The 72,089-nt window shown below is 35.5% G+C and overlaps 1 pseudogene; it reads left to right on the top strand.

Moving 5' to 3' along the window:
* The first annotated feature begins 27,473 nt into the window (after positions 1–27,473).
* LOC149211792 (putative protein phosphatase 2C 53 pseudogene) lies at positions 27,474–28,993 on the top strand (annotated as a pseudogene).
* Positions 28,994–72,089: the final 43,096 nt, after the last annotated feature.

The raw sequence follows: 72,089 nt of genomic DNA, 5'->3' as shown, positions 1-72,089 counted from the left end.
ACTTTACAATCTTTGACTTGCATGAAACATTTATACCTTCCAAATGTCCATGACTTTACAATCTTTGACTTGAAACGTAATTTTATGATGTTGTACATTTATATTGGGTTATTTTAATCATTTTTACCTGCAAATAGCTTGAACAAATTGGAAAAAAAAAATTGAACGCTTTATAGGTCAGCTGTTATAAAGTAAACATTGCAATTTTTTGAATTTGGATAATGAATAAAGATCACAATTATAATAAAAAGCACTGAAACCACTGAAAATTTTAACTTCTGAATTTAATATTCACAGGTCCAAGAGGAAGATAGAAAAAGAGGCGGTTAAATTTACAGTTTTTTCAATGGAATCACTCCATTGTGGAAGAAAATGCAAGGTTGAGGAAACAGGCTTTACTACAAACCGAGGAGAATGAACTTCACTTCTACAGCAAAAGCTGCAAGAGTAACTTAGGTGTCCAGAGTAACTTAGGTGTCCAGACAAAGTCTTGGGAACTTAATCAATTGTTTTTTTCCTGAATTGTGTCTTAACTTATAAAATCAGATATATTCTCAAGTTTCTGTTTTTCTTGTGATTGCATGGTGCATTTACTGGGTTCTATTTAGCCTATATCATTTGTTGGTTTTGTTGGTTTTTCTTTGTATGTGTATTAAAGTAATAATAAAATAAGTATATTTTTCTTTTGTATTTGTATTTGTTGAATACAATGTATTTTTATTTGAAAGAGCAAATTATTTTTAATATAAACGTATTTTTATTTAAAAGAACAAAGTAATAATAAAATACATATATTTTTCTTTTGTATTTGTGGAATACAATGTATTTTTATTTCAAAGAGCAAATTATTTTTAATACAAATGTATTTTTATTTAAAAGAGCAAAGTATCTTTAATATAATAAGTTTTTAGTTCTTCAAATGTATTTTTATTTAAAACAGCAAAGTATCTTTAATATAATAAGTTTTTAGTTCTTCAGTTTTTATCATTTAGAACTTAATTTTAACATATTTTCTATAATTATTTATAGATTAAATTAATTCCCATGTTCTTTTTATGGATGACTAAATATGTTTTAGAATTTTGTGACTAACTAAATTTAACCTAAATTTAATACACTAAAAAAACTTAAATTGTGTATTAAAAACTTAAATTTAATATATTGATTAAAAAAAAAACAACCATACTTACAATTTAACAATCCTAACAGCTCTTTCTTTACACACCTTATAGGCTCTCTTTACACATGACTTTTAACAGCTCTTTCTTTACACACCTTATAGGCTCTCTTTACACATGACTTTTAACAGCTCTTTCTTTACACACCTTATAGGCTCTCTTTACACATGACTTTTAAGATTACTTACTCACAACATGTATGTAGTTTATAAAGTTTACATTTAATTTAATTATGTACAATAGGCTCTCTTTACACATGACTTTTAAGATTACTTACTCACAACATGTATGTAGTTTATAAATTTTACATTTAATTTAATTATGTACAATGGCAGTGGTTTATCAATGTTGGAAAAGAGTTACAATTGTGGAAGCATATGTTTGTATAAAAGTTAACCAATACCCCAATTGACAATACGATTGAGATTTTAAATATGTGGTTTCCAATATTCATTATTTTCTATTTTTAATTTTTTTTAGAAAAATACTTGTATTTTTTAATCTTTTATAGAAATTCAACAATTCCAACTTCATAAGTCTATCGGCCTTTCTTTGTACCTTTTGGGACAATTACTAGTTTTATTCACTGTCGACCATTAACATGATTTTTTTATTAACTGTCGTCGTTAAATATGATCAAATAACTTAATTAAATCCTCGCCCCATTAATACATGCAATATTAAAAAAATCTCGTCAAAATTTATCTTACCGATAAATGTTAAGAATGTCGTAAAAGTCTATCTTACCAATCAAATGTTAAGAAGCCTCAAGAAAGCGTAAACTTTCGGGTGATTATTAATTAAACTCTCGGGTGATCATGATGTTAATAAACACTTGTCAATTATGATATAGTATTTAATATTTTGCAGGTTAAGTTTTATAAATATTTTAATATTAGAAAAAGCTATTAAAATGTAAATATTAAGCTTTCATTCTCTTTGAAAAGTCACGAATTAACGCAGTCATATAAATTAAATTAAATAATAAAATGAAATATTAAAAATAGTTTAAATTATAATTTTATTTTAAAGTATTATTATTAGAAATAATTAGTATATTAGTTAAATATATATCTATATATATATATGTATTTTTTTAAAGTTGGATTCTATTATTTTATATTAATCAAAATATCATTTTATAGTTTACTTGATATGTATCATTATAGTAGATGTTTTTAATTCTTTTGTTGAGAAATTTGTCCAGTGAGAAACTAGGTATTTTTAATTGTATGTCAATAGAGTAGCAAGTTTAAAATTGAAGAGACTGTAATTCCAACAACATTATTGAAGAGTTTATGAACCTATCATATCAAAAGGAGTTATCGGAAATCATCTAACCACATTCGATCGGAAGAGCTGACTAGTTCAAGTTCTTGAGCATTAGAGCCTAGAGGGGTGGAAGACGATGTGATACACAGAATGTGATGCTCGATTTGAGCCAGATGGGTGTCCATCCTCTCCATGTGGAATGGCATATCGTGTTTCTCACATTTCACATCATCCAAATGTGCAAGTATGTTATATTGATATGCATGCCATTCCATCATAATTTTTCCCATCAAGGTTTTTATTTTCTAGTCCAGGAATAGGGCTTGAAGGTACTAATTTTGGCGACCCTTGTAATGCTCTAGAATTGTGATTAAGTGCCAAAAATTCCTCTAGAAGTTCAGATCCAAATAATGCATGTTGATCTCTAGCTGCATCGTGTTTCTAATGTCTTTAGGGATGGACAAGTCAAAATAGTTTGTTGCCTCTTGGATGTGCTAGTGATCTCGGTTCTACCCCTAAGGGCCTCAACTACCCATTCCCCACCCTCCTCCACTATGACTCCTCATATGCTACCTCTACATGATGAATGACTAGAAAGGGTGTGTTAGAATGAAAGAAAAAACATTGTTGTTGATTGAAATTGGCTAGTAAAACCCTACAAAGCTCTCAACTCAGGTACTTAGTTATGAACTTTATAATTAAAGCCACAATGATACACAAACCATTCTAGATTACCCTTGTAACATGAACAAAATGCTAGAATAAAAGAACACTTGAGCTTTTATTTCATAGTGCACTTGAGGCCACGAGACTAAGTTCTTTGCTCAGAGCCTGTCAGAGAAATCTCCTAAGAAAAAACATAGAGATACCAGTATACCACTGGAAGATTCTAGGACGACACCCACAATTCAACTAATTCAGAGGGAGGTCCTCTCCTAGGTTCACAAGATAATGCACTAGCCCCATAGTTATCTCGAGTACAACCGAAGGCCTAGGTTGTTAACCATCCTAAACTTTAACCCCTAGAAATCACAGACTGTCATGTCCCCAATTAATAATTTTGCTAAAGAAATTCTCAATTTTGAAATTTTGGTGATTAATATAATATTTGATACATAAAAATTAGGAGAAATAATTTGTGGAGGCTCAAATTTAATTTTGATAAGAAATAAACGTTGCACTTAGGAGGAAATGGAAAAATTAAAGTGAAGTTAAGTTGTGGGGGTCACTTAAGAAGGAAATCGAACTCCCTAGGAGAAATCAAACCACAGGAAAGAGGGGTCAAGCAAGGGGGTTGAATTGTGCAACCCACAAGGATGGTTGAGCAACAATTATAAAAGGAAGGGAAGAGCCTAATTCTTGAAATCATCTTGGCATTTCATTTCCAGAATTGGAGAGTTTTCTTGACTTACTCAACCAAGTCAACCAATGTTGTATAGCACAAGAGATTTCCAGATGGAAATTACAACTATTCTTTAGGGGACTTTGAGTACCACTCAAGGAGAGAGATTGTGGGGAGATTTTAGTATCTTGTGTGGGGATTTTGTAGTGTTTTATTTAGCCTGTCCAAGTTTCTAAAGGATGCAGTCGAGGATTTTGCTGGGGTTTGAGGAGCTGTAGTATACCTAGGGAGGATAATATGGGGTACAAAGGGAGGTACCCAATGGAATAATGTAATAATGGATGGGCAATAGTAATAAATACAGTGGTTAACCTTATCATGTAAGGGACCACAAATAGTTAGCAATAATGTAATAAGCCCATGGTATTATATAGATGGTATTGAGAGAACCATGGTAATGACCCATAGTATTGTATGTATGAGGCCTATATAGAGGCTAGAGACTCCCCATTGAGAGATGTCAAGGATTATTGTATGAACAACCATATGCCTGCTCATACAATAATCCTTGACATCTGTCAATGGGGAGTCTCTAGCCTCTATATAGGCCTCATATATACAATACCATGGGTCATTACCATGGTTCCCTCAATACTATCTATCTAACACCGGGCTTATTACATTATTGCTAACTATTTGTGGTCCCTCCCCATTGAGAGGTGTCAAGGATTATTGTATGAATAGGCATATGGCTTGTGGAGTGCTCTCCTTCCTTAAGGAGTGAATGTATGGTGTTGCCCTACCTTAAGGGATTGATCAATAAAGTGAAGCATTTATCTATATTTAGATCTTGTTATTCTTGGGTTCATTTATATTATCTTATATTTTTGGATCATATCTATAATGTAATAAGCCCATGGTATTAGATAGATGGTATTGAGGGAACCATGGTAATGACCCATGGTATTGTATGTATGAGGCCTATATAGAGGCTACAGACTCCCCATTGGGAGATGTCAAGGATTATTGTATGAACAAGCATATGGCTTGTGGAGTGCTCTCCTTCCTTAAGGATTGAATGTATGGTGTTGCCCTGCCTTAAGGGTTTGATCAATAAAGAAACATTTCTATTTATTCAAATCTTGTTATTTCTTGGGTTTATTTATATTATCTTATATTTTTGGATCAGATCTATAACACTCAGGGATTTTTTCTTGGGCTTGATGCACAAATAAATGTGTTCCCCAACTTGAAAAATCCTTAAACATCCTATTCTAATATGCATATTTTTTTTTTTCATGTGATGCCTTCATATTCTTCTTGATAACCTACATTTCATGTTCCATCTCTTCCAACATGTATGTTCCTATTAATACCCTGTTCACTGGATCACTCCAACTAATGGGAGTATTACAACTCCGCCCATATAATTCCTCAAACAGACTCATACTTAGTAACTACTGATACCCATTGTTGTAGCCAAACTCAACCCATGGAAGGTACTCCTCCCATCTCCTCTGCGATGCACCGAAATTTTCTCGAATATCTTGTTCACCCTCTTTGTCTATACATTTGTCTACAAACAATAATTTGTGTTGAATTCCAACTTTGTCTCCAAAACTGCAAACAACTCCTTCCAAAACTTGGACTGAACTTAGCATCCCTATTTGACATAGTATTCCTGAGGAGACCATGCAGCCTCACTACGCCTTTGATGAAGACCTGTGCAAGTAGACTTCACTGGAATAAAGTGTGCTACTTTTGTCAACCTATCCACCACAACCATGAAGGAATCATATTTTCTATATTTCCTTAGAAAACTTGTGATGAAGTACATGGAAATGACCTCCCACTTCCACTCTGGAATAAGAATCAACTCTAGTAGTCCACTTGGATGCTCACATTTTTCTTTCACCTACTGAGAGTCCAAAAATATAGCCACAAACTCTGCCATGTCCTCCTTCAGATTCAACCAGTGATAAAAATTCTTCACCGTTGTCAATGTCTGCTGGTATCCTAGGTGATCTGAATACGGTTTTGCATGAAACTCTCACAATATAGTCTTATTGAGCTCACTTTCATTCGAAACATATATCCTATCCATAAATCTGACTAAACCATTTGTTGTAAGATGATAATCCACATCCACCTGTACCCTGTTGTAACTTGTGCATAAGCTCTTTATACCTGTCATCTTGTTGTCCTACCTACAAGATCTGATCATATAAGTCTATCCCATAAGAACTCATAGTTTCTATGTGATTTGCTTGTACTCTCCTTCTAAGCGCATCTGCAACCTTATTCTCCTTACCCTTGATGTAAATGATCTCAAAATCAAACTCAGTAATCATGGCCAACCCTCTAGCTTGTCTGGCAGCCAGATTCAGTTGGTCAAACAAGTATCTCAATCGACTGTGATCTCTCATCAATACAAACCTCCTTTCAAGAAGATAGTGCCTCCACATATTCAATGCATGGATGATCACTGTCAACTCAAGATGATGTGTGAGATAGTTATTCTCATGTTCATTCAGTTATTCACCTATCCCTACAAGCCAGTCCTCCCCAATCCAAATATCTAGGCAAGGGGAAAGCCCTTACAGGATGAAACCAGCTCACAAAAAGATAGAAAAGATAGATCAACGACTTAGAAATCAGCCTCTTCAAGGGGGAAACCTCCTTTACATTACACAAATGAACAATTCTTGGATGGTAGAAATGAAAAAAACCTCCTTTCTATATATAGGAGCCCAAGGGTTCACAATATAACCAAAGCCGACCTAACAATAATAATATAAGGGCACACATTTAACAATAGTGGGCTTCTATGGGGCACAATAATAACAATATGGGGACAATAGGGGCACAACAATAACAATAAGGGATACAATGACAATATTAATGGGGGAATCACTAGTATTATAGGGACGTAACATGCCCCTCTCTTTCACAAAAGTGTTTTCCTCAATGCTTGAGTAGTTTTGGATGCTTTTGTATAAATTCTCATCCTCCCATGTGGAATCTTCAGCGGGTAAGTTCTTCCACTTGATGAGATACTCTAAAATTGATTGATTTCGTAGTTGTCGAGTTCTTGTTTCTTTGATTCTTGAGGTTCCAATACTATTTTTCCTTCCTCATCAAGTTCTAGCAATATTGTTTGAACTGGGAGCTTGTCACCTATAACCTTCTTTAAGCATGAAACATGAAAAACTGGGTGTAATTGGGAAGCTGCAGGAAGCTCCAATTTGTATACCATAGTACCTATCTTTTGCAACACCTTATACAGACAATAATATTTTGGTGATAATTTATTATCCTTTTGAGGTTATCCTTTAAGAGTTGTAGAACTTGTTGTTGATGCTTGATGTGATCTTCCACTACTTCAAACTTATAATTTTTTCTTAAATATGATGTGATGGATGGTGGATGATATCCATAAAGTTCAATAAATGGGGTCATTTTTGTTGCAGTATGGAAGCAAGTGTTATACCACCATTTAGCCAGAGGCAACCATTTGACCCATTGTGTCTGTTTATTAGATACAAGGCAATGAAGATATCCTTCTGTTGTGCTATGCAACAACCCCCCCATATTTATTATATATAATACAAATAGGGACCCTTTTAAAAATTGAATTTTTCCCCTTTTTTTGAATAAAATTCCAACTCTCAGGAACTTGTTGCTTTTTTCAAAGATCCCTTCTTTAATCTGACTTAAAACATATTAAAGTCCTCATTGTAAATTGCAAAATCGCATAATTCCTTAGTAGCAAAGTTAAGCACATTAAAAAAATACTGATATGTGACTTGCGATTGAACTTTGTATGTGACATCTCGATCGCATATCGCACATCGAAGGATATTATGGCAAGAGCTTAATTGTTTCCTATTAAAACTATGATATTGCGATATCCCGATCTTGCGATCTTGCGATTTTGCAATATCGAATATCGCATACTACAAGATCCATCAAACAAAGTTTCATTCGCGCTATAGCTTAAATATCCGATATGACAGATTCGACAGATGTTTAATAGTGTTTTTAAGTTGGACATGAGTTAGGTCAGAATGATTTAATACGGTTATCATCCCTATGCATGAAATCATGGTGTTTGTTATAGTTGATTAATGTTGAACTCATCCTGAATCTTTTCTTACGAAGCTCGGTCATTTCATCAAATCTTTTATTTATGCAACAGTTAATTGTTGTTAGTTTTAATAGGAAATTCGCTCCAGCGATGTCCATTCAAAAGGTGATGAAGAAACATACCAAGAAATCTATCGCAAAAATTGAAAGCATAGATATGTCATCCATTTTTACAGATACAGTATGCACTGCAGATGGAGGTGCCACTACATGGAAGACTATCTATACTATGCTGGAGAATGATTTAACCTTGAAGTAGTAGACATTCAACCAACCACTGACAACATAGAACCATCAAGAGTGCAGTTCAAAGACACTGCGTGCTCTTTCCTTCACCTAATAGCAACAAGGGTTAGGCTCTTTCCATACACAAATATGATAATATGTGTAGTAGAGAACACAAAAGCGGAAGACAGACTTATCAAGACAACGAAAAACACAGTCTTGGGTTCTTTCAGAGCCAAAGATTTACAACAAATGTACAAGCTACTTGATGCCTAGGAAATTTATGACAAACATTTTGTTGGAAAGTTTGTAAAGGAAAATGAAGACCTATTTCAAATGATACATGAATGGAGGAGAAGAGCCAATAAATTCAAACAAGATAAAGTGGGTATGTTCCCTATTGCTTCCTTAGCCAACCCTTATAATTTCGCAGACTGTATGTTATGTAGGTTATATGGTATCCTTGATAATTCTAAGTTCTTGATCTATTTCGTTCCTTTAAGTGATTCTTGTGTTAATTCTCACATTATGAATTGGGAAACCATTCTATCTGAGAATTTGGCCAAAGAAATTGCTGAATATCGCCAAAACCAAGGCTACCTCCTCTAGAGTAGTTCTCCAATTCTTCATGTCTACATATGTCTTCGATGTTATTTGTTTTTGCAATCATTTTCCAACCATGGGTTGGAAATGGACTACCAATGATCCTACTCCTATCTTCCTAAGTTATAAGCAAATGTGGGAACAAGATTTTATTCCACATTTTCACTAATTATTCCATGGATTTGTTCTCCCCTTACATCAGTTAGTTTTCAACAAAAGATGTACGAGATTCACAAAAGAAGCTATCACGGGCCTCTAAGTAATTGGAAGGTATTTTCTTGAAGAGTCCTTCTCTTATATCAGGATATTTGGTAGCCAAGCTTTCCCACATATCCTCCCCATGTATGTATCGGATAAATTATTGGCAAGAGAAGTATCATACCAAACAGTAGGCAATGGCCTCACAAAAACATCGAAGGAAATGAAGAAATCCCTATGGCCAAATTTTCCCCTTTAGTGTGGGTCATTTACCCTTCTTAATTATGGTCATGCATATAAAGAGTATCAAAATATGCAGTTATTAAAGCTCCCCATTCTACCATCAAGGTCTTTTGATCCACAACAAGTAGCAAACAAATTCACCCTTTCAGTTAAGATCAGACCTGTAACTCATACAGTAGATGATTTTGAAGATTTACTAGAATCAGCCGAGAACTTTGAGCAGATTTTGAATGCGGCCAAGACAAAGTTGAATCCAGATAAATTAAGAAGATTCTAGGAGTTTAGAAGATAGAGGTTATAATACCTTCCACAAGAATTTTGGATTACTGATCATAGAATTGAAACCAAGTCTTAGGAGCAGACTAAGGCAGGCATGTCACAAGATCAGGAAGAAGAAACATATGAATTAGAAAAGTTGTGGGATGCATTTAATGAAAAACTACAGGATACCCCTAAGGATTGATCAACACAAGAACCCACAGGATTTCAGACCCCACAATGGGAAAATCGCAGCAGTGACCAATGAAGGTCCAAAAACAAGTTTCCAAGATACATAGGTAATTCCCGCAGATCCAACTACTGAAACTGTCTTGAATGTAACAAATATCGCTCCTCTAGACATCTTTTACAACCCTCTTCATAAAGCTATTGTAAAAATATAGAGGAAGAGGAGGAAAACCAAAACTCCTTCAGAACATGAATTTATGGATGTCTTATGGAAGGACACAAATAAATTGGACCAAACATTAGACTCAGCTATCTCAATTTCTAGAGCAAATGCTACAACAACAATAAAAAAAGCAACCAAAGTCTCGGTTTTGATTAAAGAAAAGGACGATAATATCACACTATTACAACGACAGTTAGATGAAGAAAGAGGCAGCATGAACCATCAAGTAGAGGAGCAGTCGAATATGCTACAACAGGATATGGAAGTACTGAGAATAAGTCGTGAAAATGACTTATCTGCTAAAACCAAACAAATCCAGGAGCTAAAGAGTCACCTAGAAAAGTATAAGGATATTCCTATTGCAGAGGAATTCATTAATGAGGCTTTAACACTAAATACTTTATTGTTAAAGCAAAAGTAGCTCTTCCTCCAACATATATCAAATATCATTCCACATCTGAATACTAGTGAACGATTAACAAGCATCATTATTAATCAAAGAATTGAGTTCAATGAACTCAATTATAATATCTTTGATTATATTGAGTGGCAGGATTTAGATGAAGGGAAAACGTCAAGTCTCCCAAAGATCAATGAAAGACATAAGGATATTCTATTCAATGATTGGGACTCACAAGTGAAACAAGCCGAACTAGCAATAGTCAGAGAATCGGTTATTTCAAAAAGCATTATCAAAACAATAAATCACATGTTGCACACATCCAACCTCATAAAGGAGAGTGATCCAAAAACACTTCCTGATCTTAAAGCGTTAGACGATAATTGGAAGAATAAGAGTCAACTACCTAAAGAAACAATTGAGGGGCTATCAAAAACCAACTGGGAAGTAGTATGGCAAGTTTTGGTCAAACCACACAGTGAGATCATGAACTTGAATTGCTCCTTGGATTTAGTACAAAGAATGCTGCCACCTTTACATGATGCTATATTTGCAGGGCAGTTGAGAACATAGTTTGGGATGCCACCACAAGCCAGGCCAATGTCCGACATTTGTGAGATGAGAGGCAAAGATGGCAGTGGTGATTAATCAATGAAGACCTGAGTCATTTTTGAGCAATTTTATTTTTGGAAAGTTGGATATTAGGAATGAGGAAGGTTGTTTGAAACCTCCTCATAGATATTTTGTATAGGTTATTTTTAGTTAATTAAGAGTAGAATTTAAACCCTTCTCATGCATTTAGAGAAGGGTCCAGAATTTTATAAACAAAAATTACAAAGAATGCACTATTGTAAGTTTGTAGATGCCTTGATGGAATCATGGAACATGGTCTTTTCAATCAAATATCTTTTTGTTAATCACTGTTGATGCCCTATTGTATTCTTTGAGATACTCATTGGTAGAATATTGATTGTGGCCTATTGTCACTGGTCAAATGAGCAGAACGATACACATCTGGTACTATTATCATGTTTGCTAAATCTTTGTTCTAGTATTAGTGATAAGTTTATATTTCATGAATTATGTATGAAATCTATCATCTCTGTTTGAAGTATCAGTTGCACTATTGTACGATATCAGAATGGAGAATGGTTTGTTTTATATGCAATCACTAGAATATGTTGTATGTTTTTCACAATTCTTTTGATTAAATATTTTTTTCAAAGGAATTATCTTACAATATATGAACTCCATATAGTCTATGATTGACCTATATTATCATAGATTACATAGACATCTTTTTATATCGCATAAAACCAACAATACCCTGGGTTAGATTAAAATAGATTTAATTCAATGTTTTGCATCTTAGAATAAAGTTGTGTTAATTTCCAATTATTCTTTTGCGAATCATCAGAAAAAATCCCACAAATCATATAAACCTGAAACACTGGGAAACTGGTCCCACCATACCCAGTTGGAGCCACTATCCCAAATGGAAAAGGAGTTGTTTCAAGGTCTGGACCGGGTTGTTATCCCCCTTGTTGTTGCCATAAATTTCTAAGGCCTCAACACCTTCCAAACATTTGTTTACTATCTTAGTTTTCCCATCAAATTGAGGATGATAAGATGAGCTATGAGTTAACTGAGTACCAAGACAAGAAAATAATTATGTCCAAAAATTTCCAATGAAAATGGGATCTCTGTCACTTACAATCATCTTTAGGTTTCCATGTAGCTTTTGAATTGTTTCCATAAATGCAGTATAAATTGTACTCACTTTAAATGGATGTGATAAAGCATAAAGGTGTGCATACTTGGTAAGTTTGTCAACTACCACCATGGTAACACTCTTTCCTTCGGACTTGGGTAAACATATGATAAAATCCATTGAAACCTCCTCCCAATATTGGCTTGGAATGGGTAAAGGTTGTAATAGACCTAGGGTCTTAATTGTTTCAAGTTTATTTTGTTGGAAAACCAAACATTCCGCCACAAACATTTGAATATTCGATTTAAGGCCATCCCAAAAAAATTCCTTCTTAACCCTATGGTAAGTTTTTAGAAATCCTGAGTGCCCTCCTAAGGGAGAAGTGTGCAATTCCCTAAGAATATTTTGTTTGATTTGGGAATTGTTATGTAGGTATAACCGATCTTTGTACCATAACAAATCATTTTTCCAGCTAAATGTATTAGATGTACTGGGATCTTGTTGTAACTTTTGAATGAGTGCCCACACTTCTTCGTCATTCTTCCATTCATCCCTTTCTTCGTTTATCCAATCTGGTTGGATAATAGAAATGGTGCAAAGAAATTCTTTCACATCCTCATCCTTTCTTGAGAGTGCATCTGCCACAACATTTTTCTTCCCTGTTTTGTAGATGATTTCAAAGTCATAACCCAACATCTTTGTGGCCCATTTTTGTTGCTCTTCTCAAGATAATCTTTGTTCTAAAATGTATTTAAGAATATCATGTTTTGTTTTTAGCTTGAAGTGTCTTTCCATTAGGTACGGTCGCCATTTATTAAGTGCATGTAGTATTGCAAACATTTCCTTCTCATAAATAGCTTTGTGTAAATACTTTCCTTTGATTGGATGACTTTCGAAAGCAATGGATCTTTCTTCTTTCATTAAAACAACACCAATTCCATTTCTTGAGGCATCACATTCCACAATAAAGGTTTTTGTGAAGTTCGGTGTAGCTAAGACCGGTGCTTGGCACATTGCCTATTTACGATGTTTAAAGGCCTTTGTTGCTTCTAACCAGGGTTTTGCATGCATTTCTTTGTTTAAACCACACTTATCCACTGAGTCAAGACTAACATAGATCTAGGTTCAATCAAATTAGAAACAACTTGATCACAGTGCTTACCATCCATATTGATAATAGATTCCTGCTGATCTACGTCTCTGTTATCGAGCACTGCTTAGATCCCTAGAATGATTTACCCAACATCCCCAATTGTCCATGCTTCCTGTGCACTAAAAATATGAGGCCTGCCACCTTGATTCTATGGAAACTCCCTCTTAAGATGATCCTTACCACGTGTCGAACAAAGCAACCATCTCATACCATCACCCTTATTTTTTTTTCCATCTTGTCTATCACACATGTCCCTATCTAACTACGTTGAACTTATTGTAAGGTGTAACAATCTCTTTCTCACCTGCATCTTGAGGCCTTGTTCTTTTTAGATGCCATTTACCTTTAGCCTTGTCTTTCCCTTTCCAACCTTGCTGAGATTTCATCTTGCGCTTTGATTGCTCATAACAATGCTTAAATTTCCCAATGACTTCTTCAAGTGACCAAGGTTCATCATAGTCAATACGCTAGTGGAAATCCACTGACAAATCTTTGAACTTTATCCTTCTCATACTTAAGATGCGGTACATACCTCAATAACTCCAGGAATGTCCTATCCCTTGGTTGTACATGCAATTTTTTTTTTACATGTATATATAATTGTCTCTAATCACCCTTCACTATTATTCATTATTGTTCTTAATTCCCTTAGGGTAATAATAAGAAAAGGTTTATTTCTTGTTAACCCAACCCTACTCTCCCTAAGAATTTTGAACTATATACTAGCCTTACACCTCTATTTTTTCCTTTAAGCACTATATCTAAATTGCGCACTATACTTTTATTTTATGGTATTGTTACATTACCTACCAAGTGAATCATTTCTATCTCTATGTCACAATTATTAAACATTAAAAATTATGTTCGAATTCTAAACCCCGCATTCACATGCTTGCCTAACCTTAAATATGTGATAGTCATATGTAAATGTGATAACGCCTTATCACTTAGACATTTCAAAGGTTTTCTAAGGACTTATTGCACCCATAGTGCATTCCAACTATCCATCGCACATGCTGCAAGTGGCAGAAGAGTGGTATGCGTGAACCTCTTATATTTCGACACGTCATCCCTGTCCCGCTCGACTCACATGGGAAAGGTGTGAATCACAATTTTTGGTTTCTGTGAATGGTGTAGATCACCGAAGGTGATCTAATGGTTTTTAATATTTCTTACAAACCCTAAACCTTAACTCAACCTCCTTTTTCATTTGTGTGTCTTCTAGTTCTATTACTCAGTCCACTGCTCATGGAATAGATTCGCCCAGTGTTCCTTTGTGAAAGAGACGTGTCAACTAGATTATACCATGACACTACGTCTAGCATACTATCGAGTGTTGATTATGTTTGCAATCGGTTAAAGAGACAGGGAGTGGAAGAAATAAATATTGGTGCCATTTTCCTCTGCGTGTTTGTTGGCCCCTTTTCAACACGAATTGTTCTTAACGAGCTACTCTTCACCTAATTATAGGTAAAATTTCCATATCAGAGATTTAGGTAGCTTTCCCCTGCGCTTTGGCTTTCTAATATGTCGTTTCAATTATTCATTTCTGCGCTTTTACAATTTATGTAGACATGACATTAAGCCTCACTTGTTACCTCGAATGACTAGGTTCTCTCATTGGCTCATCAACAGAGAGAAAAACTCTTTGTTGCATGTGTTTTTCTGCAAGGTAAAAGCATAAACGAACCTTATGATTTTCCTTTTACATTTTTTTTTTTGTTCTAGTCTCGAGTTTGATTTAAGCATGAAGTGTTTTCATTTCCATTTTTGCTAGGAGCTATAGGCTCAATTTGATACTTATCCAACATTCGAGCTTCCCTCGCTTTTATGAATTTTTGGCTACAGTTTGTTCATGCTCATGGTAATTCCATATTCACCATGCTGTTGTTTGTATCTCCTAAGGTTCTTGGTTGTAATCTATTCTCATTCCTAATACTTTGGTATAGAGAATAAAAATTCTTCTGCAATACTATTACAACTTCGAGCTGAGCTTTAGCAACATCAGGCCCATGCTAGAAGTGCATTGAGTCTCCTCTCCTCCAGGTATACTTCTATGCTAACTTAGAAGCCTTCTTCCTTATGTCGCCTTGTTAATCTTTCCAAATATTACAATAACATACCTTTTAGTTCTTTTGTATGACTTAGGTGCTCCCACTTCAGTCAGAGGGTAGCTGCTAACTCAATATGTGCTAGAGGTAACTATTTCTCTCTCACTGTGTAATTCCTATAGTTTGGATTTCACAATTTAGTTTTCCTTGCTTACAGTAAGGTTTGGTTTTGTTAGTGATGCAAACAAGTACATGTATGAGACCAATACTTATCTCCTGGCTTGTTTTCTCAGCATTAACCACCAAAATCTCTTACTAACGTCCTTGCGTGTATTCCAGATCGAATTTATACAAGGTTCCAAGTTGTTTCCTTCCTCTCATTTTGTGAAGGAAGTTCATTACGTCTCTTTGATGGAGAAATATACCCGTTAATGTTGTAATAATTTATTTTCTTTCTGTTGTGTATAAATTTTTCATACAATGAGCTTATAGTTGGCTTTCTATCCTGTAAAAGGGTGCACCACCCATGGAAAGTTTTTAAATACATTTATCTACTTTATTGTTGAAACTCTATGAGTCCTCTATTTTTTATTCAGAATTTCGTGTTCTAAAGATGTCATATATATATATATATATCTATATATATATATATATATATATATATATATATATGTGTGTGTGTGCGCATCTTACTTCCAAAATTTGTTGAAATATTGTGGATACACTTAATATATTCATTATAGTTGTTATAAATATAACTCTGGTTCTATCATTCACTATCTTCTTTTGTTAAGTATTATTTTTTAATTGTAATCTACCAAAGTCACCTTAGTGTGTGATTCTTATACACTATGTGTATAAGTGATATATTGAACGTAATGTTCCATCTTGTCCTTTGTACTGTAATAATCCATGCGATTATAGTTATATTTTCCCTCTGGTTAAAGTTTGTTTATATTTAGCCATAGTTACTAGTCTGCTACGACTTCTCTAGTTATCAATTCTTCTAGATAATAATCCATGCGATTATAGTTATATTCTCCCTCTGGTTAAAGTTTTTTTATATTTAGCCATAGTTACTAGTCTGCTACGACTTCTCTAGTTATCAATTCTTCTAAATACCACTATTTTATAAAATCTACTTATGTATGTTTGAGAGAAGAATTATTTCAAAGGTGTTCCTCATTGTATTAACATATATGGTTGCATTGTATTCCCTGTTCTCATTAATTGGCCTCTCCATTGAATTAAATTACTAGAAGATCATCTTCTTTCAACACAGTAACTATATTGTGTTTTGCCTCTATCGAAGCATGGATTTTGGGTTGTAAACTGTATCTACTAGAATGCCTAGAAACATTGAGGACATGCAAATGCTTCTTGTCTAACAATTCAAATTTGGAGTTTTATTTGTGACTTAATTATAAGTGCAGAAATCCTCACAGTTCTTCTTATTTAATCCTTAGTTAGTGGAGATTCAAACACCCACCTAAATCTATATAGTTATGTATTCCTTCTTACAGATTTCGACTCGCCTTTTAATTAAAATACCTCAAACTTCTAATTGTAGATTATATTTTGTTATATCCACAAAATTTGCCACAATATTTTCCTAGGTTTCCCATATCTGTATACAATAGATTCTAGCCTCCATACCAAGTGATGGTATGGTGCTATAGAAAAAAAATAATCAATTTTAAATTTATCTTCCTTCCTTTACACAGGGTTACATAAAACAATCATTCTAGTCTAGATCAACCTAATTACTTTTGTGTCGTGATTATTTAACCGCTTCATCACATGTACAATATAATAACAGGTTCTTGTGTAGTGTGACAGTATGCAATCGAGAAATCCTTTTATAAATGATTGAACAAAAATGCGACAATATACATTCAGAAATTCTTTTATAAATAACTAAAAAAATTAAAAATTTGTAAGTATTAAATAATTCGTCAATATTACTTTGTAAATGTTGTCAAAATTCATATACCCTTTTAATCAATCCATCCAACATATCATTTCTACCTATATCCACTATTCATATTTAATACAAGAGTAACATTCACTATTCATTACAATACTCCGAGAATCCTACATAATATAACTAGGATGTCAGACAATATGCATAATTGTAAAATAACTTCAAAATTAACAAATGACATACAAACTTCTCCAAACCACGAGAATTCATAACTCTAACCATAATACCAACTGGAATGCCTTGGGATGACAATTTTTCCACCCAACCGCGAACCTCTATCACAGGTTCTCCCACGAGCTGAGATCTCTTTCCCCTGGAATCAACAACCTTGTTATTCTAGTCAAGAAATTTTTTATGCCTTACTTCCCTAGAAGACTTTCTTTAGCAACGCCCCTCTTTCTAGTGTCTAACAACCGCATTGCCTAGGATTTTCCTATTTTAAAAAAAAAAAAACATATATTTTTTCATTAAAGCCTGCGTTTTTCCCCGCGGTGCTTTATTCAACCTTTTCTCAGCGTTGTTTCCCCACACTAAGTGATTTACTAGATTTTTCTCTCCCAATCTAATAAAATCACATTAATCCACTCGTAGGGATTTTTAGGAGTAAATAAGGGAAGTTTATATTTTCCTGATTTTTGCGTAAGCATCTCATTAACTCACATTCATTCCCAAGCAATCATTCAATTTATTTTTATTATTGAATTCAATTTAATACATGACCATGCATTGTTTAAAATTTAAGTTTTTTATGGCTTCCTAGCCATCATACTACAAATAGTTCATTCCAAATAAAGAATATTTACATAACCATAGAGGGGTATTACATCTTCCCCTCTAAAACGTTTACACTATCCTCGGTGTTATTATTTTGTTTCCCCATTGTTTAATAATGTTGGGTAGGCTTGTTTCATAACATCCTTGCGCTCCCAAGTAGCCCCCTCAGGTGTAAAGTTTCTCCATTGTATTTTAACCTGAGTGACGATTCGATTCCGTAGCACCGTCTCTTTCGGATCAAAACTACGGAGAAACTCTGGCATAAAGTCTCCTTCGGGTTCCAACTGTATCAAATTCCAGTCAATTACATGAGATGCATCATGGATATATATTTTTTAACAATGATACATGAAATACACTATGAACTTTAATATGACTAGGCAGAGCCAGCGAATATGCTACTGGACCAACTCGATCCAGAATTTCAAAAGGACCGCAAAATCGTGGTGTTAGCTTGGCACAACTACCAGTTTTAAGAGTATTTTTCCTAGGTTTTACCCAGAAATATACATGCTCTCCAACATTAAATTCTTTATGAGACATTTTCCTATCTGCATAAAGTTTTTTCCTGTCTTGAGATGTTTTGATATTTTGTCTAAATTTTCGCACTATTTGTTCCATTTCTTGCAACACTTCAGGTCCCAATATCAATTTATCCTCTCGTTGACTCAATTGAATGGCATATGACACTTTATGCCATATAAAGCTTCAAAATGACGCATTTTGATGGAAACTCCAAACTAGCACAAACTCGATCAAGCATAAGCAAAACCCAGAGAGTGGTGCTACAAAAATCTCAAACAAGTAGAGTAACTAGAGAGATTTTTCCCACCGTTGTTGTTGCATGAAGCAAACGCACAAAGAACTAGGGAGAGAAATAGACTAGTATGCTAGAGTGGAAGTAATAATGCACAAAGAGGCCATGAACTTTTCTATATGGAAAGGCAGTTGAACCACGCTCTAAGCAAGAGCAGATATGACAAACGAGTTACAATGGGAGAGATATCTAAATATGGCTAATGAATAAATTCTAAATTCAATTGCTATTGTATAAGAAGAATAAATTTATATAATTTAGAAGGGTGATCCTGTTTTTCATTTTAAAAAATCGATTCATTATAACTGATCATATTTTCTTTTGTTTACGTATTTACAAATTATTCACCCACTGACTAATTAATTACGTAACTCCTTTCATCTACATTAATTTTTAATTCTTTCTTCTACCTTTTCCACGAGAGTTCCTCTTTTCCTATTTTGGTAACTTCACATACTATTCGCATGCTCTTCACTTTTAATTCTTTATTCTTCCTTTCAACGAGAGTTCCTCTTTTCTTATCTTCGTAATTTCACATACTCTTCGCACGCTCTTCACCATTCTTACGCCTTTTCCGGAATCCGTTCTCTCGACCCTTTTTTCTCCTGTTCTATTCTCTGGAAGAGTCCCAATAATCCCATACCTATGCGTGTAAAAAGAGGTAAAAATAACTTCTTAAGAGAAGGTTTATTTGCTAAGAAAGTGCCGGGTGGTGTTTCTTACTCACGATTCTAATGAATCAAAGAAGTTAATCAAATCACGTCACTAGAATCAAAGAAGTTACTCAAAGCCCAGCTGCAATTCATCCATGAACTTAATTAAGCCCCTACTCTAAGTCCAAAATATGTTGTAAGATACCATGTGCAGATCGAAACCCTGTCAAAAATGATAGTTCCAGTCCAGATTAAACTGGTCAAGTATGCCGATCACGGTTGCCAATATCGACTAAGTCCGGGGTTAGATCGCTGATATCAGATCATCTATGTTGGTCAATGAACACGAGTACTGCTCCAACATTTTGGTGTGATCCACCTGGAATTTTCTTAAATGAGACATATCACATACCTTAAGCAATTATTCTAAAATTTTGAGTTTTTTTATCAAAAACACAATGCAAATTTATATAATGGTTAAGTATAGATATTTCTTCATGTGTTATGAGTTGAGAGAGATTAAATTTGTTCACGTGTTAATTTATTCAGAGTACAAAATATAACACTAAATTTTCATTGTTTAAATTGTATTTTTGAATGCTATATAAAGAATATATAAGACCAAATAAACATTTTAACCATAAAAATGTACACTTAAAATTTTCTTTTATTTCTAATTACTTTACAACATATTCATTTTTTTTAAACTATAGTGTTAGAAAACTAATAAACTTAAACAGTGATTCTGCATGCGGAAGAAACTGAAAAGAATCACTGAAACTTAATGCCCAGGGATACGAGTTACCTCCAGCCATTGGTGATATTTTGATGAAGGCCACAATCCACTTGCCTGCTACTTCTTCAGCACTCCAGCTTCAATCCCAGCAAAAGAAAAGAACACAAGAATTCTGAAGGCACTTCCGAGCTCTGCTATCTCAGCTAGATGGTGTAGAACTGAAGGGGGTTGAGATATGAGCTTGGGGACCAACAGATGAACATATAGCTAAGCTTCCATCAAGCTTCTAAAAGCTATGTGTTAGAAAAACCACAAATCAAGGTAGAGATCAGATCAAAGTGATGGACCACTTTAGTAGCTCCTAATTATAAATTTAGTAATTGCAGTTGATTTTCTTAACTTAAGGAAACTACTGCAGTTGGTTTCCATAAGTTAAGAAAAGCTGCAATTCCATAAATCAAGGTAGCTTTTGTGTAAAATCAATGGAGCTTAACATTCTCCCACTTGGTCCATACTTCCAAACTTAATGTCTCAAAAACCATTGACAATCTTTATTAAGTAATAGATACATGAATCATGGCGATAAGTCCTCTTATGACGAGTATTATCTTCCATGTATTACTATGCATTTATTCTTATTATAATTTATGTGGCAACAATATCTTAATGAATAAACCCTATGTTTATTCTTGGTCCTTCTTAAATGAATTTTCTCAAATCAACTTAAGGTGCACATAAATATGAGAAAAAACATCACAATAATTAAGAATTTCATTAACATTGTCCATACAATGAAAAACTGCATAATGGAACCAAGTCCCATATTCAATACATGATCCTTGAATTTAAACAGTGGCATGCCCTTAGTCAAAGGATCAACGATCATTAACTCAGTGCTGACGTGCTCAATGACCACTTTATTTTCTTTAACACGTTCCCTTATAGCTAAATACTTAATGTCGATGTGTTTATTTCGACTCCCACTTTTTTAGCCATAAAACCAGCAGCTGAATTATCACAATATATTCTCAATGGCTTAGATATAGAATCCATAATTCTAAGCCCAGAAATGAAATTCTTAAGCCATACACCATGTAAAGTAGCCTCAAACAGGATATACATAAGCATGTAGTCTTTGGTCCCTTGAAGGTACCTCATTACTTTCTTTGCAACTCTCCAGTGGTCTAAACCTGGATCACTCTGATATTGTCCCAACATTCCCACAACAAATGCAATGTCAGGTCTTGTAGATACACAACATAATTATTAGGAATTGCTGATCTCTTAGGTCTAGTAGATCTTCTTAATGTTGTACCATCATCTTCCTGAGAAGTATGTGGTTCAACTTGTTGTTCAAAAGTTCTTGGCAACTCTTGAACTCCTTGATCTACTGGAATATCGTCAGCAGCTTGTGGAACTTCAACAATTGGTTATTCAACACCAGTTTGTACTTGAGGGGTGCTATGAACAATAACCAATCTTTCACTTGAAGTGGAAGGTTGAGATTTTGAATGATCTTTCTCAGAAACTATGTTTCTGGTTTGATCGCTCCCACTGATCAAGTCATTTTCAAGAAACTTTGCATTTCTTGATTCCACAATCCTAGTGTTGTGAGATGGACAATAAAATCTGTAAGTATGTATGATTTCTAATATGTCTGAACTCCTATTGGCACCTTTCTTTGACTTGTTGGTCTGTTTTCCCTTTATGCAGTCCACACAAGTCTCAAGATCAGTAAAATCTAGAGTATTAAGTATTCCTTCATTTACCAATCTTTTAATTCTATCTATGGAGATATGAGCTGGTCTCCGGTGCCATAATTTAGAGGAATCTTCATTAATAACACATCTTTTAGTGCCAGTGTGAACATGCATTGAATCATATGTGACATTGTTTTGTAAATTAATGCAGTAAAGACCATTAGACAAAATACCATTCCCAACATAATCAGAGAAAGATTTTTCTGAAAAGTTTAAGGAATATCCAAAAGGTACAAGCCTTGAAACTGAAATCAAGTTTCTAGAAAACTTGGAACATAAAAGGTCTTTTCTGACTCCAAAACAAAACCACTACTTAAAGTTAAATAACATGTTCTCATAGCTTCCACATGCGAGCCCATCTTGTTTCCTGATAAGATGCTTTGCTCACTTCCCACTGGCTTCCTTAGGTTTTGCAAACCTTGCAAGGAATTCGAAATGTGAATTGTTGATCCAGAATCAATCCACCATGTGTTAATATTAACATTAACCATATTAGATTCATAACATACAAACGAGATTGCTTCCTTAAGTTCGGGAATGTCAGAATGAATTTCAGAGAAATTTGCAGGTTGTACTGCTGCATCAAAATAAAGGATCACATGCTTATGTTAAAATTGAGGCTTAATAACTTTCATGTTTTACCAATGTAAAACATGCTAAAAAGAATTGAATCAAATGACATGAAAATTGCCTGTGGGCTAAATTTTCAATTCAAACAGATTCAATAAACTTTTTGAACTTTCATGTTTTACCAATGTAAAACATGCTAAAAAGAATTGAATCAAATGACATGAAAATTGCCTGTGGGCTAAATTTTCAATTCAAACAGATTCAATAAACTTTTTGAACTTTCATGTTTTACCAATGTAAAACATGCTAAAAAGAATTGAATCAAATGACATGAAAATTGCCTGTGGGCTAAATTTTCAATTCAAGCAGATTCAATAAAACTTTATGAACTTTCATGTTTTACCAATGTAAAACATGCTAAAAAGAATTGAATCAAATGACATGAAAATTGCCTGTGGGCTAAATTTTCAATTCAAGCAGATTCAATAAAACTTTATGAACTTTCATGTTTTACCAATGTAAAACATGCTAAAAAGAATTGAATCAAATGACATGAAAATTGCCTGTGGGCTAAATTTTCAATTCAAGCAGATTCAATAAAACTTTATGATAAAACTTATTAATTCATAACTCCTGTGGGTAGGTTATGAAATTTTATCCTAATTAATCACATAAATATAATAAAAATTCCTGTGGGATAAAATTTATTATATTAAGTGTAATTAATTACAATTTAATGTCTAAATAATCTTTATGTGATCAAATTATATAATTTTATTTAATTAAAGATGTTGTGGCTACTCTTTAATTAATTAAAATCATATGGATCACTAGACATTATTTTGTTGTATAAACAAAACTTAACCAGAGAGAAAAATAATGTTTACTGAAAGGAGTAAGTCAAAATGACATTTTAATAAACTCCATATAACTGTAATAATTCTCCAGCAAATCAAAATTAAGGTTAAAGCAGTCAGTATTACCAAAATGACTACAAATTGATTGTTCAATTTATAAACTTAACCCGGAGATTGACTGAAGCAGCTTTGATCTACTTTGCACTTGCATAGCAAATGCAGTTCGAAGACTAGCTGGCTTGACTTCAGGCTCCGTCCTTAAGTTTATAAAACAACAAAATAGACCAGCAAACAAGCTATTTTGCTCACAAAAACTTAATTTTCAACAACGCTAAATCTGAACTTCATGCGAAATAAACATAGAATCAAAACTGAATGCCCAAATGAGAAATAAACCATTTCTTATTTCTCTTCAATTACAAATGTTCATAAACTGAATGCCCAAATGAGAAATAAACCATTTCTTATTTCTCTTTAATTACAAATGTTCATAAATGTAAGTTCAATGTAAAACTTACTTTGCATTTTGCATTGTTGATTTTATATAGTTATCCAAATTAACTATATAAATTATAACCAAACTATAAAAACATAATCAAAATATATACCATATTAAAGCGCCTTGGGGTTCATAGCTCCCACTAGAAAACAATACACATCATGTAACTTTTTGCCCTCGAGGTGCATGTCATATTAAACCCAGGTTTAGATGGGTTTGGATAAATCTGCATATTCAATACACCTTACACCAAGCAGTCGAAGGAATCCCCACCCAACTGCAAATTTATGATGGCAATAGATACAAAAGTGTAGAAATTTTCATTGAGGCAATACCAACCTTGACAATAAAAGCCAAGAAAAGCACAAAATTCACAGATTTAATCTAAACGTAACTTGATTGGTCTAATTATAGTTGCATGATAGAAACCACTGCTAAGCAGGAAGTGAATGTAAATATGGCTGGTTTTATTTTACGTTGAAGAGCATAAATCGTAACAGGCTTCCAGCCTAACCATTCTCTCTAAAAGATTAAAATACGCATCTTTACCTTCAAATGAGAATAAAAAACTTGTCTCATACGGATATTTAGTTTTTCCCAAACTTGTCTCATACGGATATTTAGTTTTTCCCCAGTCTCCAAATTAATTTATTATTATATGAATGTTCAAATTGTAAACTTAACACATAATAATCAAAAATATATTCTATGTAATTTGATATCACATCAAAACATTGACCTCCACTTATATAAGCAACCTCATATCAAAGCGCTGAAGCAGATAATGCGATGTCTGGCATTTATTTTACCGGCCACATGCATATTTGTTAATCAATGCCAGTTTCCACATAAGCAGAAACGTAAGATAATGGCGATCATATCTCTACACAACTAAATTTTATCATTTGGCCCTGAGGATCAAAATTCCAGATATGGGATAAGTGAGCCTGCCCCATATAAATTTCGGAGAGCAACTATTTTATTTTCTGGCTTGAACATGGGAAGAGCGTCAAATTTAATAAAACCGTTGCAATTAACCCATCAAAAATGCATCGAGATTTCATCATCAAAGAATTAATAATGAAAAGAATTCTTCTACATGCAGTGACATTGGGATAGCAAAAAGCTTTTATATGACACAAAACTCAACATGCAGCTCTAAAGTTTCCGCTGGATATTGAAACAGAAAGGGAGTCTAACCTAAATATCATAAATTACCCTAAGATTTGAGCTATTTCATAAACTGCGTCATTAATGCGTGCTGGCAATATATGAGCTTTGAGATAACATGCGGATTCAAAATTCCCCTGTTTTTAAGGTTTTGACGATGTAAATCGCCCGGGACAAATCTGCAGATAAAATATATTTTCTGCAAACAAAATTTCCTCTAAATTTCTGATAAAAGGATCATTTGTAGCCAATAATCATCCCAATACAACATCTATCAGAAAATTTATAAAGGAAATTGAACGAAAATTCAAAGAAAATTCAACCTTTAAATTAGAATATGAAAAATATAGATCTAACCTGTACCAAACGTCACACATGTACATAAAACTTATCATTATTCATATATGTTCGCATGAGAAGAATATCCACTCTTCTCATGTTTGTTTTGAAGGTATATTCTCTATTCGTTTCAGGCATGCATCCGAAATTTTGCGCAAACCGTGGGTCGAATATATGATTCTAATGGTTGCGCAATCTTCATAAATAAATTTTCTAATGCTATTCGAATCGCACACCAAGGCAGAAGTAAATTAAGGCTCTGATACCAACTGTTAGATAACTAATAACTTAAACAGTGATTCTGCATGCGGAAAGAACTGAAAAGAATCACTGAAACTTAATGCCCAGGGATACGGGTTACCTCCAGCCATTGGTGATGTTTTGATGAAGGCCACAATCCACTTGCCTGCTACTTCTTCAGCACTCCAGCTTCAATCCTAGCAAAAGAAAAGAACACAAGAATTCTGAAGGCACTTCCGAGCTCTGCTATCTAAGCTAGATGGTGTAGAACTGAAGGGGGTTGAGATATGAGCTTGGGGACCAACAGATGAACATATAGCTAAGCTTCCATCAAGCTTCTAAAAGCTATGTGTTAGAAAAACCACAAATCAAGGTAGAGATCAGATCAAAGTGATGGACCACTTTAGTAGCTCCTAATTATAAATTTAGTAATTGCAGTTGATTTTCTTAACTTAAGGAAACTACTACAGTTGGTTTCCATAAGTTAAGAAAAGCTGCAATTCCATAAATCAAGGTAGCTTTTGTGTAAAATCAATGGAGCTTAACGTCCACATATTTTTCTATTTAGTGCACTTGTCAGCACATCAGCAAACTTACACATCCCCTCATACTTAGCCGTAGAATAACCCTTTAGGCTCAAAAATATGTGGCAAACAAAATGCTTGAAAAACCATTCAATTTTAATAGACAAACAAACTTACACATCCTGTTATACTGGACTATAAAATAAACATCTTAGCTTAAAAGTATACCAAGCTAACAAAAAAAACTTGAAAAACCATTAGATTTTAAACGTCAATGCCCGGATGGTAACAACCATGATGAAAAAATTCTAACGACAATAATCAAAATTTAAATATAATTGTCGAGGAGAATAGCCCACAGCTTGAGATGTTCATTCGCATCAACTCTGGTTCACATTGGGGTTGGCACTTGAGATGTTCATTCGTATCAACTCTGGTTCACATTGGGGTTGGAACTGTGGCAGTGCCCAGAGTTTCAAGTGTAATTTTTGAAAAGTTGTAATTTCAGATCTCTTTCCATGTGCTTGTGGGCTCAATTTGTATTTGCTGAAGTTTAAAGCCAAGTTACAGAAAAACACGCTTTTAAGCCGTGGCATTTTGGATCCGTTGGTCTTTTGGGGTTTCTCTTCTTCTTCTGCGATAGCTCCATCGCCGGGTATCTGTATTAGATGTCATTGGCGAGAAGGTTCCTTCAGGGTGATGCGGGTTAGAGAAGGATGTCGCCATGGTGATTACGTGGAAGGTTCGAGGTGGAACCCTCCAGGAAACTGCTTTTGATGCATCAGGTGCCTCTTTTAGATGTCATTGGCAAGAACGTTCCTTAAGGGTGATGCGGGATAGAGAGGGATGTCACCATGGTGATTACGTGGAAGGTTCGACGTGAACCGTCAAAGAAAAGGAATGTCACCATGGTGATTACAAGGAAGGTTCGACGTGGAACCTACCAAGAAAACTGCTATCGATGAGGAATCCTACCAAGAAAACTGCTATTGATTAGCGCAGCAGCATCTGAATGCTCATCTCCGGGAAGGTGAGTACTTGCAACGTCCCATCGATCTCCTGCCCAGGAAAAACCCTTCATCTTTCTCGCGCACGCGTTCTCTGACCACAGAAACGTAACAAGGATTACATCGTGCTCGAGCGAAGGGACGGTGTTATTCCGTGGTATTTGCGATAGTTATTGACGTGTAAGTGATGGATTCGCGAACAAGTTTTGACCGAGAAGAAACCTGGAATTCTGATTTGATTCTTAACGCTAATATGCAAATATAAATCGCCTAGGATTTCACGTAACGACGAGTGACACATTCAATTGAATTGTAACAACCGACAGAGAAGGGGGGGGATTATTATATTTACTGCTGCCTCATCTCACTCTTCCATAACATCATCATCGGGCGGTTGTCGAACGCAAAAGCAACGTTCACAATCAACATCAAAAATAGCAGCAGCACCTGTAGATTGTGAACATGACAGCAGGGAATTCTCCCTCGGTATTCGGCTCCTGCAGGACCCCCTCTATAAACGATTCTGATAGTGAAATAAGGGTACGTTCCCCTTGGTATCGTGATTTCCAAACCCCCAGGACCAGTGGCATCCAGGATAGTTTTCTGGAGTCTGGGCTGAGCCCTGTCCTGACCAACAGAGACGAGAATCTGCTCTTGAGCAAGAGCGGGAAGAGCCCGGTCACGAGGGGCGCGTTCTCTCTTAGTGTCGATGTTTCGCAGGATAATCGTTCCATTGCCGGTAAGTGCGCTTCGCTTCCGCTAAAGAGGAAACGCCCGAAGAGGTTGGATATTCCACTTCAGTTGCCGAGCCTAAATGCGTTGTTCTCTGCAGCGGAGCAGGCAATGGATGTCAACGTAGAGGGTGTTCATTATGCGGTTTCAAGCAAAAAGGGTCGGCGAGAATTCATGGAGGACACCTACAAGGCCATTGTCAATCTTCTCGGTGATTCCAAACAGGCTTTCTTTGGTGTCTTTGATGGTCATAGCGGTCAGAAAGCTGCAGCTTTCGCTGCCGAAAATATTGGGCAGAATATTGTGGATGCTATGGTTGGGATGGGAGATGAAACAGAGAACATTCTTGAACATGCTGTTAGAGCTGGGTACTTCAAAACAGATAAAGACTTTTTGAAGCAGCAAGTCGGTGGCGGCACTGCTTGTGTAACTGCTCTGATTATAGATGGTAACTTGGTGGTTTCCAATGTTGGGGATTGCCGTGCAGTTATTAGCAGAAGCGGTGCCTCTGAAGCCCTTACATGTGATCATCGAGCTGAAAGGGAGGATGAGCGACAACGGATAGAGAATTTGGGTGGAATTGTGTACCTCCACCATGGAGTTTGGCGAGTTCAGGGATCTCTGGCTGTATCTAGGGCAATAGGAGATTCGCACATCAAAGAATGGATAACGGCTGAACCAGAGACCAGAAAGATTAAAATAACAGATGATTGCGAATTTTTAATTTTGGCGTCCGATGGGTTGTGGGACGTTGTTAGTAATCAAGAAGCAGTGGATATTGCCAGGCCTTTCTGTTTCGAGAAGCAGCTTAATGTTACACCATTAGGAGGCGGCCCTATAGGTGCTTGCAAAAAGCTTGTAGAGGTGGCAGTAACCAGAAAATCTCAAGATGATATTAGTGTGATGATAGTGCAACTCGGACATTTTTGCAAGAAATAGAATTAGTCTGGATGAGCTGAATGATGGTAGCCATCAAAATAGGCCTTGAATGACAACCATCTTACCAACGTGGGAGTTGGACGTTAAAACAACCAGAACCTATATTTTGATCATAAGTAGTGAAAGGTATGAATCTTCCATTCTTTTATATAAGATAGGAAACAACTCTAGCCCATTTTTGTATAGTCACACAACTTAACAAGTTCAACAACTCTTTTATACAAATCTTCTTTCATTCAATTTCTATGATCTTATTTGATATATACGTTTAACCTCAAATTTACATATATGATCAAGAAATATGGCAACCCCTAACCAGTCATACATAGGGTATTTAATGCCCGGGGATATGCACGCAGGTTAACGCGATAACACGGGAGCAGGGAGTTTCGGCATTAAATAATTTTTGGGCTTTCGTGTGTTATCGGGCTAAGCTGCGTGCATATCCCCGGACATTAAATACCCTATGTACCCTATGTATGGCTAGTTAAGCGTTGCCGTTTGAAATATGTTGATGTTCCCGAGATTATAAACTTTGGGTTTAAATACACAAGCAGTGGAACTATTGGTTAGTCTTTAAAATGGAGAAACAGACGAAATTGATATAGATGTAAATTTGATTCACAATTTTAAGGGCTAATCGAACATAGCTTGTATCTGGGAATGCCGAGAAAAAAACCTTTACTGGTTTAAAGGAGGAAGCAGTGAAACTATTGGTTGGTAAATATCAGGGTTGCTAATTGGCAATGTTAAATAACAACTTTGTTGAGGAATTTTAATGTTCGAGCAATTTCGAAGAATATGAGCATGTATAATTATGAAAAATATGCTTAAATTATTATTAAAAAAATTTGTTGATTAATATAAATATAATTTATGAGTGAAAATAATTGATGTATATTCATAAATTTTTTTTTTCAAAAGGTGGAAAAACCTATCAAACTCAGTTTTGTCAAACCAACAGTGAGGACAGCCATCTCTGGCTGCTATCCGCGAATGTCAGTTGACACATCACTGTTATCAAGGAAAACCACGCCACCTGAAATAACCCGCTGGTGGTCCGTAAGGGAGCAGGCTTTCACTCCTGCCAGATGCATCTGGGTCTTGGGCCATTAACCTGTTTCCTTACGTCCGAGGAAGACGAGCTCTTAGCCAAGCAGAAGTAGTTTTAGGGCATACTCGAAGAATATGAGCATGTATAATTATGAAAAATATAAATATAAATATAATTTATGAGTGAAAATAATTGATGTATATTCATAAATTTTTTTTTTCAAAAGGTGGAAAAACCTATCAAACTCACTTTTGTCAAACCAACAGTGAGGACAGCCATCTCTGGCTGCTATCCGCGAATGTCAGTTGACACATCACTGTTATCAAGGAAAACCACGCCACCTGAAATAACCCGCTGGTGGTCCGTAAGGGAGCAGGCTTTCACTCCTGCCAGATGCCTCTGGGTCTTGGGCCGTTAACCTGTTTCCTTACGTCCGAGGAAGACGAGCTCTTAGCCAAGCAGAAGCAGTTTTAGGGAAATTTCGAAGAATATGAGCATGTATAATTATGAAAAATATGCTTAAATTATTATTAAAAAAATTTGTTGACTAATATAAATATAATTTATGAGTGAAAATAATTGATGTATATTCATAAATTTTTTTTTTCAAAAGGTGGAAAAACCTATCAAACTCAGTTTTGTCAAACCAACAGTGAGGACAGCCATCTCTGGCTGCTATCCGCGAATGTCAGTTGACACATCACTGTTATCAAGGAAAACCACGCCACCTGAAATAACCCGCTGGTGGTCCGTAAGGGAGCAGGCTTTCACTCCTGCCAGATGCCTCTGGGTCTTGGGCCGTTAACCTGTTTCCTTACGTCCGAGGAAGACGAGCTCTTAGCCAAGCAGAAGCAGTTTTTAGGGCATACTCCTTTCATAAAATTAATATAAAAGATATATTAATTTAAAATTGGTTAAATTAATATTTTTTAATTATAAAATTATAAAAACTTTGTATTTTGACTTTCTATTAAATAATATAGCTTTTATATAGCAACTTTATTAGTCTTTTTCTTAAAAATTACGATGACGTGGACATCGATTACAACCTCTTAATAAACTTTAATATAAAAAAGGTCTAAACCAACTTTAAGTTACAATTTCCAAACTTCAATTGGAAGAAAAAATAATGTTATTAGGAATCTGCCAAAATTCTTGTCCCTTTTTCAATGATATTAAATGTTAAAAGTTATTGATATGCGGAAATTGGAGATCCACAGATTTTAGGATGCTAAATATAATTTTTCCTTATATTAATAAGTTAATTTGAAAAATTGTAGTATTAGTATTATATATATATATATATATATATATATAATTTTTGTTATATAAAAATATTATATATGGATAGGGATTAGTAAAGGCAATATATTTTGAGATAATTATATTTATATTTATGTGTTGTGGTGAACATGAGTAGAACATTGGTGTAATCTAATTTATAAACGAAATGACCTTTCTTATAAGATTTTTTTCAGATTAGTTTTAACCAAAATTTGACTTAAATTTTAAAAATCTTGAGTTTAAGTTGTTTAATCTTTATAATTCGAGTGCCCTATGGGGTTTTCTAGGGTGTCGAATCCATTCATGCATTCAAAAATGCGTTTTAAATAACAAAAACATATATTCTTTCATGAGGTTGTTTTTCCAGATTCCGGTGAAGAGGTTTATTTCGTCTATAAGCTAGACTACGTCATAGAACATTTTGAGTGGAGTGATTGGTGCAATGTTTTTGAAGTGAAGAGGAACAATGTTAAAAGTTTTGGTTTGGGTAGGAGAGAATGAGTGATTTTGGTGTGGGTATAAAAAGGGATGATGTTGGACTTGGGTAATTGAGCCACTGAAATCAATAAATTGTATGGCAGTTTCTTGCAAGTGGAGAGGGATATTAGCATGTGCCCAATTATGGTTAGAATCGAAGTCATGATGGCCAAGCATTTTAAGGTCATGAACTTAAATGTTGTTTCCTAGGTGGAGGTGAGAAATGATTTCCATTCATCCATGTTCATGGAGTTGGGGGATAAAAACAAGAATAGAGGGATCCTTGGGATGAAATGGTTTAGGGTTTTAGGTTCACATTGAACATGCTCTGTTGTATTTGTCCTTTTTTTTTGTTCTTAGTGTGCAATTATTTCCCCATTGGTGGAACTAATGTCACTAGAGAGTGTGCGAAAAAGAAAATATATGAGTAATTCATTTCAACAAAAACCAACATAACAAACATGATTACGGGAAGGGATGATAATGTATTGTGTCAAGACATGAATAATAATTGGAGGGAATATGTATTTCCATTAGTCTTTCTTTCGACGAACAGAAAAATGACCACGAGCATGCAACTTCAAGGAGAGGCAATGGTTCCAATAAAGGAGGTCTATTAAAATATGTTTTTTAAATTGAAAAGGTTATAGATTAAACTTTTTTGTCTTTTGGGATTGTTGTCGCACGGATTGTCACGACAACGCTCAGACCGGGGGCTGTCACCCTGATCCCCGATCCCTCCGTTTAAGCCTGTCTCCCGCGGCTAAGGGGGGTAGACCCTGTGAGATGATGAGACCAAACTGTCGACCAGTTGGTTGGGAGACACGAGACACGATAAGAAAAGCACTAGATGGATTTGATTAATTTAGCATACCAGTGCCTAAAGAGATTGTTGTTAAAACGATTACTTGTTAGATGATATAGAAACATAAACCGTGAACAACAATCATTTGTCATCAAAAGATATCAGCTAAATCACAATGCTTTAAGAATGACCAAAATGATATCCAGCAACTTTTGAAAAAGATGAATGCTTTAAACCACCACGAGAAATCATAAATCATTAACCAGATATCATATTCGTATCTTGACTTGAAAATTCAGCATGAAACATGATGATTCCCTAAAACTGGCAAAAATTTCCACAATACCTTTTTATGCTTTTTTCAAATTTTTTTTTTTTTTAAATTTTTAATATTATAAAAATGAAAACTAAAAATCTAAAATTCACAAAATGTTAAACTTAAAATCTATCTAAAAAAAAAAAAGGCTAAACTCTAACGTTGAATCTAAACATAAACTATACAAAAATATAAACCTAAGTCTAAAAACATAAAAGCCTAAATCGTATTTCTTTGTTTTTATTTTTAATTCTTTATAAAACTAAAATAAACAAAAATCTACGTTAAACAATTTAAAGCTAGAATTTAAAAAAAAATAAAGGTAAGCCATGAAACATATTCGAGCTGCCATGTTTGAGCGAATAACGTAACCCTAGACCGATGATCATAAAACGCCGATTTCGATTTACCTGCTACGCAAACAGAGAAGGATAATTGTTCACCTAACAATATGTTTACCTGCGGCTCTGAATTAATTTCTGCTGACCGGCGTAACCCTGGCTCATCTAAAAATTTTGAATGCGTAAAAAAAAATGACATGACAGGGTTTCGGAGGCAAAATCGAGGGTCGAAAATCATTCTGAAGATGCGGATGACCCTGCTAAAAAAAATTTAACGCAGAAACCGCAAACCTGAGCGTGCTTTACCTGGCGTCCACGGGAGAAGAACGGTTTATGTGAGATTTGACTGCGCTCACGCTCTCACTGATGCCCATACGCAGGTTTTGCAAGTGTTTTTCAATGGACAGAAGACAGCAAATGCTGACAACGTGAGAGAAAACCACCTGAAACCATGACCCTGGCGTTTGATTTAGCTTTACGCTCTGCGTGATGGCCTGATGATGGGTTCAAGACGTGATGATCTGCGTCTGAGCCTTCCGGATAACAGATATATGCTTTGATTCTACTAGCTGACACATGTAATCCAAGCGAAATTCTGAGTTTGAGATTGATGCGACAATTTTTCTTTTTTGATCCTGGGCCGACATATGAACATACAGTGGTATTGAGCCACGCTTATGGCCGTATATTATTTTCAAACAGCTGCGTGAACAATTGAATGAGAAATCGGCCCGATAATGAGGATATGATGACAAAAAATCGCAGCAAAGGGACAGGGTATGGCTCAGAAGGAGACAGCGTGTGAAAAGATCTCAGAACTCGTCCAAAGGGTGGCAGCTTTGATGAGGAGCTTGCAATTTTAAGGAAACAAAACCTTACACCTGCAAACACAAAGAAAACAAAACCCTAATTTAAAATCTTTGTAAAGCAAGACTAAATTTGAAACCCTAGATCAGCTTAATAAATTTACAGATTTTTGGCCCGTTAACAACCAGATTTAGCAATGAGCACAGGAATATTTTAAAGAAATAAAGATTTCAGATTGTCACTGTGAAGAACTTCAGAAAATCTCTCATGCAAATTAGAAAAATAAACCGAATGATAGACCTAGGATCAAATCCAACTGGGCTCAGCAAAAAAAATGCTTGTGGGAGTTGGCTGGTTCAGCCGAGAACTTCCCCAAACGCCCACCAAGTCTTCTTCAATAAGGGTTTTCTACACACCTCAAAACAACCATCAGTAAAGAGGGCAAGAATGCTGCTAGATCTCAAAAAGTAATGGAGATACCTGCCATTACTTCGGAAACCCTAACAACACTCAAACCCTAGCAAGTGAACAAGATACCTGTGCTCACAATACTCTACAAAAAACTATTATTAATGGCTGAAAAGAAAATATGCAGAAAATTAAACAATCTCACAGCGTTTCCAGAGAGTAACACCAGCTAAAATTTTGACCCCAAAGTCTTCTTTTATTAACCAGAAACAGATTTACAAGAGAGCTTCTTCAGTACCAGACTCACAGATCTTATGATCTGAAATGACCCCTAGCACCCTATTTAAAGGAAATGATCCCAACGGCTAGTTCGAGTGATCCATGTTGAAATGATCTCGACCGTTGATGAGGATCAAGACATCTTTTGATCTCATCCGTGGAATTATTAAAAAATAATATTTTGTATGCATTCACTTAAAATATTATTATTTTATTATTTTAGGATTTTTGCTCTATTTTATAATTTTTAATTATTTTTTATTTATTTCATTTTTTTATTTTTTAATTTTTTAATTTTTTAATTTTTATTTATTTTATTATTTTTATTTATTTTTTATTTTTTAATTCATTTTTTAAATGGATCATCGAACTAAGCCTTTGGAAACATCACCTAGGACCTAGGACTTAGGACTCATGAGGGGGATTAAAATATTTTTCGACCCTCAAGACACATTTCATGATGACTTTTACAATTTACATCTTAAGAGGGAAAAACCCCTTTAACATAGACGCTCACAAATCACCCAGTTTCTGCGACACAACTATAATCTAGCAGATTAACACACTAGGATTCTCCTAAAGTTCTAATGACAAAATCCATCCCGGCTTTGGGGTCAGGTTTGAAGGAAAACTCTGCCGATCATGGATGGGTGAGACGAAAAACCTTCCGGGACGTAGATTACCATCAGAAAGTTAGGTCCACCTAGGCAATTTACATACATGACTCATGTCTGCTAAGATTATTTACAATTCATACATGCAGACTGGGTTTACAATCAAAATGATTAAGCTGTTGATGACTGCAGGATGGCACGGACACGCTGATCACGTGTTACCCCTTTCTGCCAAGAAAAGGGGGTGTACTGCATGGGTAGTTGACCGGTAGTGGTCAACATCTAGCTCTACTTGGGGACACGTTGATGCTTGCAGGAATGTGAGAATCCAGAATCTACATCCATACAACAAAAAAATAAGTGGCGTCCATCCAAAAATCACCATATACATTAAGCACAGGAAAGATAAAAGCTCTTCATTTATTAACTATCTAGAAAAGTAAATCTAATCCTAAAACAAAAATGAAAATGCTGAAAAAACAAGGAGTAGGGTTAGAAATACGATACAAAAGATGCCCCATGGCATCAGATGTGTTCAATATAGTGCATACTGAGCATTTGCCTGCTTTCAGGCAAATCTATCGGCTGCTTGTCGGATGTGCCATGTCCAATTTTGCATATGGTAGGACTTTTTCCTATCCGAAAATCAAGCTGCTCACGGCCGTCTGATGCATCAAATCTTCTTCTCATTTTCTTTCTCTTGCGCTTTTTCTTTCTGGCAGGTTGAATTACTGATGACCTGGAACTTTCTGTTTCAAAACTATCAGATGAAGTATGCGTGATCTATCTTTCTTTATCCTGCATGTGATCTTTATCATTTTTAAGTCTATCTGGATCACCTTCAATTAACCATCTTTCAATTGAACCAATGACCTCCTCATAATAAGATGGAACTTGTTGTGACAAATGAGAAGGCTCCTGATCTGTTGATGTCCCCTGGTTTCTCTTATCCTCTGACCATTGTTGAAACTTTTGAACCTGTATTTTAATGGCATCCATCTGACTAGAGTGTTCAACCTTTATAGCACTGATTTGTCTGGCATGATGTTCTTCCATGTCTTTTATTACTTTATCGTTCTTTTCATTTATGTTCATCAAGCAATGCTGCATGGAATTTATTTCTTCTCTATGATTTGCTTGCATGTTAGCCAACTGATTATTATGATTGAACGTCATGATAGTCATTTCTTCATCCATAGTTAATAACTTGTTTTGCATGGAATCAATTTCCTTATCATGATCAGCTTTCATGGTCACCATGTTTTCCTCTAATCCTGACAGCTTGCTATTCATGATTCTAATTTCTGTTTCATATTTAGTTTTCATGTCCTCAATTTCTCTAGCATGCTGATTTTGCACAATCTCCATCTCCCTATTACGTTTTTCCAGGTGGGTGCATAAAGTTTTGACATCATTGACATAATTAGCTTGATTGCTTTCCATATTTTTTACTAGCATCGTTAGGTCTCGTATAATTTGCTTTTGTTCTTCCCTTTCATTATCATTTGTTCCTACTTTTTCACTATCATGGTCTTGATCTGCAATAGTACTGGTGGATGACACATTCTGATCTGATGAATCGTCTTGGGATCTTTCACCATCAGCTGGACCTTTTATCAAATTACTTACATTCTGTTGCACAATTTTAGAGGAAGAAGGAAAGTTGTTTGGATAACCATATCTATCTTCAAAAGCATTGATAATGTCTTCCAAAGAAGTGAAAAAATCCTTAGGAAAATTGTTAAACCAATTCAAAGCATCATCTTCTAAAGAAAGGACAAATAGACGCATTTTGATATCTTCATGATTAAACTGAGGGGGTCTGCAATATATGATCATGATGCGAATAAACAAGTCTAGATGCCTTTTAACAGCGATTGGATCACCACCTGAAAAAATAGGTAATTCAGGAATGGCCTCCTCCGGAAAATCATGGAGACGGTGAGTAAAACGACATGGCTTAAATGAATAATCCATGATGAACAATAAGGGATCAGATGGATGATAGAACTAAATCTCTGCTCAAGAAAATCAAAAAATGAAAGAAGTGGAGTCGCCACTTGAACAATGAATCTGATTCTAAGATCCAAAAGGGTACCAGCAAGCAGATATGAGGAAGGCTTCTTGTCTGGGAAAAATGAGAAAATGGAGTCGCCACCCAAACAAGAAACAAAACCGAAGAGATGCTGCTGATATGTGATGAAAAGATGCCAAAATATTGAATCTGCCAGCTCAAATGAGAGATGAGAAGATGAGAAGATGAATGTCGATGAAACCCCAGGAACAGAAAAACTTTGTCCCCGGCAACGGCGCCAAAAAATTTTGTCGCACGGATTGTCACGACAACGCTCAGACCGGGGGCTGTCACGCTGATCCCCGATCCCTCCGTTTAAGCCTGTCTCCCGTGGCTAAGGGGGGTAGACCCTGTGAGATGATGAGACCAAATTGTCGACCAGTTGGTTGGGAGACACGAGACATGATAAGAAAAGCACTAGATGGATTTGATTAATTTAGCAGACTAGTGCCTAAAGAGATTGTTGTTAAAACGATTACTTGTTAGATGATATAAAAACATAAACCGTGAACAACAATCATTTGTCATCAAAAGATATCAGCTAAATCACAATGCTTTAAGAATGACCAAAACGATATCCAGCAACTGAGAATTTTGAAAAAGATGAATGCTTTAAACCACCACGAGAAATCATAAATCATTAACCAGATATCATATTCGTATCTCGACTTGAAAATTCAGCATGAAACATGATGATTCCCTGAAACTGGCAAAAATTTCCACAATACCTTTTTATGCTTTTTTCAAAAAAAAAAAAAAAAATTTATTTTTAATATTATAAAAATGAAAACTAAAAATCTAAAATTCACAAAATGTTAAACTTAAAATCTAGATTAAAAAAAAAAAAAAAAAAAAAAAAAAAACTAAACTCTAACGTTGAATCTAAACATAAACTATACAAAAATATAAACCTAAGTCTAAAAACATAAAAGCCTAAATCGTATTTCTTTGTTTTTATTTTTAATTCTTTATAAAACTAAAATAAACAAAAATCTACGTTAAACAATTTAAAGCTAGAATTTAATAAAAATAAAGGTAAGCCATGAAACATATTCGAGCTGCCATGTTTGAGCGAATAACGTAACCCTAGAACGATGATCATAAAACACCGATTTCGATTTACCTGCTACGCAAACGGAGAAGGATCAATGTTCACCTGACAATACGTTTACCTGCGGCTCTGAATTAATTTCTGCTGACCGGCGTAACCCTGGCTCATCTAAAAATTTCGAACGCGTAAAAAAAAAATGACATGACAGGGTTTCGAAGGCAAAATCGAGGGTCGAAAATCATTCTGAAGATGCAGATGACCCTGTTAAAAAAAAATTTAACGCAGAAACCGCAAACCTGAGCATGCTTTACCTGGCGTCCACGGGAGAAGAACGGTTTATGTGAGATTTGACTGCACTCACGCTCTCACTGATGCCCATACGCAGGTTTTGCAAGTGTTTTTCAATGGAAAAAAGACAACAAATGCTGACAACGTGATAGAAAACCACCTGAAACCGTGACCCTGGCGTTTGATTTAGCTTTACGCTCTGCATGATGGCCTGATGATGGGTTCAAGACGTGATGATCTGCGACTAAGCCTTCCGGATAATAGATATACGCTTCGATTCTACTAGCTGACACATGTAAGCCAAGCGAAATTCTGAGTTTGAGATTGATGCGACAATTTTTTTTTTTGATCCTGGGTCGACGTATGAACATACAGTGGTATTGAGCCACACTTATGGCCGTATATTATTTTCAAACAGCTGTGTGAACAATTGAACGAGAAATCGGCCCGATAATGAGGATATGATGACAGAAAATCGCAGCAAAGGGACAGGGTATGGCTCAGAAGGAGACAGCGTGTGAAAAGATCTCAGAACTCGTCCAAAGGGTGCAGCTTTGATGAGGAGCCTGCAATTTTAAGGAAACAAAACCTTACACTTGCAAACACAAAGAAAACAAAACCCTAATTTAAAATCTGTGTAAAGCAAGACTAAATTTGAAACCCTAGATCAGCTTAATAAATTTACAGATTTTTGGGCCGTTAACAGCCAGATTTAGCAATGAGCACAGGAATATTTTAAAGAAATAAAGATTTCAGATTCTCACTGTGAAGAACTTCAGAAAATCTCTCATGCAAATTAGAAAAATAAACTGAATGATAGACCCAGGATCAAATCCAATTGGGCTCAGCAAAAAAAATGCTTGTGGGAGTTGGCTGGTTCAGCCGAGAACTTCCCCAAACGCCCACCAAGTCTTCTTCAATAAGGGTTTTCTGCACACCTCAAAACAACTATCAGTGAAGAGGGAAAAAATGCTGCTAGATCTCAAAAAGTAATGGAGATACCTGCCATTACTTCAGAAACCCTAACAACACTCAAACCCTAGCAAGTGAACAAGATACCTGTGCTCACAATACTCTACAAAAATCTATTATTAATGGCTGAAAAGAAAATATGCAGAAAATTAAACAATCTCACAACATTTCCAGAGAGTAACACCAGCTAAAATTTTGACCCCAAAGTCTTATTTTATTAACCAGAAACAGATTTACAAGAGAGCTTCTTCAGTACCAGACTCACAGATCTTATGATCTGAAATGACCCCTAGCACCCTATTTAAAGGAAATGATCCCAACGGCTAGTTCGAGTGATCCATGTCGAAATGATCTCGACCGTTGATGAGGATCAAGACATCTCTTGATCTCATCCGTGGAATTATTAAAAAATAATATTTTGCATGCATTCACTTAAAATATTATTATTTTATTATTTTAGGGTTTTTGCTCTATTTTATAATTTTTTATTATTTTTTTTTATTTCATTTTTTAATTTTTTAATTTTTATTTATTTTATTATTTTATTATTTTTATTTATTTTTTATTTTTTAATTCATTTTTTAAATGGATCATCGAACTAAGCCTTTGGAAACATCACCTAGGACCTAAGACTTAGGACTCATGAGGGGGATTAAAACATTTTTCGACCCTCAAGACACATTTCATGATGACTTTTACAATTTACATCTTAAGGGGGAAAAACCCCTTTAACATAGACCCTCACAAATCACCCAGTTTCTGCGACACAACTATAATCTAGCAGATTAACACACTAGGATTCTCCTAAAGTTCTAATGACAAAATCCATCCCGGCTTTGGGGTCAGGTTTGAAGGAAAACTCTGCTGATCATGGATCGGTGAGACGAAAAACCTTCCGGGACGTAGATTACCATCAGAAAGTTAGGTCCACCTAGGCAATTTACATACATGACTCATGTCTGCTAAGATTATTTACAATTCATACATGCAGACTGGTTTTACAATCAAAATGATTAAGCTACTGATGACTGTAGGATGGCACGGACACGCTGATCAGGTGTTACCCCTTTCTGCCAAGAAAAGGGGGTGTACTGCATGGGTAGTTGACCGGTAGTGGTCAACATCTGGCTCTACTTGGGGACACGTTGCTGCTTGCAGGAATGTGAGAATCCAGAATCTGCATCCATACAACAAAAAAATAAGTGGCGTCCATCCAAAAATCATCATATACATTAAGCACAGGAAAGATAAAAGCTCTTCATTTATTAACTATCTAGAAAAGTAAATCTAATCCTAAAACAGAAATGAAAATGCTGAAAAAACAAGGGGTAGGGTTAGAAATACGATACAAAAGATGCCGCATGGCATCAGATGTGTTCAATATAGTGCATACTGAGCATTTGCCCGCTTTCAGGCAAATCTGTCGGCTGCTTGTCGGATGTGTCATGTCCAATTTTGCATATGGTAAGACTTTTTCCTATCCGAAAATCAAGCTGCTCACGGCCATCTGATGCATCAAATCTTCTTCTCATTTTCTTTCTCTTGCGCTTTTTCTTTCTGGAAGGTTGAATTACTGATGACCTGGAACTTTCTGTTTCAAAACTATCAGATGAAGTATGTGTGATCTATCTTTCTTTATCCTACATGTGATCTTTATCATTTTTAAGTCTATCTAGATAACCTTCAATTAACCATCTTTCAATTGAACAAATGACCTCCTCATAATAAGATGGAACTTGTTGTGACAAATGAGAAGGCTCCTGATCTGTTGATGTCCCCTGGTTTCTCTTATCCTCTGACCATTGTTGAAACTTTTGAACCTGTATTTTAATGGCATCCATCTGACTAGAGTGTTCAACCTTTATAGCACTGATTTGTCTGGCATGATGTTCTTCCATGTCTTTTATTACTTTATCGTTATTTTCCTTCATGTTCATCAAGCAATGCTGCATGGAATTTATTTCTTCTCTATGATTTGCTTGCATGTTAGCCAACTGATTATTATGATTGAACGTCATGATAGTCATTTCTTCATCCATAGTTAATAACTTGTTTTGCATGGAATCAATTTCCCTATCATGATCAGCTTTCATGGTCACCATGTTTTCCTCTAATCCTGACAGCTTGCTATGCATGATTCTAATTTCTGTTTCATATTTAATTTTCATGTCCTCAATTTCTCTAGCATGCTGATTTTTCACAATCTCCATCTCCCTATTACGTTTTTCCAGGTGGGTGCATAAAGTTTTGACATCATTAACATAATTAGCTTGATTGCTTTCGATATTTTTTACTAGCATCATTAGGTCTCGTATAATTTGCTTTTGTTCTTCCCTTTCATTATTATTTTTTCCTGCTTTTTCGTTATCATGGTCTTGATCTGCAATAGTACTGGTGGATGACACATTCTGATCTGATGAATCGTCTTGGGATCTTTCACCATCAGCTGGACCTTTTATCAAATTACTTACATTCTGTTGCACAATTTTAGAGGAAGAAGGCAAGCTATTTGGATAACCATATCTATCTTCAAAAGCATTGATAATGTCTTCCAAAGAAGTGAAAAAATCCTTAGGAAAATTGTTAAACCAATTCAAAGCATCATCTTCTAAAGAAAGGACAAATAGACGCATTTTGATATCTTCATGATTAAACTGAGGGGGTCTACAATATATGACCATGATGCGAATAAACAAGTCTAGATGCCTTTTAACAGCGATTGGATCACCACCTGAAAAAATAGGTAATTCAGGAATGGCCTCCTCCGGAAAATCATGGAGACGGTGAGTAAAACGACATGGTTTAAATGAATAATCCATGATGAACAATAAGGGATCAGATGGATGATAGAACTAGATCTCTGCTCAAGAAAATCAAAAAATGAAAGAAGTGGAGTCGCCACTTGAACAATGAATCTGATTCTAAGATCCAAAAAGGTACCAGCAAGCAGATATGAGGAAGGCTTCTTGTCTGGGAAAAATGAGAAAATGGAGTCGCCACCCAAACAAGAAACAAAACCGAAGAGATGCCGCTGATATGTGATGAAAAGATGCCAAAATATTGAATCTGCCAGCTCAAATGAGAGATGAGAAGATGAGAAGATGAGAAGATGAATGTCGATGAAACCCCAGGAACAGAAAAACTCTGTCCCTGGCAACGGCGCCAAAAAATGTTGGCGTTGCCGGGCCAGATGAAAAGATAAAAAATGAGAAGGATGATTGTTGTTGAAACACCGAGAACAAAGTGTCCCCGGCAATGGCGCCATAAAATGTTGTCGCACGGATTGTCACGACAACGCTCAGACCGGGGGCTGTCACCCTGATCCCCGATCCCTCCGTTTAAGCATGTCTCCCGCAGCTAAGGGGGGTAGACCCTGTGAGATGATGAGACCAAACGGTTGACCAGTTGGTTGGGAGACACGAGACACGATAAGAAAAGAACTAGATGGATTTGATTAATTTAGCAGACCAGTGCCTAAAGAGATTGTTGTTAAAACGATTACTTGTTAGATGATATAGAAACATAAACCATGAACAACAATCATTTGTCATCAAAAGATATCAGCTAAATCACAATGCTTTAAGAATGACCAAAACGATATCCAACAACTGAGAATTTTGAAAAAGATGAATGCTTTAAACCACCACGAGAAATCATAAATCATTAACCAGATATCATATTCGTATCTCGACTTGAAAATTCAGCATGAAACATGATGATTCCCTGAAACTGGCAAAAATTTCCACAATACCTTTTTATGCTTTTTTCAAAAAAAAAAAATATTTTTTATTTTTAATATTATAAAAATGAAAACTAAAAATCTAAAATTCACAAAATGTTAAACTTAAAATCTAGATAAAAAAAAAAAAAAGCTAAACTCTAACGTTGAATCTAAACATAAACTATACAAAAATATAAACCTAAGTCTACAAACATAAAAGCCTAAATCGTATTTCTTTGTTTTTATTTTTAATTCTTTATAAAACTAAAATAAACAAAAATCTACGTTAAACAATTTAAAGCTAGAATTTAAAAAAAAATAAAGGTAAGCCATGAAACATATTCGAGTTGCCATGTTTGAGCGAATAACGTAACCCTAGAACGATGATCATAAAACGCCGATTTCAATTTACCTGCTACGCGAACGGAGAAGGATCAATGTTCACCTGACAATACGTTTACCTGTGGCTCTAAATTAATTTCTGCTGACCGGCGTAACCCTGGCTCATCTAACAATTTCGAACGTGTAAAAAAAAATGACATGACAGGGTTTCGAAGGCAAAATCGAGGGTCGAAAATCATTCTGAAGATGCGGATGACCCTGTTAAAAAAAAATTTAACGCAGAAACCGCAATCCTGAGCGTGCTTTACCTGGCGTCCACGGGAGAAGAACGGTTTATGTGAGATTTGACTGCACTCACGCTCTCACTGATGCCCATACGCAGGTTTTGCAAGTGTTTTTCAATGGACAGAAGACAACAAATGCTGACAACGTGAGAGAGAACCACCTGAAACCGTGACCCTGGCGTTTGATTTAGCTTTACGCTCTGCGTGATGGCCTGATGATGGGTTCAAGACGTGATGATCTGCGACTGAGCCTTCCGGATAACAAATATACGCTTCGATTCTACTAGCTGACGCATGTAAGCCAAGCGAAATTCTGAGTTTGAGATTGATGCGACAGTTTTTTTTTTTATATCCTGGGCCGACGTATGAACATACAGTGGTATTGAGCCACGCTTATGGCCGTATATTATTTTCAAACAGCTGCGTGAACAATTGAATGAGAAATCAGCCCGATAATGAGGATATGATGACAAAAAATCGCAGCAAAGGGACAGCGTATGGCTTAGAAGGAGACAGCGTGTGAAAAGATCTCAGAACTCGTCCAAAGGGTGCAGCTTTGATGAGGAGCCTGCAATTTTAAGGAAACAAAACCTTACACTTGCAAACACAAAGAAAACAAAACCCTAATTTAAAATCTGTGTAAAGCAAGACTAAATTTGAAACCCTAGATCAGCTTAATAAATTTACAGATTTTTGGCCCGTTAACAGCCAGATTTAGCAATGAGCACAGGAATATTTTAAAGAAATAAAGATTTCAGATTGTCACTGTGAAGAACTTCAGAAAATCTCTCATGCAAATTAGAAAAATAAACCGAATGATAGACCCAGGATCAAATCCAACTGGGCTCAGCAAAAAAAATGCTTGTGGGAGTTGGCTGGTTCAGCCGAGAACTTCCCCAAACGCCCACCAAGTCTTCTTCAATAAGGGTTTTCTGCACACCTCAAAACAACCATCAGTAAAGAGGGCAAAAATGCTGCTAGATCTCAAAAAGTAATGGAGATACCTGCCATTACTTCAGAAACCCTAACAACACTCAAACCTTAGCAAGTGAACAAGATACCTGTGCTCACAATACTCTACAAAAAGCTATTATTAATGGCTGAAAAGAAAATATGCAGAAAATTAAACAATCTCACAGCATTTCCAGAGAGTAACACCAGCTAAAATTTTGACCCCAAAGTCTTCTTTTATTAACCAGAAACAGATTTACAAGAGAGCTTCTTCAGTACCAGACTCACAGATCTTATGATCTGAAATGACCCCTAGCACCCTATTTAAAGGAAATGATCCCAACGGCTAGTTCGGTGATCCATGTCGAAATGATCTCGACCGTTGATGAGGATCAAGACATCTCTTGATCTCATCCGTGGAATTATTAAAAAATAATATTTTGCATGCATTCACTTAAAATATTATTATTTTATTATTTTAGGGTTTTTTCTCTATTTTATAATTTTTTTATTATTTTTTATTTATTTCATTTTTTAATTTTTTAATTTTTATTTATTTTATTATTTTTTAATTTTTATTTATTTTTTAATTTTTTAATTCATTTTTTAAATGGATCATCGAACTAAGCCTTTGGAAACATCACTTAGGACCTAGGACTTAGGACTCATGAGGGGGATTAAAACATTTTTCGACCCTCAAGACACATTTCATGATGACTTTTACAATTTACATCTTAAGGGGGAAAAACCCCTTTAACATAGACCCTCACAAATCACCCAATTTCTGCGACACAACTATAATCTAGCAGATTAACACACTAGGATTCTCCTAAAGTTCTAATGACAAAATCCATCCTGGCTTTGGGGTCAGGTTTGAAGGAAAACTCTGCCGATCATGGATCGGTGAGACGAAAAACCTTCCGGGATGTAGATTACCATCAGAAAGTTAGGTCCACCTAGGCAATTTACATACATGACTCATGTCTGCTAAGATTATTTACAATTCATACATGCAGACTGGGCTTACAATCAAAATGATTAAGCTGCTGATGACTGCAGGATGGCACGGACACGCTGATCAGGTGTTACCCTTTTCTGCCAAGAAAAGGGGGTGTACTGTATGGGTAGTTGACCGGTAGTGGTCAACAGGGATTATTGTATCGGTTTACCTTATCTTCCAAAAAAAACTCAAATATCATATTTTTTTGTTAGATAACATATTTAATATGATATTTTTTCTACCAACTTAGTATGTTGCACAGTGATATTAATACCCATTACAACCTAAAAGGTTTTTATTAGAACCTTGTAGGTATTCAACATTTTTTCTCCTCTTTCGAATGGTTTTTCTTCAAACAAGGTAAAATGGATCGAAGTATGATTAGTCCATGTTGGCTGTCCATCCTAAACATAAATAGTCGTCAGTGCATATTTTGTTTCATTTTTTCTTGTATGCCTACTAGAGTTAATATATCTTATATGACAAAAACATAAATAGTCGTCAATTTTGAAAACTAAAAAATTATCTCAACAAATAAACACCTTAAAAATTCTCTCAATAAGATGAATCTACGCTAAACTATATTAAAATTTTTGCAACATATTCTATTTTCTCATGTTAAAGATGATATTTTTGTTACGCATGTTTTATTTCTCGATTGTAGAATGCACCACATATGCTAGGTTTTTTTTTTTTTTGCAACACTCTCTTTTACCTGGCACACCAAGTGCGACACTCACCTAACACCTCTTCTGTCTAGTTTGTAAAGTAGCCTACTTATCTTGGAAAAATATTATAAAAACAACAAAAACATTCACATTCCTTGACTTTTTGATATTGGCCACCCTTTTGTTAACATTTCCTATTTTTTTTTTCATATGTTGGCTGCCTTTTTCCTTTTTTCTTTGTAGATAATAGCTTGGACTTAGAATCGCAAATTGACGTTATCATTTACCTATTTTTTATGTTTCCCTTATTTCTTCCTCTGTAAACTATAGATCAGACTTACAGTCACACAAAAACATGTCTCTTCAATCCATGGTGAAGCTACTTGGAAAACTTTGCAAGATGATTTGTAAAAAAAATCAATATTTTTACAAATGGGAGGGTAAAGCATTTAAATATTCGATGCTACTAGCTGATGTTTTGACCAACTATTTCAGCTATTTTGAAGGGAAACGTGGCTACAGGAAAATCCTATTATATATCAACTCCCCTTTTCTTGATTGGCAGCACCCATGCATCACACATAATTGGAAGTAGTTTCTATCAAAGGAATTATATTGTCCTGTAAAACAAATAGGGAAGGTTTGTAAGTATTGACATTTTCATGTTTGCGAATAAGGTTGGACGTTATTTGCAAAAAGGTTATAGTAGCATCAGAATTTTAGAAAAGGAGAAATAATTCTGGGAAGATATGAAAGCCTCCAAAACATCGCAAGAGTAAAAATCATGACCAAACACTCCATAAACAACCATTTTACATAATTTTAAATAATCAATACATTTTGTGAAAATAAATTAATACATAAGTGAGATATCATGTGACCATAGAGGAAAATGAAGTTTTCTAACTATTTTCCATCAACACATTTTGCAAAATGGAGTTATACATAAATGAAATATAATATAACTACAAATCCATGGTACCAAAAAAGAAATGAAAAAGCAAAGGCATGTTTTGCTTAGTAAATGTACTGCATCATATGCCAAGGTGATTGAAATAATTTGGTAACTTAAGCTCACTCTTTTCAATGAAAAATACATTTTTAGATAACTAATAATTGTTTTCCCTGAGTAATATTTATCAGTCATAGCTATTTGAAAATATTCTTTTAATGTTGCATAACCTGTATTCTTTTAATGTTGTACAACCTTCGGTTGTAAAATGAGACAAATATTAAAAAGAAATAAGAAGAAGAAGAATGTAAGCTCAGAATAAGCACAAATATTTATTGATGAAATCACTAAAGTAAGCATGAGACAAATCATTTCAATGACCCATATTTAGCAAGTGTAGAGGTTTGAAATTATTCTTTTAATGTTGCAAATTTATCTCATAGAAAAATACTAATATTCAAAAAACAAAAAATAGTAAAAAATAAACTTTCAATGTTGTAAGACATAATGTCATAGAAAAAGACTAATATTCAAAAAAAAAAAAAAGAATAATGTAGGCTCATAATCTAGTGCAAATATTTGTTGATAAAACAACAAAAGTAGGCATTGGACAAACAACTTCAATATGATAATTTCACTTTATTCATACATTGGGCATAGGAGAACACCGTTATTTAAAATAGATGGATTTACATAGTACAACTCGATTGTATGATGCCAAAGAAATTTAAAAAAACTGGGTTGTTGTATTTTTAATGCCACTTCTCACATCCATAATTTTTCATCTCCCCTACACCGATGTTATCATTTTTGTCAACACCTATTGATATTACAATATTATACATCATAATTAAATCTAAAAATTCCCTGATTATGAATATACTTACATAGTTTACAAATCAATCTATCCATGTGTACAATCCTAGTTGCTTGTTATGCTTGAAATAAGTCAGAAAATCATGAGGTCCTTCTCATGCATACTCACACATCCACCATATACCAATATTCACACACATATCAACTTCTCTAGTTCCCCTCTTGATTAAGAAAAAAATGGTTAGTAAATTTCATCCTCGACTTGGATTCCTTTTAGAAAGAGCCCAAAATTGTCACTAATTTAAGTCAATAAAATAATAGTGCATTACAATTATGGAACATATGCCTAGCCAATTGAATTCATTTCAACATCAGAAGATTAGAATAACACATTAGGTTGATGAAAATGGTACTTACTATGGGGCAGCCATGTATTTGTTTGAGGTTTTCATGCCCTTGCCTCAATTATTTGGATTTCACACGTTCTTCACCACTTCTCTCTCTTTTTGTTGGGTCCCTATAATACTAGTGATTACCCCATTACTATTGTAGTTATACCCCTTATTTATATTGATGTACCCATGTAGTGCCCATATTGTTACTATTGTGCCACATAGAAGCCCACTATTGTTATTGTTGTGCCCTACAATATTATTGTTATGTAGGCTTTGATTGTATTGGGACCACTTAGACTCCTATATATAGAAAGGAGGTATTTTCATTTGTATCATCCAAGAATTGTTCATTTATGTAATGTAAAGGAGGTTGCCCCCTCGAAGAGGCTGAATTCTAAGGCGTGGATCTCTCTTTTCTATCTTTTTGTGAGCTGGTTTCATAACATTTGGTATCAGAGCTTTGGATTCTAGGGTTTCGCTGCTCCAAACAGGTCATCGTGGCATTTTCGCTATAACTTTTTTTCTGTGACGTTTCAGAAGTCGCAAAAAAAACCCATTTGAGAAGAAATCGCGCTGAACCTTGGGTCCGAATTTCAGAGCTTTTCGTGCGATATTTTCGGAGATATGATCTGAGGAAGTTGGTCTTTTTGAGACTCCTGAATTACACTCAAAACAGGTGACCTGGGGAAAATCGTCATAACTTTCTTTCTGAGCATCGGATTGAAATTTTGTAAGAAGGTACAGAAAGAGGACGGACTGTAGTTTCTTGTGGGTGTTTTTCAGATCCAAAGGTCGAAACAGTGACTCGTGGCACGTCGTACAAGTTCGCTCTACTGAACCAGTCTAAAAGCAAGTCACTGTGGGAGATTTCACATAACTCTTCCTTGGAGAATCCAATTTGGCTCAGACTTGTGGCATTGGAAAGAGGACGCAGAAGGCTACTACAGGTAGCAATTTCAGAATTGGATGATCCGAAATTACAGAGATACATCAGATTCAATATCAGGCTTCTATAAAGTGAAAAAAGGTGTGTAGTTTTTTTTTTATTTTTGTGTAAGCTTGGTTTAACAAAATTCAAAGGGCATAGTAAAGCATTATTATCGGTAACTGATGCCCCGAGGAAAGAAAATGCAAACACCTAGTAAGGAACCTGAAAGCTCTAGCATGACTCATGAAGAAGAGGAAGAAATGCTACATGATATATCAAAATTACAAGAACAAGTGCAACAAATGTCACGCTCACAAAAGCTAACAGAAGCTAAGATAAGTGGCGTGGAATCTAAGGTAAATGGTGTGGAATCTAAGATAAAGGGCATGGAAGCTAAGATGGAGGATTCGATGGCAAATTTGAAGATAGATTTGAATACAAACATGGAAGAATTGAAGAAGTTGCTACAAGAAAGGGTCACTAATGGTGAAAAGGTAGTAAAGGAAACTCATGATGAGAACAAAAGAAATGTTAATCATGATTCCATAGACTCTAATGTTGGATCGAAGACTCACCATGTTCCAAAAATCGATATGAGGAAGTTTGATGGCAAGGATCCCGCCACATGGATATTACAGATGGAGCAATTCTTCGATCTCAATAATGTGCAAAACACACAAAAGGTACGTATGGCAACTTTATATTTGGAACCAAATCAGTTTGTATGGTATCAATGGCTTTGTTCTCGTAAACAATTTATCACTTGGGCAATTTTTACGGAAGAATTGATAGCACATTATGAGGATACAAAAAGCAACACTTTTTTTAGCCAATTGATAAGTCTCAAACAAAAGGGTTCAATAATGGAGCACATTGAGGAGTTCCAAAAATTGAACATAAGGGTAAAAGATATTCCAGAGGAGCATAGGATTGATGTGTTCATAGGGTCTTTAAAGGATAATATCCAACATGATGTGCGCCTTTGGGAACCTGATTCATTAGAGAAGGCATTCAGGTTAGCAAGAAAAATGGAAAGCAAAATTATGGCAACTAGGAAGCATACCATTCACAACTATAAAGACGGAAGTGTTGTTGCCCATAGTCTTCCACAACCTACAAGGTTGACACCACAACAATTGGAAGAAAAAAGAGCAAAAGGGCTTTGTTACAATTGTGATAGCAAATACACAAAAGGTCATAAGTGTGCTGAGAAGAAATTATTCTACATAGATTGTGAAGAGGAAGAAGAAAAGGAGCAAGAAAGGTCAAAAGAAGAGGATATATTCCAGGAACAAAGCCTAGATGAAGAACAAATAAATCCGACCATATCTTGTAATGCATTGGCGGGAATTACCACTCCTCAAACCATCAAGATAGAAGGACAAATCAAGAAGAAAAAGGTAATAGTGTTGATTGATTCAGGAAGCACCCACAATTTTATTCATTGTAGGGTAGCAAAAGAATTGAATTGCTTCCTATATCCAGCACCAGAGTGTCAAGTGATGATTGCAAATGGAGGAACAATAAATTGTTCTGGAAAGTGCCATAATATCAAGCTATCCATGGGAGAATATGTATTGACTAGCCCAATGCTTTCCATTCCAATGGGAGGTGCTGATGTTGTACTAGGAGTCCAATGGCTACAATCCTTGGGTACAATAGCTTTTAATTTTCAAGAACTTTTCATGAAATTTTCTGTGGAAGGAAAGGAAGTTGAATTAAGGGGTATTGCAGGGAAACCAGGAAAGATAATCAGCTCTAATGGTATGACAAAGCTTCTAAAAAAGGAGCAAAGAGGTGTAATTGCACAATTATGTTCGCTAGATGTTTCCACATTGGAATCATCTATTTCTCCAGATCTCCAAAAAGTCCTGGACAATCATTCCAAGGTATTTGAGACTCCCAAAGGTCTCCCACCTATGCGTGATCATGATCATGCTATTCATCTGATTCCAGGAAGTGTTCCTCCAAACATCAGGCCGTACAGATATCCCTATGTCCAAAAAAGTGAAATTGAACGTATGGTTGCAGAAATGCTAGAGGCTGGTATAATTCAACCGAGTCAAAGTTCTTTCTCAGCTCCAGTAGTATTGGTGCACAAGAAGGATGGATCATGGCGCATGTGTCCAGATTATAGGGAGCTCAACAAGCTCACTATTAAAGATAAGTTCCCCATTCCTGTTATTGATGAATTACTGGATGAATTGCATGGATCAATTTACTTCACCAAGTTGGATCTTCGTTCGGGATATCATCAAATCAGAATGAAGATTGAAGACATTCCGAAAACAGCATTTAGAACTCATGAGGGTCATTATGAATTTTTGGTCATGCCTTTTGGCCTTACCAATGCACCTTCAACATTTCAAGGTTTGATGAATTCAATTTTCAAACCATTCCTTAGAAAATTTGTGTTAGTATTTTTTGATGATATACTAATCTACAGCAAGTCTTGGAAGGATCATGTTGAACATGTTGACAGGGTGCTACAACTATTGGAGGAGAAACAATTATATGCAAAAAGATCCAAATGTTTCTTTGGAGTCCAGGAGGTGGAATATTTGGGTCATATTGTATCTCATGAAGGAGTTAAGGTAGACCCTAGCAAAATTAAAGCCATTAAGGAATGGAAAATCCCCACATCCATAAAGCATCTGCGAGGATTTCTTGGGTTGACAGGGTATTATCGCAAGTTTGTTAAGAATTATGGGAGAATAGCAGCACCTCTAACAACATTATTGAAGAAAGATTCATTTTCATGGACTCCGGAAGCAACAAAGGCCTTTGAACATCTTAAAGAGGCAATGTGCCAAGCACCGGTCTTAGCTACACCGGACTTCACAAAAACCTTTATTGTGGAATGTGATGCTTCAGGAAATGGAATTGGTGCTGTTCTAATGCAAGATGAAAGACCCATTGCTTTTGAAAGTCGTCCAATCAAGGGAAAGTTTTTAAGCAAAGCTATTTATGAGAAGGAAATGTTGGCAATACTCCATGCACTTAAGAAATGGCGACCCTACCTAATGGGAAGACACTTCAAGGTAAAAACGGATCATGATAGCCTTAAATACTTTTTAGAACAAAGATTATCCTCTGAAGAGCAACAAAAGTGGGTCACAAAGATGTTGGGTTATGACTTTGAAATCATCTACAAAAAAGGGAAGCAAAATGTGGTGGCAGATGCACTCTCAAGAAAGGATGAGGATGTGGAAGCATTGTTGTGTGCCATTTCTATTATCCAACCAGATTGGATAAACGAAGCAAGGGAGGAATGGAAGAATGACGAAGAAGTGTGGGCACTTATTCGAAAGCTACAACAAGATTCCAGTACTTCTGATACATTTAGCTGGAAAAATGATTCGTTATGGTACAAAGATCGCTTATACCTCTGTAAGAATTCCCAGCTAAAACAAAAGATTCTTATGGAATTGCACACTTCTCCCTTAGGAGGGCACTCAGGATTTTTAAAAACTTACCACAGGGTTAAGAAGGAATTTTTTTGGGATGGCCTTAAATCAGATATTCAAAAGTTTGTGGCAGAATGTTTGGTTTGCCAGCAAAATAAAGTTGAAACAATTAAGACACCGGGTCTATTACAACCTTTATCCATTCCAAGCCAACGTTGGGAGGAGGTTTCAATGGATTTTATCACAGGTTTACCCAAGTCTGAGGGAAAGAGTGTCATCATGGTGGTAGTTGACAGACTTACCAAGTATGCACACTTTTGTGCATTATCACATCCATTTAAAGCCAGTACAGTTTCTACTGCATTTATGGAAACAGTTCAAAAGCTACATGGAAACCCAAAGATTATTGTAAGTGACAGAGATCCCATTTTCACTGGAAATTTTTGGACAGAATTATTTTCTTGTCTTGGTACTCAGTTAGCTCATAGCTCATCTTATCATCCTCAATCTGATGGGCAAACTGAGATAGTAAACAAATGTTTGGAAGGATATCTTCGTTGCTTTGTATCTGATAAACAGACACAATGGGTCAAATGGTTGCCTCTGGCTGAATGGTGGTATAACACTTCCTTCCATACAGCAACAAAAATGACCCCATTTATGGCACTTTATGGGTATCAACCACCATCCATCACATCATATTTAAGAGAAAATTCTAAGGTTCAGGCAGTGGAACATCACATCGAACATCAACAACAAGTCCTCCAACTCTTAAAGGATAACCTCGTGTTGGCACAAAATAGAATGAAACAACAGGCAGATCAACATCGCAGTGAAAGAAGTTTTGATGTAGGTGATTGGGTATTCCTACGGCTACAACCATATAAGCAAATGTCCCTCAAGCAAGCTAAGAAGGATAATAAATTATCACCAAAGTATTATGGTCCGTACAAGGTGTTGCAAAAGATTGGTACTATGGCATACAAATTGGAGCTTCCTGCAGCTTCTCGATTGCACCCAGTTTTCCATGTTTCATGTTTAAAGAAGGTTATAGGCGACAAGCTCCCAGTTCAAACAATATTGCCAGAACTTGACGAGGAAGGAAAAATTATATTGGAACCGGAAGCAGTCACAGAAACAAGAACTCGACAGCTACGAAATCGATCAATTTCAGAGTATCTTATCAAGTGGAAGAACTTATCCGCTGAAGATTCCACATGGGAGGATGAGAATTTTATGCAGAAGTATCCAGAACTACTCAAGCGTTGAGGACAACACTTTTTTGAAGGAGAGGGGCATGTTGGGTCCCTATAATACTAGTGATTACCCCATTACTATTGTAGTTATACCCCTTATTTATATTGTTGTGCCCATGTAGTGCCCATATTGTTATTATTGTGCCCCATAGAATCCCTCTATTGTTATTTTTGTGCCTTATAATATTATTGTTAGGTCGGCTGGATTATATTGTGACCCTTAGACTCCTATATATAGAAAGGAGGTTTTTCATTTGTATCATCCAAGAATTGTTCATTTATGTAATGTAAAGGAGGTTGCCCCCTCGAAGAGGCTGAATTCTAAGGCGTGGATCTCTCTTTTCTATCTTTTTGTGAGCTGGTTTCATAACACTTTTGGCTTCTTTCTTCTTGTTGCTCTACCCAAATATAAACATACCAAATGGTTCTAACTCACCAACCTAATATCAAAATATTTAAACATGCATAATAGCTTCGTATTTATGTCCCACTCATTAGCCTAGTGTCAATGTATAAAAAGTTACATCATATTTACATAACATACCAACAGGGGTATTATATCTTGAGGATAAAGGAAGTTGTGAAGGGATTTGGAGGTTGCATGTTATGTCAAAGACATTTTATTACTTAGATTTTACGGATTTTGTCACATTGAGGGTTTCTCCCCCCAAATTTTGTACATGTGGCACAAGTGCCCTTTAGTTTATTATTAAAGAGGGCCTTTTGCACCTTCATAGGTTCGGATAGGGGATTTTATTGTAGCAAAACCCTATCTTAAAATGAGATAGGTTATGTACCTCCTCTATAAATAAAGACACACTTCCTCTCATTATGGTATCTAGATTCAGAGGAGAAATCCCTAAAAAGGTCTGAAATTTTTGTGATTTTTATCTCTTAATTTTCTACACGATGGATGAATTGAGTTACTTTTCATGACATGAATTGGGATGTGATGTGATCGCTTTTCATGGATTCTTATGGTGGATCTTGGATGATAAATAGTGAAGTTAGTTATCTTCCTTATCTTGCTATGATGTTACATGGGGTGAATGTTCATTAGATGTTTGCTTCATTATCCCTTGTTGATCTAAAATTTTTGTCCAAGTGTTTGAGGAAAAGAGATAATATTTTTACTTTCCCTTTTTGGCAACTTGGATTCCAAAACTTAGGGTAAGCCAACTTATTTTCCTAACCATGTTTCTATCTAGCTATCACTCCAAGGAAACACTAGAAATGTTTTATTCCTTGACTCTATGTACCAAAACATATATATATATATATATATATATATATATATATATATATATATATATCACTGCTCTTTTATCCTCCATCACCCACTTTTCCTTCTAATTTTTTAATTTATTTTAGTAGGATTTCCTCTTTGAGACCATCTAATAATTCCTCGATTTTATGTGTTGGGGGACTTATTTGGGAACATATTGGTTGATATCAGTATTTATATAGATTTATAGGAACTTTTGATCCAAAATCATGGAAATATATAACCCAAGCAATCCTATTATTATAGGCCATTTTGTCACATTAGCCCAAAAGGCCTAAACCTGAGATCAATAAATGATGCATGAGCATGTCATATTTAATTTTTATGTAACTTTTTAATTATAGAATCTAGGATTTTCTAGAATTAGTGAGTCATTCTAGAATTAATTAGGACATAGGGAAGTTAGAATAAAATCCCAAAATTGAGAGGATAACTCTCAACTTCTTCCAAATATGTAGGAGGAAGTTTCCCTAGAAGAGATACGAGAGACTTCTCTCCTCTAAATAAATAGCCATGTAATTTTTTGTAATGCTCATGTTTTGGAGTGTGATTTAATTTAATGAAATTTTATATTGTTTTAAGTTTTGAGCATTGCACCGAGGAGAAGTGAATAAATTGTTGATGCATTGAGATATACTCCCAGAGGTGGCTGGATTAGTGATATCCTCCTGTCATTTGAAAGTTATTGTAAAGTGCAAAAGGTCGTGCCTGTTCAAGATATCTTTGCTAAAGAGACGACTGTTGTGGTGAGTGTGGTCGGTGGAGGCTGAGGAAGTGTGTGGACGTGTGCACGGACTTGTGCGTAGAGTATGAAGCGTTAGCTTGGGCATGGAGAATCCTTTGAGGATTCTGAAGTAAGGTTGAAACGTTGTTGAAGCCTGTGCGTCAGAGGCTAATGCGTTGAAGCCTGTGTAAAGCCAAAGTATTATGAATCGATAATTAAAGCTCGTGCATGGAGCATCATAGAGAGAAGTCGTATCCATTATGCAGAATCGTAGAGCATGGAGCATTGTATTTTGTTGACTGGTACAAGTGAAGATTGCAAAATTGAATGCAATCTACATTAGAAATCTACGTTGAAGTCTGCATAGTTTATGTGGGAAATTTGTTGAAGCCCAAGCTCAAATCACATTGAGGAGAGGTAATAAAATTATTGGGTAGTGTGCTTTGCTTTGGTGTGTAATTTTTCCATATTCCCTTTTCACCCATTTAAAATAAAATTCAGGTGAAGTTCACGTTGTTAGTTTTAATATATATATATATATATATATATATATATTAATGTTTATCCACCATAAAGTATTGGTATTTGAAAGGGTCATTTTAAAATAAAAGATTTTTGTGAAAGTTTTTGTTCAGGATTATTATTGAAATGGCTCATAGAGTTAGAGGAGCTAGAGGAGCCAGAATTGGTTGAGGAAGGCCAAATGAAAAGTAGGTCTTACTTGATGAAGTAAGACATATTAGAATGAGATTGGATGCATTGGAGACAACACATCAAAGAGATGTCAACATCAGTGATATTGGTGAAGCGGAAGAAAGCTCAAGAGAAGAAGCTGAAGAAGGAATTCCAAAAGAGAAGATGTTCAAGATGATTGCGGGAATAAGTTCCAAGCCAAGATTGGGTGTGCCTATGTATGAAGGAAGTTTAAATCCTAAAGAATTCATCGATTGGATCAACGAAATTGACAAATATTTTAATTATGAAAGTGTAGCAGGCGAGTTCGTAGTGACTAGATTAAAAGAACATGCTACATTATGGTGGGACAACGTACAAACTGAAAGGAGAAATCGAAAAAAAAGAAATATCGCTAGTTGGGACCAGATGGTGGCTAAACTCAAAGGTAAATTTCTTCCTCAAGATTATCAATTAAATCTCTTTCACAATATGCAAAATCTTAAGAATTTCAGTAAAAGAATATACAGAGGAGTTTTATAGATTGAGTATAAGATCCGGTCATCTGGAAACTGATGAAGAAAAATTATCTAGATACATTAATGGGTTGAAATTAGAAATACAAGATGAACTAAATATTTTGTCTCTAAAAATGATTGAAGAAGCTTACCAGATAGCTCTTAAAATTGAAGAAAAACTAGCACGGAAGCAAAGTCAAATAGGAAGAGCACGAAGCATAGTAAGAAGCAAAGGAAAATTCAGTAGAGGATCATCAAGCCAAGGAAAATCAAGCAAAGGAGGTTTTAGTGGAAGAGTTCAAAGAGAAGAGGGTAGCATTTCACAATATGCAGAATCATCAAGAGGAGATTACAGAGGATGAAGACCATATCAAAGAGGTAGAGGTTGATCATTTTTGGTAAGATGTTATATATGTAATAAAGTTGGTCATAAGGCTAATAAATGTCCAGAAATATTTTCTAATCAAGGAAGCACACATATAACACAAACTAATACATAAAGTGTACAATCCGCTACACATGAAAATGCACCTGAACTAGTGAATCTTTGATGGTGAAAATAACTTTATTAAAGTATGTTGAAGATGTAAAGGAACCCACACAAAGAAAAACATTATTCAAAATTATTTGTAAATCAGGAGAAACGTGTTTTAAATTCATTATTTATAGTGGGAGTATTGATAATCTAGTATCCACAGAAATGGTAGAAAATTTGAATTTAAAGGAAACTAAACATTCTACTCCCTACAAAGTTTCAGGGTTGCAAAAATGACATCATATATTAGTTAATGAACAATGTGAAGTGGAGTTTCAAATACAAATTTATAAGGATAAATTTCTTTGTGATGTTATGCCTATGGATGTATGTCATATCTTGCTTGGAAGGCCATGGAAATATGACAAGAAAGCAATGCACGATGGAAGGAGCAATACCTACACTTTTGAAAAGAATGGTGAAAAGCATGTACTTTTGCCTTTGAAAAATGACAAAGCAACAGAAGAATACCAATCCAAGGTAATGTTACTTAGTTTGAAATAATTTCTTCAAGAAATTAAGTGTGAGGAGATAAATTTTTCCTTGATCGGTAAGCCAAAGGCAGTCCTCACAAATACAAATCTGGATGATCTTCCAAAAGAAATAAAAAAACATGTTGAATGAATTTATTGATATTGTAATGGATGATTTTCTTGATGAATTGCTTCCCATTAGAGGTATTAGCCATCATATTGATCTCATTCTAGGTGCTAGCCTTCTGAACAAAGCAACTTACAAAATAACTCCAAAAAAGAATGAAGAGATTAAAAATCAAGTGCAAGGTTTATTGGAAAAAGGTCTCATCAGAGAAAGCCTAAGCCCGTGTGCTATTCCAATAGTATTAACTCCAAAGAAGGATGGTGGATGGTGAATGAGCACATATTATCAAGAAATCAACAAAATTACAATCAGGTACAGGTTTCCATTACCCTGTATTGATGATATTATAAAGTGTCTTAGTGGTGCTACATATTTCTCTAAAATAGATTTAAAAAGTGGATATCATCAAATTAAAATCAGAGAACATGATGAATGGAAAACAACGTTTAAAACTAATAATGGTTTATATGAATGGTTGGTATTTCCCTTCAGACTTACCAATGCTCCTTGTACTTTTATGAGGCTAATGAATCAACTTTTAAAAGAATTCATTGGAAAAATTGTTATAGTTTACCTTGATGATATCTTAATCTACAGTCAATCAAAAGAAGAGCACCTAAGACATCTTAATATGGTTTTAATGAAGCTACAATAAGAGAATTCGTTAATTAATCTAAAGAAGTGTAGTTTCATGAAGACAAAACTATTGTACTTAGGCTTTGTGATTTCAAGGAAAGGCCTGAAGATGGACTAGGAGAAGGTGAAGGCCATAATCAATTGGACAACTCCAAAAAGTGTTTCACAGGTAAGAAGTTTTGATGGATTGGAAAGCTTATATGAAAAATTCATTAAAAAGTTGAGTGGAATATGTGATCCAATTGTAGAAATTATTAAGGAGAAAAATCAACCATTCCATTAGACAGAAGCAACTAATTAAAGTTTCCAATTATTAAAGAAACGGATCATAGAGCAACCTATTTTATCACTGTCGGATTTTAATAAGTTGTTTCAGGTTGGGATTGTTGCCAGTGGAACTAAAATAGGAGTTGTCTTAAGTCAAGAAGGGAAACTACTTTCTTACTGCTGTAAAAAACTTAATGAGGCTAAGCAAAAGTATTCTTCTTATGATAAAGAATTTTATGCCATCATAAAAACTTTAAAGAAATGGAGACATTATCTTATGCCAAAGGAATTCATTCTCTACACAGATAATCATGCCCTATAGTATATCAACAATCAAACAAAATTAAGTCAAAGACATGTTAAATGGATTGAATTCTTACAAAATTTCACATTTCTCATCAAACATAAGAGTGGGCAATAAAACAAAGTGGAAAATGCATTAAGCAGAATCAATTTAATTTTGCAAGAATTTCAAGAAAATGCCTTGGGACTTGATGAATTGAAATATATGTATCAAGATGATCTAGCTTTTAAGGAATCTTATGCATTGTCAAAATCCTATTAACAGAGATAGAACTCCATGGCTAGATTATATGATACAAGTTGGACTTTTATTTAAAGGAAAATAGTTTTGCATTCCTCGATGTTCAATGTGAGAGAATTTGTTGAAAGAAAAACATAGTGGAGGTTTAGCTGGTCATTTCAGGCAAGATAAAGCTTTAGCACCATTACAAGCATTCTACTATTGGCCTCACATGTCAACAGATGTAAGAAAATTTGTGGAAATATGTAGGATATGTCAATATGCAAAAAGGAAGAAGTCAAAACATTGGATTATATCAACCTCTTCCAATACCAAATCGACCATGCGACTCCATCAACATGGATTTTGTATTAGGCTTTCCCAAAACACAAAAAGGAAATGATTCAATATTTGTTGTCATTGATAGATTCTCAAAGAGATAATTAGATTGAATGGATTGCCTACATGTATTGTTTCTGATAGAGACACTAAGTTTGTGGGTCATTATTGGAGAACCCTATGAAAAACGTTGGTAATCAATATTAGTTGCATCTCACCATATCATCCCCAGACTGATGATCAGACTGAGGTGGTAAATAGAAGCCTTGGAAATATCTTGAGAATTTGGTAAATGAACATCTGAAATAATGGGATCAGGTACTTTCTCTGGCAGAATTTTCATATAATGATTCACCTAAAAGAAGCATATGATTAATGCCATTATAGATTATTTATGGTATACATCCAAGAGGGATTTATGAATTGAGGAATATGGGAAAACAAAATTTCAAAAGTGAAGATGGTGAAGACTTTGCAGCCAATATGCAGGAAATACAGAATAAAGTCAAACATCAACTACAAGAAATCAATAACAAGTATAAACAAGGAGCAGATTCCAAAAGAAGACAAATGGACTTTAATGTTGGAGATTTGGTTATGGAACACCTTCAGAAAGAAATATTTCCTAAAGGGGAATATAATAAATTAAAGTTGAAAAAGGTTGGACCATGCAAAGTTTTGAGGAAATTTTCCTCAAATGCTTATGAAATAGAACTACCTAGAAACTTTGGTATTTCACCACTATTTAATTTTTCAGATCTATACCCCTTTGAGGAACCAATATATGACTCTACAGATGAACCTGTTCATGAAAAAATTCAGTCATAGAAGTAGCTACCTTAAGCACCACCAAAGCAGATTGAATCCATCATCGATCAAAGAGTAGCTAAAAGGACCATAGACAAAAAGTATTTCAATACTTGGTTAAATGGAGAAATCAACCTGTTGAAGACACTACTTGGATGATAGCAATAGAGATTTCAAAATATGGTACTATAATTGAGGGACTCTAGAAACAACGCATATGAATGTATTTTTCTTCCTTGGTAGTATGATGTAGGAGCATATCATATTTAATTTTTATGTAATTATTTAATTAAAGAATATAGGATTTTCTAGAATTAGTGAGTCATTCCAGAATTAATTAGGAGATAGGAAAGTTAGGATAGAATCCTAAAATTGAGAGGATAGCTATCAACTTCCTCCAAATATCTAGGAGGAAGTTTCTCTAGAAGAGATACAAGAGACTTCTCTCCTCTAAATAAATAGCCTTGTAATTATTTGTAATGCTAATGTTTTGGAGTGTGATTTAATTTAATGAAATTTTATATTTTTTAAAGTTTTGAGTGTTGCGCCAATAAATATCCATGAACACTTTGTCATAATCCCTTTGCAAATCCCCAAGAATCAATGCTCAAAAAAATCTAAGTTCTTGGGTCTATCTATAGAAAAACCATAATTTTGGCCCAGCGTGTTATCCCCCACAATGTCCCAAGCTGATGAGGAAATCGATGGAGGTAACCACAGACCAAGATTTCAATTTGGTAGCTAGCCCTACCAAACCAGAGAGGGCTCTCTCAATGGAAACACAACTAAGAGATGATTGGATGATAAAGCTTTTTAGGCTAGATAGCTAAGCTCTGATGGGTTTTGAAATATTTAGGGTTTTGTTGCTTGATAAGGGAGAAAAACCAGGTAGTTAGGGTAGAGGGAGCTCGGTCTAGGCTTTGAAAATCAGATTTGTAGAGATGCAATGGGGCAAGGTAGGCACACACTTTAGCACTTTAGGGTTTTCATTGTATATATGGGAGATAGGTAGGGTTTCTAAACGAGCATGAATCTCATGAATTCATTTATATTAGAAGAAAAATGAATAATAATGTGAAAACTACTCCAAAACAGAGCATTACATGAATGAATTTTGTTTATTATCTTAGGAAACAAGCACATAAAACATGGAAATATAAATTAAAGATAAAATACATTCAAACTTATGATCACAGAAGAAAAAACACTGCTAAAACACATAACACGGTAATCCCACTACAATAGCTGCAAACTCTATCTTTTGATTTCCAAAATATCAACTACATGATATAATGGTTCTCTCCTTAAATGTCCAACCCTTTTCACTCTGAAATTTATGAAATATATACAATTATTTCATTCATGGACTAAGGGATTCTATCTAAACCATCTCCCTAAAGATAGAAACAATTACATCAAATTTGGCACTCCCTACTAGGAATAGGGACCGAATTTCTGAAAATAGTGGTCAAGTATTAACTCATATCTCTTGAATGATGACATATATTAAAAAAATGAAGGAGGTTTTTATATATTAGCCTGTGATCCAGATAGAAACCTCTCTCATTTTTGTCATATTAATCTCCATATTCTCGGAATATGTGCCACCAAATCATGACTAAAACAGGAAATCATTAAATGTTTAAATTTGTAAAACTAGGCTGTAAAGATCTAGCCAAGTATTCCAGTCCACGATACCTATGAATAAATGGAAAGTGGATTTGATATCTGGATCGATATTGACAAAAACCTCTTTATGTTTCTTAAAATTCCTTTCCATATGTTAGAAAAGCACTCCAAAGAACAACTACTAAAACAATAAAACAATTTCAAAATGGCTGATTTGTTTAACATAAGCCTCAAATCTTGCTGCATATCTCCCAAAGAATAACACTTATGTATAAACGGAAGTAGGTTTTGGGTATTTTGTATGTTATTGCCAAAAACCTCTTCCACTTTTGTATAATTCATGTCCATTACTTTAGAAACTGATTTTGAAGTAAAATTGTCCCTGTGTGTAGCAAATGACCTCAAAAGACCCATGAGATTTTCTGATGATACTTTTGATGATGACCATGACCTTAGGCTTGTGATGAGAGTAGAATATACATTATACATTTAGACATTGAATCAAGACCCTTTTCCAATCAAGAGAGATGTCAAATTTAATTTGAAAATATTATAATTTTTTTTTTTTTTTTTAATATTTGTGGAAAAAACTATGAACAGTTTTTGAAACCAACGCTTCAGACTAACTTAGTGAGTCCATCATCAGGGTAATGTGAAAAGAGTAATTTTGATCACTAGTGACTGACATGACTAATAGGAACTACAATAGTGCACCCTCCATAACTGAGAAAATGTGTTGCGATGTAGTCTCTCCTTTTATGAGGTTCATTGTAGTGCACCCTTCATAATTAAGTAGGTGTGCTGATTCTAGAAATTCAGAAAAAATAAAAAATGCCTCTAAAGCTTCCTCTTCCAGAATCTTCCAAGGTAGTTTTAACTATTCACCATGGATAAAGATCTTGAATTCCTATCTAATCCTACTCTAATGGACCTATCTCTTATCCATTAAGCTCATCCTCCCATCATATGTGGATCTCAAGCCAAGAATGGTAAATCCGAAACTACCACACTCACCCTATATATTTACTACCTTCCATAACATCATGGATGGATTTTGGAGATTTCTAGTATCCTCTTGTTATTGATTTGAGCCTATGGACTCACCATATTCATTTATCAGGGTTGATGTTGAGTTGTGCATCAGGATTTAGGATATCCATGAATCAATATTTAGAGTGGATTACATTTTACTTTTTCTTCATAATATCGATCAAATATGTTACTATTTGATATTCTTGTTCTTATTACGGGTTACTAATCTGATTGAGGATTAATAAATTTGAATGATTAAATACACTTTTTCATTTTTTATTATTACTTTTTGATTATTCAAATATTTAATTAAGGACAAGGAAGGACAAATCAACTTAGGGAGACATCTACAAAGTCAGACTTCTATTTATGGTTGTAACACTCTCCTATATTTGTTAATACAAAGAGAATCATGTTTTCCTATATTTGTTTATGTTTGCACTCATGTATTTCAATGCCATGATGGCTCATTGAATAGAGATTTTAGATTATGATACGTGGATTATAGTTCCTTCACTTGTTTTAGTCATGTGTGCAGGTTATAATTATAGCACTTGGAGCTAGAGTTGGATCTCACAAGAAAGGAGGAAATAAAATCTTGCTATAGATACCAAGTAGGCTTCTTTCTCATTTTCTGACTTCCCTAAGGGAAACTTGAATCTTTTTTTCTTCTGTTGTTCTATATAAAACCACTAGAACTACGGAATTCACCTTTGTCTACAATAGTGAAAATTATGTATAATAAATTGACGACCATACTGGGCACTTCCGAAATATTTCCCTTACTGGTTTCCTTGGACTTAGCATCTTTTCACCTCTCAAAATGACTTTAATTTACCTATTTAGACAATGGTGGAACTTATGAAAACAAAATTTTGAGCTTGGTATGGTTTCTTGTGTTGTGTTTCGACCAAATTAGCCATGACACTCTCTCTTTTTTTAGATAGAACGCCCTAATCCACCTATTTATTCTCTATAGCAGAACTTCAGTGAACTATATATTTTTCTACACCTTTGCTGCAATGCACTATCTCCTATTCTTCATTCGTGTTGATCCAGTAAGATGAAAAAAAATTGCATTCCTTGCCTTGCTCTTTGATCTTCTTTGGTCCATAATGCTTTCTTGAGTTTTATGAGTTTGTCTCTATCTCTGAAAAACCATATTAATGTTTACATTTTGTTTTATTAGCACTTGCTAATAATTAATTTGATTTTTTCTTTTTCTTCTCAATTAGGTCCTTTGTAAACATTTAGATTGATTATTGATTGGATTAAAGAAATTTGTATTGCAATCATATTCTGTGTGATTTATTTTATCAATAAACTTATTGCATCTTAGTTTTCATTGCATTTAAAATTAAGAGGAAAGAAAAGAAAAATTTCATCATTTTTCATTTTTTGCATTGCGTATAGGGATTTGATTTTGATTGGAATAGTGAAGTTAAGGAGTTCAATTGTTGCATCCCTTGTTTGTTGCATTGTTGATTGATTTCTTCTTCCCCTACTTAGTTAAACCTTTCATTGTTAAAAGGAAAATGAAAAGAGTCATTTTTGTCATATTAGCTACATCATAGGTGTGCTCAGATGACATCGAGTTTTGAACCTTGAAATAGAAACATAATTCAAGATAAAATATAAAATTCACTCAATTAACCTAAGCAACATTTGAAACTTAATGACACATATAGAGGTCTAGGCTAGAGACATGTTCTAGTGTTGTTAAAAATAGGAGTTGTCATTACTTGTCAATGTTACGTTATGGGGGTGATATCTCATTCCACATACACCTGTTATATCAGATAGTTGTCCATGTACCTTTGGGTATATCAAACAACACTCCACATTCTCTGAGTATATTGAAATGATCTCATCAAACAATTATGCATTGGACAACCCAATACAGACTGTGCTTCCATGTATCGCCAGGTATATTTTGGAAGTCCACCATAGCATGTAAGTCAGCCTTAGGAATATGAGTCGGCCGCCTTATCACTCATGATGCACAAAGCATAGAATTCGGGGAGATTTCCTACACATAAGTAAATGCTTGGTCTACTAAGGTGGTATAGAGAAGTTCATAATGACTTGGTAATCCTTACCTACCTAGTTACACCTTTGTTTTATTTTTTTCCTTAATTTAGAAAATCAATTAATTGACTGTGAAACAACATCCTCACCGTGGAACAACTCCTTAGTAGATATTAGGTTGAAAATAGTGGAAACAGTTCCCAAGTCTAGTAGTCAAGGAATCCCCTATGATGGGAATCCTAGTCCTTCTACTTCTTTTGGAAATATTGGTGCTCCTTATATGGAAACATTATCTCTTCCTCGGTTTACCATTGTTTTACATGTTTGGTTGTACTCAACCCCCTTGGCTTTGAATGTCTTGATTGATACCCAACTAGGGTCTCTGCATGGACAATTGAGTCCTCCACCTGAAGAACATAAAACTCACATTGATCCTCACATTCACGCTTTTCCTTATTCACCTATTTGGTCTTCTTCCTCTTCTTCATCTTCATCTCGTAAGCATCAAAGTGATTAACCAGGTGGGTAAGAAGAAGAACAAAAGGAGGATTAAGAAGGAGATAAATAGGCAAAAGGGAAACTAAGCAACCATTTCTACCAATGCAACTAGTATGGAGAAACCTTCCAATCATCCTTATAAAGTTAAATTCCCTTGAAAATTATATAAGGGTAACCAACTTCTTAGATATTCTACTGGTATTCCCAAGATATTAGAAGTGTGGTCCACAAGCTCACATCAACCTTTTTCATCAGCTTTTGGAGATCATGTTGGTGAAAAACCATAAACTAGTGATCATAAGATTCACGGGAAGAAGGGTAGAATTATTTTTCCTTGTAAGTTATGTGAATCCAATCATCCAATTCGCATTTTCCCTTATATGGATGAATCATCAAAATTATTTGGAAATATTATTGTTTCTCAACCACAACTTCTAGATGGCTACCAGAACATTTCCGTTAATCCTCCACTAGTTTATGAAGTGATTGATGAAAATTCATTTCCATTCAATCCCACTCTCTCTAAACATCAATCCCATGAGTCCATGCTCGACCAACCATTGGTTGATAAAATGGTTGGCTCAATTCCACCTTCAATTGATCAAAATTTTCCTATAGAGATTGAGTCTCATACCACTCAAGTTCTTCTCATTTCTTCAAGTTCCAATGAACTTGGGAGAAATCCTCCTGTTGAAACAGAAAAGGAGGAAAATCCTCTCATTCCCACAATGTTACCAGGAATAGTGTCTATGCAGAACTGCTGATCCCACTAAGGGTGGTAGCAACCTTAGAAACAAACAGAGTAAAGCTACTTTTGTATTCCTTTATGACAAACAGATAAGAGAAGAAAGAAGACAACAACCTCAATCTTGCGCTTGGTTCCTCACTTGATTCTTCTCCCTTCTGATAGATCCTTGCTGCTAGTTTTCTCGTCAGCCCAGCTTCAAAGAGCACCTGTGAAATCAAAGTAGCACAATACTATCCGAGAACAGAGATCTACTAGCATAAACAATATAATATCAGATGTATATTGACCATACACAAACATATATCATGAAATATGCAAGAGCATGGAGGAAAACTTGAATAGCTTTATTGATATCAAGAAAAGAACAGGGGAGGATTACAACCAATTGTTTTGACCCAGTGTCATCCTCTCAGCAGGAAGCCCTTCTTCACCTCATGAAAAGCTTAGATCACCCAACACTATGATTTTGCAGCAAGAAACCAACAACACTTCCTTACAAGATACAGAATTCCAGCCTCTGGATCTCTGGGATGAGGGATCCATATATAGATGTTTGAAAGGAGGGTGAGTCAGCTTCTGGGGTTTGATTAGTGTCCTCTCTCTGATAGTTCTTGATTCCACTTGGAGAATGAGGATCTCTTACTCATCCCTGGGCGAATTCAGGGAGGCAAGTGTCACAGGAGAAGTTTCTGGAAGATTCCATGATTTTCCACCTCGCACACTGCCTCTGCCATTTGTCCATTCTCGCCCATCACACCCCATAGAAGGGATTTTCAACATGCTTCGCACCCTCTGTGTGTATTCAGGTGGGATGCAGCACACTTTGTCCATGGAGTAGGAGAGATGGCCCAGTTTTGACCAGTTCTGAGTAGTTTTTCATGGAGAACTTCTGGGAGATGATGTGATCAGCTGACCTTGTTCTTTTAAGGGTTGGAACAAAACTTTTAGGGACTTAAGAGCCCTTGGTTTATGGACATTTAGGATTGGGTTTGCAGTGCCCAAAAATGTCTATAACACACAATGTAAGGGAGAAATTCTCCCATTCCCATAGTACAAGGGCGCCATTCTCCCATTCCCATAACACCCCCTCCAAGTAGTATGGTCACTCACTTTGATTAGAGTCGACTGGTGGGATATCTTCTTCCTCCTTACATGCCCTTCAAAATGCTAGTACAAGCTTATAATATGGTCATACCTTGCACGGTCATAGATGAAATTGCGTCTATTAGTATTTTTTCTAAACTACTTGGAAATCTTTCGGTTCTCCACAGCTTGTGTCAGTTACCCAAAATCTATTGGCCTTTAACAAAGGAGCCATTCAACTGCTATGGATCTATTGGCCTTGAACAAAGGAGCCATTCAACTGAGGTCGTTAATTAATTTTTTGATGTCGGGTGAAATGCTTTATCATTTGGATCCGAAGTTTTTCGAGCTGGAAGGCGACCTGTAATAAGATACAATACAACACATTATCGTCATAATATTTTTCATTTCTTGGCTGAGTCAGGCATTCCCATGCTCAGCTTTATAAATTCATTTTCATGTACATAGCACAGACAATCGTATGAGTGCAGACTGATGATCCTGGTAGAGCCATCATCCCTTAGGTTGGATGATTATCTGTGTAGAAATGATGTACACTGGATGTTTTTATTTCCCTAAATGTATCACGCAACCTGGATGGATGAAACTAAATTCGGGGTCTTCAATCTCATTCGATCTTCACTCGAAGTACAAGTCAATCCATGTGAGAGATGTTCTGGAGTAGAACATGGAAAGACATTGCCTGATTACCAGTCAATGATGTAAGCTGTTAACAGGCACGAGAGGAATCACCGATAGTGATGATGACCCTCAAGGTACTACAGTACAATTCGCACGATGTGAAAGAGGGAATTGGCGTCGAACACCATGCAAAATATTTCGGTCGAAGGCCAGTGATGTAAACCTGTCGCTGAAAGTGAGAAACTTGCCATTGAGGCATGCAAGCTTCAAAGTAGTGGAAGGGTTGTTCCTAGATCGACTTCTTGGATAATGAGTTGATGTCGACAAGAAGCGATCCGTCACAGGAGGGCCTTAATGAATCCCACATCTATGACACGAAACGGAGAAAATTATTTTAATGGAGGTGAAAATAGTCTGAGGATACAAGGTTCAGGGTGGCGGTCATGAAAATATGGAGAATGAAACTATTGCAGTGGGCGAGACATAGGAGAATTCTCTGATCGACTTCTCTTGAACATATCGGCGACACTGACATGATGGATTGGTAGCATTAACCCCAAATATGGATGGCGTGATGGAACCATGGTGATGTGACTGGTGAATGGAACAACCCAACCCGACTTGGATGCGGAGTGAAAGTGTCATGTTCAAGAGCGACTTGCTACCAACAAAGTTTTTTCAAGTTTTCTTCCCAATTTTTCCCCAGTCATTGCTGACCAGTACCTCTTTATTTTTGTCAAGCTTAAGGAGGAAAACATATTCTTGTTCTATAATCTTCCCTTCGGGAAAACCCATCGCTATGTTTTAACGAGCCTAGCGATAGTGAAACTTAGTCTTGTCCCTTGAGGACAAGTTTGTCGCTATTAGGTTTTAACGAGTTTAACGACAAAGACAACTCGGTCCTTTCAATTTTAGAGAGTCTGAAAGGGAAATAAAGGAAACTCCAATAGTTCTTTTTTCGTCATATAATCCCTTAGGTCCGAAAAAGTATAAAACAATACGAAAGGGATGAATTTTTAGTAATTTTAACGAGCCAAGCAAGACAAGCGCTCGATCTTTTTGTGTAATAATCCCTCGGGTCCAAAAAGATTAAAATCTAAAGGAGGGATAGCACTTCCGGTTGCTTTAACGAACTAGAGAGGCCAATTGCTCGACAATCTTTTCATTTTTTACGAGTCAGATGAAAAGAGCTTAAAGGAGACTCGCTTTTTAGGAATGAGTGATAATTTCGAATAACAACTGATTCCAGGTAAGGTTTGGAATTCTCCAATCACAGCAGTATCACAAGGATGGCTAACTATATCACTTTTCGTAGTTGTTCCTCAAAAGGGTAAACAATCAAATGGAGGTGAATGATAGGCCAATATGGAGTGGAGGTGATGATGAGAACACGACCAAGGCTTCAAAGGCTGACGATAAGGCATTCACGATGGTTATTTGCCGGAGGTTGGTTCATTTTTTAATGAGCTTAAACTCAGGGGGAAACATTTGCTCATTGCTTATGTTTATTTTTTAACGAGCTTGAATTCTGCGTTAAAACTGCTCGATCCAGTCGTAAAATACGGATGTCCCATCTAAAATGCCATTTTTGCGGAGCTTGCACCTTATGAAGCTTTGCTTCACATCCTTTCTTTATGCAAGCTAGGAAACGCCCAATCCAATGAGTTTAAAGGGTTAGAGGACCTATAAATTTAAAAAATAAATGGTCGCTCTTTGCTTGCACGCAAAAGGTTTGCATGCCCCCAGGTATAGTGAAGTAGAGTTTCCAGGTTACCCCTCAATTTGTCAAACAAAACATTTGCTTTATTGGGAAAGGCCTACCTTTTCCAGGTTACCTCTCAATTTGCAGAGAAAACATTTGTTCTATCGGGAAAGGCTTACCTTAACAGAGGTACCTTATTCCTGTCTAATCCCATTTTCCAAAATGGACAGGTGCATCAGCCAGTCATATATCCTTCGTGGAAACCTACCCTATACCTAAGGTTTTCCTATCGAAACAAGCCAGGGTGCATGCCCCCTGGGTTTCAGTCATATCCTCTGAATCACTCGCGCTCTTCAGGAGGACGGATTGGGATTTGATGAGACATTCCTTGCATGAAGAGACCATTCAGGGATGGTATTTGACTATTAGCTATGTGTGAGCCAAGAAACGACAGTTGGTCTACGAGCTTGACCACTCTGCCTTTGTGCGGAAAACACATTACTCTAAAGAGTGAGGAGACGATGGCTCCCATGCTATAAATATAGTCACGTCCATGGAGTAGATTATAATCCAAGGGTCCTCGGACTACCATTATGTTTATGTGAACGGTTTTCGTCCTCAATGTTATGGGCACATTGGGAAGGATCCCTAATGGTTGACTGGTTCCTTTGTCGAAGCCTGTTAGATTTCTCATCTCAGGCAGAAGCGATGGCGAGCCAAGCGCTTCCCAATCTATTGAGGAAAGGATACTAACAGACGCCCCTTCATCTATGATGGTACCATAAATGACCATTTTGTATGCTTGTACAATAATTCGAAATGATACACTATCTGGCAAACGGGGTCTGCCTAGTAGATTTCAGTCGAAGGAAACAACTAGGTTGCTTGGAGGTGGGACCGAATAGACGGTCGGGTATGACTCTGATGAACTTCCTTCTTGCAGTAAAGGAACGGGTAGACTGTCCCTATGTTCATCGGAGTCTGTGTTCACGGAGAGAATTTGAACGGTGTCGTTCTTATTTTCCTCGGTGATCGTATCATCTAAAGATGGATCTTCTGAAGGCAATACCGGGTCAACTGCCGTCTTGACCTTTTGACTTTCATCTGGTATGGATTCAGAGGGTTCATCTTCGACGATAGATGTTTCGGCTGACCACAATGGCGTGCCAGCTGACTTTTCAACTAGTGATGGACTTGGCAAGAGTTTCTTATATCCTGGCGGGAGCCGTATCGGTGAAATCGGACGGTCGTCCAAAACCCTTTTAGCCTCGTCTAAGAGGGGACAATGGTGGATGGCGTGATCGCCTTCACACAGTTTACAAGGAAATATGTGGTTCCCTTTTTGTCCAAAGACTTCACTTTCACTAGTTGACGGTGTATTCTCAACATGATCATCAGAGGTTGATGACACCGGGTTGTGCAAATGAGGAGACCAGTCCCTTAAGATCTGAGGGATGCAAGGACAATCTCAATGATAGTGGTCTCCATTGCAAATGACGCATGGCGATTTAGGCCTGGTCGGTGCAGTGTGTGGATTT

Source organism: Pinus tabuliformis, chromosome 1_1 (assembly GCF_031772625.1).
Source record: "Pinus tabuliformis cultivar Carrire ecotype Pingquan chromosome 1_1, CPIR1, whole genome shotgun sequence".
Taxonomy (NCBI): domain Eukaryota; kingdom Viridiplantae; phylum Streptophyta; class Pinopsida; order Pinales; family Pinaceae; genus Pinus; species Pinus tabuliformis.
Note: the sequence above shows the minus strand (reverse complement) of the source record. Positions and strands in the feature narration are given on the sequence as shown.